Source organism: Vicia villosa, linkage group LG4 (assembly GCF_029867415.1).
Source record: "Vicia villosa cultivar HV-30 ecotype Madison, WI linkage group LG4, Vvil1.0, whole genome shotgun sequence".
Lineage (NCBI taxonomy): Eukaryota > Viridiplantae > Streptophyta > Magnoliopsida > Fabales > Fabaceae > Vicia > Vicia villosa.
In genome coordinates, this window is record NC_081183.1 from 88,176,992 (window position 1) to 88,249,080 (window position 72,089).

At 38.3% G+C, this 72,089-nt stretch overlaps 1 non-coding gene across 1 annotated transcript; it reads right to left on the bottom strand.

Moving 5' to 3' along the window:
* Positions 1-71,652: 71,652 nt before the first annotated feature.
* LOC131600817 (small nucleolar RNA R71) lies at positions 71,653-71,759 on the bottom strand. Its single transcript, XR_009283424.1, has one exon. It is a non-coding gene; the product is annotated as a small nucleolar RNA R71 (small nucleolar RNA).
* Between the last annotated feature and the right edge of the window lie 330 nt (positions 71,760-72,089).

Genomic DNA, 72,089 nt, shown 5'->3' on the forward strand with positions numbered 1-72,089 from the left:
ATACTTTAATATATATATTTTCATTTTGTTTTAACCTAATTACTTTGTGAATAATTTTATGATAAAACCCTAATTATGTAGGTCTTAATTGGGTATAGATTTCATCTTTGCCTTAATTAAGTTGACTTTTGTCAAATATTCAAAACTTGTTTTCAATCTCTGATTAAACGGATGATTAAGGTTTTCAAACAACAAAACCTTGCATCATTCCAAATCATTTTTCAATTTGCTTTTACACCAGTACTGTAAAGTACTGGGCCTCTAATAGAGTGTAAGTCCCAAAAACCTTCTCTTCTTAGCTTGTTTTCAAAACTGTATTTTCAAAATCTTCTTTCTGTTTTCAAAACATTCTTCTGGTATTTGAAGGGCATTATTCCCGGTGAAACTCTTCAGATACCTATGTGACCTTTGTCCATCTTCACTTCTTCTGTTTTCAAAAACCATTAACTGTTTATCATATATATTCAACTGTTATCAACAAAACAACAAAAATACTATTGAGGCTCTGTACATACTTCTTCAATGGCCTCCACTCCATCCAGGTTAGGCTTTACAAGCTTTCCATTTACAGTCTTTATTTAAATTACTGTCAAAAATAAACTGTACATATATTTGTTTAGAACTACGTTTGAGTATAAACCTTAGGACAGTTAAACTATATATATATTATAGGAATATGGCCTAGGATTGAGAATGTCTTCCCGGTGAAGGCTCTTTCCTAATTAGAGATCTGTAGTTCAAACCCCCAAGATGAATTATTCCCGGTGAAACATCTTGGTAAAAACCTTAGAATCCAAATAATAGGACACATCCACCCAAAGAGGAATTATTCCCGGTGAAACCTCTTACCCATTTGCTTAGAGCCAAAATAAGTTCAAAACTACATAGCTTTCTCTTGTGCTATAACAAGGACCCTCGATTAGCCTCCTCTTGGGCTTTGTACAAGGGCCCACAGGCTTCTTAAAAGCATTTCCAGCTTCCTCTTGAGCTTGTATACAAGGACCCATCAGGTTTCTTATAAACATAGGAACAGGTCTTTAGTCACCTTTTAGCCTACCCTGGTGAGTTTCTTCCAATTTAAACCAGACCTTAAACAAGCTAAGTTTGTCTCAATTTTACATTGAGCACACCTTTTGGAATGAGAGACATGGACAGTCTCTGTCACCCTTATCTTCATCAATCTTCCTTAGCAGAGTCTAGGATCCATGTTTGATCATCCTCAGCATTGAGTCAGCCTTCATCTTGGGCTTTAAACAAGAAGTCTCCATTAGATAATCTTTCTGCCATTCATGTTATAAAACCCCTGGAAAGGGTTAGCCTCCGAAGTCAATTAAAATCAATCCACCATTTCAATAAACCCCTGGAAAGGGTTAGCCTCCAAAGTCAATTAATAAAAGTGTCAAAAAATAAAGATTCATTTCTCTTAGGAGATAATTTCCCCAAAAGAGTCAAAACCCCTGGAAAGGGTCAGCCTCCAAAAACATGATAAAAGTCAGTCTTTTAACAGACAAATTCACCAGCTGAGTCAAAATCCCTGGAAAGGGTTAGCTTCCAAGGAAAAACAGTCTTTTAATAAATAAAACCTCCTCAGTAGAGTCAAAACCAACAAAAACAGTTAGCCTCAACCTTGGGCTTCATACAAGGCACCAAACAATAAAACTCCCCTGTCAAGAGTCAGCCTCAACCTTGGGCATTGTACAAGGCAGATAATAGAGTCTCCCCAGTGAGTTCTTCATAACTCAGTAGCCACAACCTTGGGCTTTGTACAAGGCAGACAAACCATACTTTCATGTGTCAAAGATTCCTAACACCTAGGATCTTTTCCCCATAGAGTCATCCATACTCAGTATTTAAGAGTCCGCCACAACCTTGGGCTTTGTACAAGGCAGAAAATAATGTTTTCCCTAGCTAGAGTTAGCCACAACCTTGGGCTTTGTACAAGGCACATAAAATAGAGTTATTCATTCAATTATCCTCAACAGTCAGCCACAACCTTGGGCTTTGTACAAGGCACATAAATAGAGTCTCCCTAAGTAGAGTCAGCCTCAATTCTGGGCTTTGTACAGAACACTAAAATACCCTGTAATTAATCCCCAGTGGAGTCATCTCCCAGAGTCAATAATTAATTAATCAATCAAAAAGCCTCAAGCTTGGGCCTCATACAAGTCAGCTAAAGTCAAATCTTTTATACAGTAGATAGACATAGCTTATCTCTATAGAGAGATATTTTTACTACTCTACCACATTCAAACAAACAAACATTTCCATTTCAATTTCAATTTTAATCAAGTCTCCCATTTAGGATTTTGAAAGGCATGAGCTGGCAGTAAAACCCAGACATGTGGTAACTTTCCCTAATTTGGATGAGCATCTTTCTTTCATTTAAGAGGCATTTGACTGGTATACTTGCACATACACAAGTAAGGTCCCCCTCTTGAATGAAATGAATTCAGTTATTCTATCACTCCTTTAAATGTTTGTGGTAGAATAGTACTAATACCTCTCTGTAAAGATGATTCCATGTCTCTTTACTGTAAACAGAGATTTAATTCAAGCTTCAACCTTGAGCTTCAAGCAAGGCACCAAAAAAAAACAATTAATTTCCCTAGTTAGATCCCCAAACTACATTAAACTCTGACTTCCACTAGGGATATGTAGGCATGAGGTTCACAAGGAATCTCAGCGAGCTAATAAAATACCAAAAATAGTCAGTCTGCCTATATGTCTGTCTCTCTTTAAATCAATTCAATTCCTTCTCCTAACACAAAGGAGAAACTTTCCCAATCATTAGCAATAAACACAATCACAATGACACAGAGAAGGTTCCTGTAGAGTACTACAGATATGTAGGGTGTTTAAACACTTCCCTATGTATAACCGACCTCCCGGACTCCAGAATTTCTAGTCTAGGTGAAATCCCCACACTTAGCAAACTCCTAGGGTTTAGTTGAGATCTTTTTTCCCCTTTCCTACTCGTAGGACAAATAAGAAAGTTCGTGTGATATCGTAGGAAGAACTGAAACAAAATTCATCCCACCACGGGCGCATTCTCCTTCCAAATTTCGCGTGAAGGGTCTAGCGTGCCGTCCTCCCAAGTGAAACGGGGAGGTAAAGAAAACGACCACCACACCTAGTGCAAAAAAGAAATCACAAAGATTCCCGAGAAGGCAAACAGGCCGCGAATTGGGAAGGCCCCTACCGTGTTCGGGCATAGACACAAAACGGGGCATATTACTTAGAAAATTTGCAAGGAGAAGAACTCGCTCGACCTTGGAACGCTGAAAAGCTTAAACAGTATTACAATTAGAAACACAGGGGCGGCATGGTACGCGCCGAGCACCTATCCATATTACAATAAGACAGAATCCTGCTCTACTAATCGAACTGACTCCTTGTCCTTCGGAGGGCCCGAATACCGAGCTCCCCGTAGTATACAAGTACCATGATGGCAGAACGCCCCGCTCGCGAGGAGACCGTTCATGCCATGAGCCCCGGAACTCAATACAACGAAATCTGAGACTCACCATATGTCAGGCCCACGTCCCCGCTAATCGACCACAGTTCTATACACTGGGCGATCAAATACGTCAAAAGTCGAGAAAATCTTCATAAAATACAACACAAATACGCAAAGGAACAGTATTTTATTCATCCATTAATGAGAAATTACAAAAACAAACAGTTAGCATCCTCACGATTGGCAAACTCTTCCGAATGAATATATTGATACCAATATTCATCCCACTCGATCTCAGAACCATTAGCATCAATCAAGACCCTCACACCGGTCTCCCGAGCACGAGCATCTGAACTGAGAGAGCCACGAGAACGAGAAGCTGAGCCGGTCGAAGCCTGCTTCTTCTCCTTCACATTCTTCACTCCACGGGAACACGAGGTTGAGGATACCTTTTTCTTGTTAGCTCCACCCATCCCTGCGAGAAATGAAGAAAGAGAGGTCCATAAGACCTCCTTTTATATGGGAAGAAGGAGAACATCAATATCGGAAAAAGAACAAAGAAATAAAGAGGAAATACGTTGGAAACCAATAAACACGTTTCCCAAAAAAGGAAAACGCATGCACACAAGTTTCAAAGAAAACAAAGCATAAGCGTTAAAACTAAGTGCATTAAATAAGAAACGGGCAAAGAACCCGCAAATGTGCCCAACAACGGCCATATAGACCGAGCTGGTAAATTGTACGTACAGAATCAAAACGGGGGGCATACCCCCCAGAATAACAACATTACAAAATAACAGGCACACAGGCCCCACACTTAGACAACGAAAAACTTCAAACACCTTCCTCGGCTTGGGCTTCCTCGGCTTCCTGCGTCACCAGCTCCTCCCCAAAGGCTGGAGAAACAATCTGGTCGCCCTCTATACGATGGTAAGGCCCGGTACCTTCAACCACCAACTACACCCCCGGATTCTTCATTTTAAGTTGGGTCACAGTGGAGTTATAGGTATCCTCGGCAACAGCCACACAATCACCCCCCAAGACCCTGATGTATTGGATCAGTTCTGCCAAGGTTTAAAGAGCCCTCTCCTCTTCTGACTCATCCTCAGCAGGAATCTGAGAACGGCGAAGAGAGGCCTCTTTGACCGAGGAAGACAACATTGTTCCATAGAGAGTTCTGGAGAGCAAGGTGTATTGACCTTGCAGGTCCACCAGAGCACCCTCTTTTTTGCTCAGCCGAGCCTTCACAACATCCAGCTTCTCGCCCATCTCCGTCAGCAGCCGATCCTTTTCCTCCATAGCAGAAGTCATCATCTTAACCTGATCCTGAAGCAACCTTGTCGCCTCCGTCGAAAAAGACGCCGAGCGGGCATAGAGGGTGGCCATCTCCAGAAGCCGGACCATAGTCGAAGCATCCTGTACAAGGAACCTCTGACAAACCAAATGCTCCAGACCCTCAATATGCAGAGACTCAGCATGCGGAATAGTCAAGGAAGGATCACCTTCGAAGAATCTAGGCTTGAGAAAGCACGAATGAAGGGTGAAGATTACAGCAGCCTCTTCCTGGGTAAGATCCACGGCTTTAGTTCTCTAGAGCTTGCGGTGGACCAAGGCGTCTGGATCAGGCTTTGGACGGAGGGGGGAAGGAAGCACCGTAACCGGCCTCAAAGATTCATCTTGATCAGAATTCCTCCGGGGGGAACCAGCAACACCAGCGGAGGAGGAGGAAGCACCCGAACCCGCGACCGACGACCTCTGCACAGCTGCCAACCGAGGACCTGCATTTTTCTTAACAACCCCTTTCAACTTGCTGGCCTGCCTAAGCATCCGGTCATGACGGGCACGGTCCATTGACTTTGCAAAAAGAAAAACGTAAGAAACCTGCCCCTCACAAAACTTCTAAGAGAGGAAAATACTAAAACAACAGAGCTAAAATAAAAGACGAAACATAACAAAAGGAGGTGGTACCCAAATAAGAAAACGCGCCCTCATCAGTACCCCCAGCCAGAAACTCCTTAATACTAATCACCCCAGGCTCTCTGATCGGCTCCCCGTCATCGCCAATAGCAGGTATCCCCGAGCGGTCCACTTTGGCAACAACGGGAAGACCCTGCACGAACTGCTTAAGAGCAGCATAATCCCTTCGGGAATCCTCGTCCAAATCCGAAAGCCGGGTGATGTATTGGTCGGTCCCATATCTAAAGTGGTCCCGCGGCCAGAAAAATATGAACTTGTACCGACGAGAGGTGACTGGATCCCCAATGTCATTGAGCATCGGACGACCATTGACATCCAAAGTTGGCACGCGGTCAAGGACACTTTCCCGGGCTTCCCGAGAGTGAGGGCGGATGAGGAAGAAGCGGGACTTATAGCCTTTCAAAGAGTCAGAATAAGACTTGAAAACCTTTCTGGATTGCTTCAGAGATACCCATCCGTAGCGGCCGTCCCTCACTGTGCGCTGAACACAAAATATATAGAAAAACAGAGAAAGCATCGCCGCTATCTTCAAATGGGCACAAACCAATTCAAAGGCTCGAATAAAAGCGATGGAATTAGGGTAAAGCTGCTCGGGGGCCACCTCCAAATGGTTGAATACCGCCACCTGGAATTCAGTAAAAGGGGCACGAAAACCCATTTCCCCGAACACCACCTCTTACATAGGAATCAAGTCAGGGGAATATACATCACAGATTCGGTCTTCTTCGGCCGGAATCAGAACCGACCACCCTTCACCCACCTCAGTGAAAATATCAGAGTCATCCTCCAGAAAGTAACTCTCTGTGTCCAGTGCCTCCTGGTGCACCCAGACCCGCAGAGGCACCTCTTGCCGGGCTGGAGGAGTTGAAGACGACGAGCCAGATGCCGTCGGGCGAGTCTCTTCGGCCATTTTTCACCTGAAACACAGGGGAAACAATGAATTCGACAGTTAAATCAAATCCACCCTTCCACCATCGTCCAGAGTGAAAGGGCGCACCTACGGCCTTGAGACCAGAAAAACTGCGTCCTTGCCTCCCCCCATAACCACAAATACCGAGCCAGAAGAAACTCGCGCTCGGGAAAAGGGCAAAAACGTAGGACCTCTAACTACGACGATGGAGTATAAAGAAAAACACACTAAAGAGTATAATCGAACGCTTATCAACAATACGGAAAGCCTGAATCTAAAATACGACAAAACACGCTCATGAACGACGGAGGAACCTCCTATCTCCACCATACGCCACCGTGTTCATCGTCTACGTTCATCAAAAAATCTTCCTAAAAGCTTACCCTAACCACATGCAATCGATTCTAAGAAAAGATCAAAGCATAAAAATGCAGAAAGCAATGATCATAGGTTAAATTTACAGTTACGATTATGATGAAGAACTGAAAAATTTGCAACAAACACCACTACATGAGAAAAGAATCGACGGAGGGAGAACGAAGAAAATGAAGTTGGAAAGTTGGGAAAAATGGGGGTTGTTATTTATTTATAGGCTATTCAAGTCCCCACACGCACCGCACGTGCCAGACTATGCAGAGGGATGGTCATCGTTAACCCTACTGCCTAGGTAATTTATTGCCTATCATTTCGCATTTAATGCAATGTTTTCAATCACCAAATTTTCGTAAACAACACGCTTCTGCATCCCCGACCTGACCCTTCCTCTCCTCAGAAATAAACGGCCTATCTCCCTCAGATAGACAGGGCACGGACCCTCGGATCTACTTCCTATAAGTCGTTACTCCTCTGACCGGAAGCACCGACTTGGGGGGCTCTTGTTCTGGACCGGCCCAATCCAATCAATTGGGCCACTCCCGCCATCGGCCCAATACACGTCAGAGCGCACGTGGTGGATTACATCCGACCAGACTGGGAAAACGGGCCAAAGAACCGACCACAAGGATCCCACGTGCTCGGTAAACAATCAATCCACGCGTCTCCTGAATATTCGCCCCAGACGGAGGAGTCCAATCCGCTCGCCAAAACATCTTATAAATAGCCCTCTACATACAGAGGGCAAGGTAATCTTTTTCTTACCACTAAGACCCTATTATTTTGTTGTACCCTTTGGAATACATACTGACCTTGGCATCGGAGTGCCTTGCAGGTACAACACCCTTTTTCCATATTCGTCACCCCGAAGTTCAAGCCTTCATTGTTGCTGGCCATCTGATCTGCTCGGTAAGATCAACAGTCAAGAAATATTATTCTTTGTGCAATCCTTCAGAGATGCTTGAATATTAAATTAACACTTTTATGTCTTAAAAATCAATTCCGGGCAAACATATAGAAATGCTTTAATGTTAAATTCTTCCGGAATTTAACAAGAATGATCAAAGAAATATAATATTATTGGACAAGGTAAATCAATTTCTCTACAAAATATATAAAAAATAAACATATTTTATGAAGAAAAAAATAGTAACAAAATCATGAATTATATTATATTGGTTTAAATGTATTAAGATTAAAAAAAATAACGTAGAACCTGGTTATATCATCACTCGCGTTGTAGAGTATCGTGCTGATAACGTTTTATGAAATTAACCAAAACAATATAGAGATGAAGGAGAGATGAATGAGAGAAAGAGAAGAGAAAAAAGTAATATTGTATTATCATATTCTTTCAAGTGTCATTTACATTGCAATGTTAGCCTCTATTTATAGGATTAAAGGAGATGAAAATCACACATATTAAATATGGAATAGGAAGATGAAAAACAAGAAGAATGATGGACATCCACTAATATAAATATTTATAATATTATTTGTAATATAAAAACAATATTTATAAATATGCAATATCATGTTTTCACTATTCAATGTCCTATTCAACATGGCATTATCTAATGTCTGATGTTTGCACTATTCAATGTATTATTTAATTTGATATTTACACTATTCAATGTCTGGATTAGGTAAATGAATTTTAAAAGGTTTTACTATAATCATACCTATAATATAAAATAATTATAATAATGATGATAAAAGATATTAAATTAAAATAAATAATAGAATATTTTAAAAGGTTTTACTATAATCATACCATTAATATAAAATAATACTAATAAAAGATATTAAATTAAAGTAACTAATAGAATATTTTTCTAAAAAATACACGGTCGCATCTCATTGTATTCTTCCTCTCTAAATATTCTTTCTCTTAATCCTAATGTTTAAAGATATTAGAAAAATATTTAGACTAAAAAATATATAACTAATTTTCAAATAGAAGATAGAAAAATTAATATAAGTTATTAATGTTGTTTAACTTTTTCTATCTTTTTATCCAAGATCTACAACCTAAAAAATAAAGGAATCTACAACCTAAAAAATAAAGGAAGTGAAAAAAATGTTTAAAATATAGGAGAATATACAAATGATAACATATATGTATAGATCTACAACCAGAATAAAAAAATTTAAATCATATATGGTGATGATGAACTTTCAAGAAAAAGATTGTTGGAAGAATTTTGTGGACTTGAAAAAATAAATTAATTGAGAAAGCCCGTAGGACTGAGTAAATTAACACTACCAGAGAAATATTTTGCTTTCTGTCGTCTATTCACAACAAAGTAAAGAGCATCATAAACAACAAACTATCCTGAGTTGGACTTGATGCAGAAGAAAGGGGAAGGTTTGAATCGGCGGTGTGCAAGTAAAATTCAGAGTCTTCAAAATAACTGAAAGATTAAACACACAATTTTGTTAAGACTCCATTTAAAAGAAGAAGAAAAAACAACACCACTAACGCAATATCATAAAGCCCTAATCAGAGCTCAATTGTTGTTTCAATGCTATTTCAGAATAATAATCGAGCTCAATTGTTGTTTCAATGCTATTTCAGAATAATAATCTTCGGCGGCCGCCGCGAACCACACTGACGAAGAATCCATAACCGAAAGTTGAGATTTTTAGTATTAAAATGAAGGAAAAAAAGTAAACAAAATGAAGATGAAGAAGACATCAGATCAAAAGCAGCTTGGTGTGAAGGTGTAAAACATCACCTTTATTGGGAATCTGTAACACCCCAAACATAACTGACTAGTATATTATGCATGAAACGTTAAAATTGATATTGAGTACATACAAAAGCCAAAGATATAAGGAGATCCATATTAAATACAACATGAAATTCTACTAAGAATTATGAAACATGTGTCTTCAAATGGATCTGCACAGCACAAAACAAGATTTATCAAGGTCTTCGAGCCATCACCACTTCCAAGTCTTCAATCCAAATCTGCTACCAATCAAACGCTACTAAACTGCACCTGAAAAAGATAAGATGATTGGGATGAGACTACTAAATCTCAATGAGTCCTCATATCCTATGGGTCCACTCGGTTCTACAAGGTGCATGCATCAGAAAACCAAATCCACCATTAATTCGGGGTTTAACCTCACGTCCGGTACAAATACGAAGCAAACACATGAATCTTCCACCACAAGAGTCATCGTATCACAAGTATATAAATAGTACAACAAACACGTATGCTTACCCATACCCATGTACGGGGACTCCATAAGTAGTAACAATTGGTCTACCTAGGCTTCACCACACACCCACGGTGAGTAACCAAGTACTCGTTGTCAAGAAGACTCACACAAGACCCATCGCTAGATGAAACAGATAGATCTTATGTGACATTCCATCCATGGCGAGTTACAGCGGTGACATTGCCTACATGGCGTCACGGCCTCATCATCATCCATACGCAATATGGTATCCACTACTGCGAATACACCTAATTGACTGTACAAGCCCATCCGGTTAGGAACCTAATAATATAGCCTATGTGGCACCACTAGAGGTGAGATATCTAGGTGATATCGCCTAAGTGGCATCACTACTCCATCATACCAATCACGCCAAGTGTGTTCTGCAAGTGAGACACACTGTAAAGACTCTCACAAGCACACTACAATCGTAGCTCAGGTGTGTTGGTCATACCAAGAACGCCAATGTATTCTGCAAGTGAGACACGCCCTATAGACTCTCACGAGCACATCTCAATGGTAACTTTGGAAACTAGTCCATCAATAATGGCGCCTTACCACCTAGTAGTTTGGCCTACTTCGATTCTAGCATACCACACGCAATCATACGCAAAAAGGCATACAACCGAACGTTGATCCGGAACGACGGATAAAACAATCAATGACCAATCATGACACTTCATATGTATTACACCAGTATACATAAATCGTATCCATACTCATATTCGAATTTCCAATGTCATAGCATAATTATGGAATTCAATTACTTATCATCATTTAATTCTACTAAAGTGATCATATCATACCATTAGGAATTCACTTACCATATTCCATAATTGAACTAAATGCATTAGATTTAATTATATTATTAAAGAGCATCAAAAGACCTTTTCAATGCTTCCGACCGGGCTTCATTTCGAGTTGTAGAACTCAAGTTATGGTCGAAATAATAAAGGGATAATTTTCTGTCAGGTGCAGTCGATTTGCACCAGTGTGCAATCGATTTGCACTAGTGTGCATACAATTGCTCTCTGAACCAGAAGCGTAGAATGTCAATTTTTCACAGTGAAATCGATTGCTTGGCCCCTACAATCGATTGCTTACTGAACCAGAAGCAAACATCACATTTTTTTTGTATAAAACCAGTTCCAACACATCCTAATCCATCCAAAATGAAACCCTAAGATACAATGATGACCCAAGGCTTATACTAATCATCCAAAGCATAAGGAAGCATCATAAAAACACATTTATATCAAATGATCAAGCATGCAAGGCATCAAACTCATCCCAATCCAACATGCAATAATTCCCAAACTTCCTATCCAAGTTCTATCTAATGGACTCACCATGGATTAAGAGGGGTTAAGACGATCTCCATGCAGCAATTGAGCCCTTATCTTGGCCAAAACTTTACCTCCATCACCAAAAATCCGTAACCCTCTTTTTGCCAACTTTCAGCACCAATAGCTCAACTTCCAACGTGCTTATCTCCATCAATAAACAAGCTATGAGTACGAAATTTATATGCAAACTGAAGAAAATTTTGTGTAGAATCCGAATCTTCAAAAATTACTTGAATCGGAGTCGTGAGCAGGAAGTTATGGCATGATTTGTGAAGGATGTGTTTGGAGTACAAAAATGAACATATGAAAATGATGAACTTCTTTCTCCTTTCTCTTTCTTGTTTCACTAGCTTCCACTCTCTCTACCCTTCCAAATTCTGATTTTGGAAATAAACAAATATGTTTTCTCTTCCATACAAGAGCTTAAGCTCATTCAATTAGATATCAAAGTCCCTTAGGTCCTCCAACCAAGTCATATTTACAATTTTGCCATATAGTTGGTCTCCAACCAATTCCTTCTATTCTAACCATTCCATTTATTTCTACTCTACCAATTCACTTATAATCATTCTTAGATTAATATGGAATAAGATCAATATATCCATTAACTACCATTTAACCAATTAATTGATAATTGCCGGTGTCGAAGAATCGGGGTATTACATCCCCCCCTTAAATAGAATTCGTCCTCGAATTCTTTTCGATCACCACGAAAACAAACTCTTCATATCTCTCCTAACAAGGGGATGAAATGCTCCTTATGCTCCTCGTTCAACTAGTCTTACATCTCTGCCTGAGTGTAGTTCCATCCGAGGAAACACAATCTGCCAAACAATTACGTTCCATTGTTCATGATTAGAAAGTCAGTGTGCTATTGTAGGAAGAAATGAAATAAAATTTATCCCACAAGGGCGCCTTTCTCCTTCCAAATTTCGTGTGAAGGGTCCAGCGTGCCATCCTCTCAAGTGAAACGGGGAGGTAAAAAAACGACACCACAGAAAAATTGCAACTCTACTGGGGACTTGTGATAACCTTGGTTTCATCCAAAATAATGGTTGACCTGTGCTGGTCCAACCCCAATGAGGAATTAGGGATGCCAAATTCCCCCTCAAATAAAAGAGGTCCTGCCTAACCTCTGTGTAATATCATGTTGTTGCACCCCAAAATTTGCCCATCTAATTTTACCGCTAACTCGCTAAACTCCCCATTCATAAGCATCCTTCATTAGGTCATCTAACACCTCATGCATCATTAACCAATGAATTTGGTTTAAGATCAAGGATTTTGAAAGATTAAGGCTTAGTTATTCATTGCTTGAGTTTCACCGATTAATGATGAGATTAAGGTCTCATGTCTTCAAGTTCCATCACTAAGGGACCGTCTTAAGGGAAATTACTTTTATATCGAAATCCTATGTCATCAAGTCAAGATATTGGCTAGAGTAAGATATGATTTTTGGATCCATTGTAATTAAAACACAACATGTCTTTTGAGATATTATGGAAGGAACCACCTCTCATCATCAAATCATGCTTTTGGAAAGTGTGAGAGTTAGGGGGTAATTCCTCGAATTTATCATTCTAGCCGTTGAGGTTGTATGGTTCAAGGGCTTTCTTCATATCTACCTTGGCTATTTAATTTATTTGTTGGAGAGAATTCAACGTGGCATATATTGTTTGCTTATGGAAGTAGGAGACAGATTATAAACTGGCATGATCAAGAATATGTCCAATAATATGCAAGGTTCTTTATTGCAAAATTACGAAGTCAATGGCTTCATACGAAATTCAAAGTTTGGACATAAGTTTCAGCCACTACGTAACAACTTTCTCAAGTTTTAAATCCTATTTAACAAAGTTATTCTATAACAAATACACCATTACATGGACATCAAGAGAATTACACAAACTATTTCATTCAAGTGCATCCCTAAATTTATCCTAAGGATTAAGGTCTTCCATTCTTCATGGCCAAATAAATGTTAGAGCTTGTTTCCAGATCTGCAACATCAACAAACAGTTCTGCTCCATATCTGCCAATGAAGTACATCATTCAAAATCTACATTCAACCTGCATCATTAACAAAAAAAGATCTTTGTTAGTTCAGAAGTAAAGCCCTGCACCCACCAGCATCCTAATCATCTTCATTCAGTTTTGCTAATACTAACATTTAACCTATCCCTAACCCACACTAAACTTCGCCAATTCAAAACAGCCAACACATTCATAACATTGACTAACAGGACATGCCCAAGACAAGTGATAAGCGGCAGAACAGGAGGATAAATCGGTGCAACACTTAAGATCCAGAAAGAGAACCCACAAGGTGAAGGTGATCAGGTCATATGACATCAGTTCAAAGAAAAGAGAAACATATTCAGAACAGTTCCGTACCCGTTAATGACTTCAGGCAGTTTTGAACAAAGCTCACAAAATCGATTCATTTCAATGTACAACATCAATTCCAATCCGACGGCACGGTTCATGCATCCAACCTATAACAAGTCATAAGGAAACATGCACAGTTAGCCCACATCAGCCCATGATACTCTACAGAAAAGCATTCGAAGGGCAGCCACCACAATTCACATCAGCATACATACGCATCACAAAGAAACCATGGCGCTGCATCAATTTAAAAAGACACTCAGGAAAGGCAGGAGAAAAAGAATTAATAGAGCTCAGACTAAATCCATTTCGTTAAACCATCAGACCACACATTTATCAAACAAAGAAACTACAGCAGTCCCATTAAACGAAACCAATAACTCCCAACCACTTGTAGCCAACAGTTTCATACCATAACACTTTCTAAACTAACTGAACCACTAATAGTTACAAACCTCTAACTGTCAAATACTTTTACTAACTAAACAGTTTTTACAATTTTACTAATTGGGTTAACTCCTCACTAACCTAACATACTAACAGTTTTACTACTAATATCTAACTACTAGTTTATTAACCGTTTTTTGACACACTAACAGTTCTGAATCACTTCTTTGGCTTGTAATTAACAATTTCTTAACCACTTTCTAATTGCTAATAGTCCTGTTTAACTAACCTACTAACATAAGTATCCTCAATTAATTACTAATTGTTTTACTAACAATATCACAACTGACTTTTCTACTTGATTCAAACTTTCTGACTTAGCATAACAACACATGCTAACAGAATTTTCAACTAACATTTACTATTCTTATAAGATAACTAACTCATAACTGTCAAAACCAATTAGTAACTGTCATAACCAACTACCTCTAACAAACCTAACAACCACATAACAGAATCCCCTCCAAGCCTAAAGCCAACTAACTCTCAATCTCACTTAACAAACTCTGATCCTAACTCCAAACCAAAATCACCCGAACCTGTGCTCTATATATACACATCATCACCTTCATTCAAGCCTCTCCATCATTCAATCACTCTCAACCACCATTCTTCACTTTCTTCACCATTTCTTCACATTCATTCTCCTCCAGAACCTTCCTTCATTTTTCTTCAACCTATCATCACCTTCAATCCTCTCTTCTTCATCTCTTCCCTCGACACACACCGTTCATCTTCAATCGCTCTCAGTTCCATTCCCTACACTCAAAGCTTCTCCATAAACCTCTTCAGAGCATTGATCAAGCTCTGAAAGAGGTGAAGCATAGCCTCACGCATCCTCTCTGAACCTCCATATTCAATCATCATCATCGCAACATACACACAGAGTACAACAATCAAAACAAAAACTCAAGAATCGAAAAGAAGAAGAAGGAGAAGATAGCGCAAGAAGTAGAAAGATAACGGAAGAGTACCTGAAGTGAAGACTTCCTCGCGTTTGTTTCACCAAGGCGACGCCGTCGAAGGAGCACCGGACTGACTCCGGTAGGTAAACGCGAAATTCCCCAACTTTCTTCATCTCTATGCTATTTTTTTTCACGCCGTACAGTAGATTATCATCCTCTGATTATTTCCCCCATGATCACACTCCATGATTCGCATCCGTTGCCGTTTAATTTCGTTTTGGCTAGATCTAGGTTTCTTTTGTTGTTCGGATTAGAGAGGATTAAGCGGAATCTGAGAAAGCTAGGTTGAATTAGGAAAAGAGGGAGCAGGGACGAGTGTTTTGGTACGTTCGATTTTGAATTTGAGTGAGCTCCGCCGCCTCCGGCGCGGCGGAGCGATTTCTGGCGATCGTTTTGATTGAGAGAGGTGAGAGGGAGATACAATAGAGAGTAATAGGAGAAGTTGAAACGTCACGCTGCATTACCGTAGTTCTATCTTGTTCATTTCTTTATTTTGTAATTAATTAAATTAAGCTATGGTTAATTGAATATAATTATAGTTTAATTTTTGTTAACAATAATCTGAATAAAATAAATCTGCAATAAACCATCTTGGGCCATGTTTGCTTGGCACCCCCTCTGGGCCCATATCACGTTTTTGGCCATAAGAAAATGCTGAACCAAAAAATAACTCCTTGAGTCAGACTCAATGGGCCCAGCGCCCTGCTAGTTACACCCATTAATCCAGTTTGCACCCCCCTGACTCACAAAATTACTAGAATATTAGGTCTTTGTTACTTAGATTTTTTATTCTCTTTAGGTAATAAAATTGCTAGTTTTCTTTTAGACTATACAATTTTTTAACATATAAAAATAATCACTAAAAAAGATATTAGTTTTAGGCTAATTTCCTTTTAATTCTTTATGCTTAATTCGAATTCTTTTTCTCATGTAAAATTCTCATAAAAATAGTATCTTTTAATTCATTTTCGCACTATATTTTAAATCATTTGTTTTCATGTTTTGTGCTATATTTTCAAGTCTTTCTTCTAGTCAATTTTTGTACCAATTTTGTATCATGCTTACTTGTGATTTTTGCTTGTAATTTTTGCTTGTAATTTCACTTGTTTGTTCCTTTAGATTTAGGACCTATAATCTCCATAACCTTTAGGTTAGTCTTTTCCCTTAAAATCCTAACAATTAGGTATAATCATGACATTAAGCTAGTTATTCATTTTAGGCTAGTCTTCTTCTTTTTCTTTTCAACTTTAAAACATTAACAAATGGAGATGCGAATCACATTAAGAAAGTGATAGAGAAATGAGTGGGATTCATTCCCTAATCTGTTTCTCAATCACTTAGTGGCATAGAAATGAGTGGGATCCATTCCCTAATCTGTTTCTCGGTCACTACGTAATGGGAGAGAAATGAGTGGGATTCATTCCCTAATCAGTTTCTCGAACATTAATTAATGGGATAGAAATGAGTGGGATTCATTCCCTAATCTGTTTCTTGAACATTACATAATGGGATAGAAGTGAGTGGGATTCATTCCCTAATCTGCTTCTCGATCATTATGCATTTTTATGTGATTCGAATCGCGAAGTAAATTCCCTTAAAAAACACTCAACCAAAAACACTTAAAACACTTAATAAAGGCTCAGACCTAAACAAAGTAATGAAGTGGTGCGAAACCTTGTATTGGGTTTTGTTCATCATGAAGTTACATAAAAAACACAAACCAATCTTCTCTCTTCTCTCCCTTGCCTCCGAGGCATTCTTTCTCTTGCCTTCAGGGCATTCTTTCTCTTAATCGGACACGTTATTTCCGCTCCATTCCCAGCCTAAGACTCCAGAGGTCGAGCAGTGGAGTGCGAATGTAACTGTTCAACTAAAAAACACAAAAACAAACAAAAACTAAAGAGCCGAACTACGGCGCTCTGATTCCTGAAAAGGATACGTAGGCATTGGGTCGCGGGGCCTAAGCGAGCACAACTATTTAAAAACCTTATTTTCCCCGTGTTTCTATTTCATTCATTTGCATGCATTCCCTTAGTAATTAAGTTTTAGATTTATACACCCTTAGAATAGAACAAACATAGGTGGATACCATCGAGTACGATGGGCGTGAGGGGTGCTAGTACCTTCCCCTTGCGTAACCGACTCCCGTACCCTATCTCTGGTCAAAAGACCTTGTTCTTATTCATCTTAGGTTTCCTGATATTCCTTTCCCTCTTTGGGATAAATATATTGGTGGCGACTCTGTTCATCATTTCGCGAGCGTGCGACAGCTGGCGACTCTGCTGGGGATGTGATAGACCTGTGCTGGTCCATTCTTAGCGAGTCGATCCTAGCTTGTGTTTGTTTTCTTTTCTTTGGGTGTTTATTTATCGCTTTATTACTTTATTGCTTTATTGCTTTATTTCTTTATGCATCGCATTTTATTTTCATATACTATGATTATTATTCTGCTGTCTGTTGGGATGGGATGTTACTGATTTGAGGTAAAAGGCCCAATACCCAGGCCAGAGTGATACTTAGGCTACCTAGGATAGAGTGGATAGTCATGACGCCAACAGAATGTCAGGTTCTGTTGATTGCGATCATGAGACCCACGACCAGTTGAGGTTCAAATGGGATACCATTGTTGGCATGTATTTGCAACAATGATGGTGTTTCAGGAGAACTGTTAATGCTGGAGACCTTTTAACCCACCTTATACTAGACCATACCTGTGAGAGGGGTTGGGAAATTTTGTTTTGCAGGAAAACATGCCTCCATCCTACCCTATACCATTCAGACTATCTATCATAATCAACGTCGAACCTCCGAATCTGGAAGGTTTGACCTTATGTGACTTATGCAAAGGTTATCTATCAGAATCAACGTCGAACCTCTGAATCTGGAGGGTTCGACCATCTTTGACTTATGCACGAGCTATTTATCCAGAAAGCAACGTCGAACCTCTGAATCTGGAGGGTTCGACCATATCTTATTGGCCATGAGAAGCTGTTGTCCAAGAGGCCTTGATCCTTGATCCGATTTATGTTGCATTTGCATCATCATTGACATTTTTGCATTCAGGCATGTGCATCCATGGTTACCAAGACTCTTACCACTCTTCCTCTCCATCAGATCCGTCAAGACGATTCCTCCACACCGATATCTGACAAGAGCTCACAGAAGAAGAATCATGGAGAACTATGAGCAAGATCAAGCTGCCATTAGAGAAGAGATGGATCAAATGAAAGGCAAGGTTGATGCTATTTTGGAAGCCCTCCAAGCTTTGAGAAATGAAAGGGTTCCTGTTGTGCAAGAGATTCCTGTTGTTGCTAATCAACTTGTTGCTAGTCAACCTGATGTCATTCCACCTTCTTCTACTCCACTTGAGTTCCAACCAAGGACTAATGCTACTCTTGGGATGCCATTTAGCTTCATGACTGCTGATACTCTTGGAGCTTTAAACCAAGGAGGATCCATGCCCATAACTTCTGGAGTGCCAACTATGACTGGGCCTGCTTTCCCATTTCCTACTCCACCTCCTCATACAGAGATTCCTTATCCTGCTTTCTGTGGTCCTCAATTTGCCAATCCAGAAATGCATCCAATACCAACTGCTGAAAGAGCTCAACCCGTTGAGAGATCTGCTGAGAAGTATCAAATTCTTGAAGAAAGGATTCGAGCTATTGAAGGTTTTAGTGCCTATGGAATGGATGCTGAAGAGATGTGCCTAGTTCCTAATCTGGTTATTCCGCCCAAGTTCAAGACTCCTGACTTTCAGAAGTACAAGGGTTTAAGTTGTCCAAAGAGCCATATCATCATGTACTGTCGTAAGATGGCTTCTCACATCCACAATGACTCATTGCTCATCCATTGCTTTCAAGATAGCTTGTCTGGGGAATCTTTGAACTGGTATATGAACCTGGAGCGTAATAGGATCCGATCTTGGAAGGATTTGTCTGATGCCTTTCTCAAGCAATATCAATACAACATTGACATGGCGCCGACTAGGTTGCAACTACAGAATCAGGTGCAAAGGACCAATGAGACAATCAAAGAATATGCCCAAAGGTGGAGAGAAATGGCTGCTCAGGTTAATCCACCACTTTCTGAATCCGAACTGGTTGATATGTTTATGAACACTCTTCAAGGGCATTACTATGAAAGAATGGTGGGTAGTGTTTCTTCTGGTTTCTCCGATCTAGTCAGGATTGGTGAAAGAATCGAGAATGGCTTGAAAATTGGTAAGATCCAGAATCCCGCCAATGCTGCTGCTGCAAATCAATATGGGTACAAGAAGCCTCAGGGTAATTTCATCAAGAAGAAAGAAGGCGAGACTAGTGCTGTTTCTACTCAAGATCAAGCTCCTTGCTATCAAGTGAACGCCACCGCTCCTCAAGCTTATGTGGCACCTGTTGGTCAACAACCTTGGGTTCCTTACCAACAATATGTCCAACAACAACAACAAGGTTTCCAACAACAAGGTTATCAACAAAGACAAGGTCAACAGAGGCAGAATAGGCCAAAAAGGGTGTATGATCGTGTACCAATGACTTATAGCCAAGTTCTCGCTGCCTTGCTTGACCGCAAACTGATTCAATTAACGGAAGCTAGGCCTCCTCCTGACCCCCTCCCTCCAAACTACAAGATTAATGCTAAGTGTGAATTCCACTCAGGAGGATCTGGTCACACCACTGAAGAATGCAGAGTTCTCAAAGACAAAGTTCAGGATCTGCTTGATGCAAAAGAGATTGAGTTTGCACCTGTGGCACCTAATGTGATCAATAATCCCATGCCACCTCACAATGGAGCTTCCACCAGTGGACCATGAAGACTTTATGTTTGTCAGAGAACATTTCATTTGCATTAGAATAAGGCCAAGCTTGCCATTGTATAGATTTCTTTAGTATTTTCAATTGTATTGCTTTTGTTGTTATCAAGTACTTCTCATTGTAAGAAACCCATTCTGTTTGAATAAATAAAAATAATGCAATATACATGTTTTTCTCAAATCATTTCATCTTTGTCATTATGTTCATTGATACTTCACTCATTTGTCTTAAGCAACTAAAAAAGGAGAATGATGAAAATAAAAAATACATGCACTACTAACCATATGCTTTTGGAACAAAGATCCTGCTGACGATGTACAGGCATTGTTTCAATTCCTAAACACCGGTGTTATAAGGGAGTGAAACCCTCGTCAACCCATTTGAGCCTAAGGCGTAGTAGTTTTTTTTCAAAAATACAAAACCCTCAATCTTAACCAGGGGCAGGGTAGTCTTCAGTTAGTGCGACCGAGCGCTCAACTTTCAGGTATTCCATCAGAGGATCAATCATATCTCAGATCTCACAACAAAAAAAGGAAGAGCACAATCCACAATGGATGTCTCCCATCCACTAAGAAGAAGGCAGTCACAACCTTTTCGTCAAGTCAATCAACAAAGTCATACAACTTGTTCCCGAACGAAAAAAAAAAGAATGAAAAGAAAGTTATGAATCATGATAAAAAAAAAAAGAAACAATAGCCTGCTAAGTCAAAAGAAAAAAGAAAAAAGCTTTGAAGCAATTGACTTAGGCAAAAATTAGGGCATATCCCGCTGGACAACAAAAACCAAAATCAAAAGAAACTTTCTGTCCAGGCAAAAGTTAGGGAAAGCAAAAGAAAAGAACAAGAACAAAAATCCTCCAAGGGACAAGTTGTTATAATCATCAACGAAAGCACCAAAGGGTGACTGCCACCTCCATCAAAACCATAAAGGATCCTCATCCATCACAATCCTTCCTGAAAGGCGAATACTCGTGTCAAACTAGCTGAACATAGGACTGGAGGACATCACGAAGAAGGGGTGGGTTAAGTAGAACTTGAGCCTTTATCCTTTGTTTCTTAAACCGTGAACCCGGCCACGTTACAACCCTCAAAAGTCCTAATTGAAGCAGGGTTCGTTCTGAAAGCATACAAACTGTGAAATCATGTCAAAACTGACTCCTAATGTTGCTGTGTCATTTGTGTTAGTATCAGTACAACATTTTGACAAATAAAAACTTTTACTTTGAGATTAACATGTGCATTGCATTCTCATTATCTTTCCAAAACAGAATTGTCTCTAAACTTGAAAGTAAGTACTTGATACCAAGGAAAGATCAACATTGAAATTCCATCGAGTAATCTTACAAAGGCAAAGGTTGGTCATCAACTAGCAAATATCTGAAGAATCCATTGGGTGGAAGAGTTCCTTTCAATCTGGGGCATTCATCCCATGATCAACACTGGGGCAGACCATTGCAAATCTCCATGATTCAAGCATATTAAAGTTCTTTCTTAAGAGATCTTACAAGCTGGGGCAGGCTGGTAACAATTCCTTTCTTCATCTTCAATCAAGTGTCAGATATCGAGATAGGTGTCGAGGAGTCAAGCCCAACACCTTCACAAATGCTATTCTTCAAGCTATGACCTTTCCCCAAAGGCATTCTCCATCAACTCCTTGTATCTTGGAAACAATCATTCCATTCATAATCATACATGCATTATACATATCATTGCATTGTCATTATCATTTCTCCCGCATGATCCAATCATCAACAAATCAGGAGCATCCACCCTACATTGATTATCAAGCAGAGTTTAGAACTCCACCTAATCTATTCTACGCAAAGCAGAAACCCTGAATAATCAATCAGTACACTGCATATAGAATCCATATCATTGCATCTTCAGAAGTGCATCAAATAAATCAAACATTGCATGTGAAGCATAAGCCAAGTTACTCATCAGATGAGGTCCATACAAGCCTTCAATTGATATTCCACTGGATCACTCAGAGTTACCATTGTGGTGTCATCTCCCAAAGTCAATCATGTTCATCTTTCTTCAACCCAGAGTTGATGTTTTTGTGTTCAACCCAGAGTTGACTTTCCTTTCATCTTTTAACCCCGAGTTAATTATATCTTCCCACTCAACCCAGAGTTGACGATTATCCTTTATTCAATCCAGAATTGATCCTTTTTCCCACTAAACCCAGAGTTGACGGTTATCTTTTTGTTTTCTTTCAACCCAGAGTTGACAATTATCTTTTGTATCTTCCCACTCAACCCAGAGTTGACGGTTATCCTTTATTCAATCCAGAATTGATCCTTTTTCCCACTCAACCCAGAGTTGACGGTTATCCTTTATTCAATCCAGAATTGATCCTTCTTTCTTTCCTAGAGTTGACGGTTATCTTTTATTCAACCCAGAGTTGATCTCTTTCCCACTCGACCCAGAGTTGACGGTTATCCTTTATCCTTCTTCCCACTCAACCCAGAGTTGACGGTTATCTTTTGTCTTTTCCCATTCAACCCAGAGTCGACGATTATCCTTTGTTCAATCCAGAATTGATTATCCTTTTCCCACTCAATCCAGAGTTGACGGTTATCTTTTTTACTTCCCACTCAACCCAGAGTTGATGGTTATCTTTGGTCTTTTCCCACTCAACCCAGAGTTGACGGTTATTGGTTGTCTTTCCCATTCAACCCAGAGTTGACGGTTATCATTTGTCCTTTCCCGCTCAACCCAGAGTTGACGGTTATCCTTATTTCAACCCAGAGATTGACGGCCACCTTTTGTTCTTCCCACTCAACCCAAAGTTGACGGTTATTTCTAATTGTTCATCTTTCCTTTTTCAACCCAGAGTTGATGTTCTTACTTTCTTTCTCAACCCAGAGTTGATGCCTATATCTCGTCCCACTAATACTAATTTCCCTTTCCGTTCTCAACCCAGAGTTGATATTTACCTCTTATTCAATCCCGAGTTGACTTCCCTTTATTCTTCGACCCAAAGTCGACCCACTTTTCTTTTTCAACCCAGAGTTGATATGTATTTCATTTCTAACCCAGAGTTACTTTGATCAATCCAGAATTGATACAATCTTCCTCAGTGGATTTGACACCATTTCTTCTCCCCAGTGGATCCTATCTTTCATCAAGCAAATTTTCAGGTTCACTTAATATTTAATCTCCTTCTACCTTGAATGTTCGAAAGGCTAACGTCAATCTCTCCTTCAGGTTTAAGACGATTAAATAGGGGCAGCTGTTGCACCCCAAAATTTGCCCATCTAATTTTACCGCTAACTCGCTAAACTCCCCATTCATAAGCATCCTTCATTAGGTCATCTAACACCTCATGCATGATTAACCAATGAATTTGGTTTAAGATCAAGGATTTTGAAAGATTAAGGCTTAGTTATTCATTGCTTGAGTTTCACCGATTAATGATGAGATTAAGGTCTCATGTCTTCAAGTTCCATCACTAAGGGACCGTCTTAAGGGAAATTACTTTTATATCGAAATCCTATGTCATCAAGTCAAGATATTGGCTAGAGTAAGATATGATTTTTGGATCAATTGTAATTAAAACACAACATGTCTTTTGAGATATTATGGAAGGAACCACCTCTCATCATCAAATCATGCTTTTGGAAAGTGTGAGAGTTAGGGGGTAATTCCTCGAATTTATCATTCTAGCCGTTGAGGTTGTATGGTTCAAGGGCTTTCTTCATATCTACCTTGGCTATTTAATTTATTTGTTGGAGAGAATTCAACGTGGCATATATTGTTTGCTTATGGAAGTAGGAGACAGATTATAAACTGGCATGATCAAGAATATGTCCAATAATATGCAAGGTTCTTTATTGCAAAATTACGAAGTCAATGGCTTCATACGAAATTCAAAGTTTGGACATAAGTTTCAGCCACTACGTAACAACTTTCTCAAGTTTTAAATCCTATTTAACAAAGTTATTCTATAACAAATACACCATTACATGTACATCAAGAGAATTACACAAACTATTTCATTCAAGTGCATCCCTAAATTTATCCTAAGGATTAAGGTCTTCCATTCTTCATGGCCAAATAAATGTTAGAGCTTGTTTCCAGATCTGCAACATCAACAAACAGTTCTGCTCCATATCTGCCAATGAAGTACATCATTCAAAATCTACATTCAACCTGCATCATTAACAAAAAAAGATCTTTGTTAGTTCAGAAGTAAAGCCCTGCACCCACCAGCATCCTAATCATCTTCATTCAGTTTTGCTAATACTAACATTTAACCTATCCCTAACCCACACTAAACTTCGCCAATTCAAAACAGCCAACACATTCATAACATTGACTAACAGGACATGCCCAAGACAAGTGATAAGCGGTAGAACAGGAGGATAAATCGGTGCAACACTTAAGATCCAGAAAGAGAACCCACAAGGTGAAGGTGATCAGGTCATATGACATCAGTTCAAAGAAAAGAGAAACATATTCAGAACAGTTCCGTACCCGTTAACGACTTCAGGCAGTTTTGAACAAAGCTCACAAAATCGATTCATTTCAATGTACAACATCAATTCCAATCCGACGGCACGGTTCATGCATCCAACCTATAACAAGTCATAAGGAAACATGCACAGTTAGCCCACATCAGCCCATGATACTCTACAGAAAAGCATTCAAAGGGCAGCCACCACAATTCACATCAGCATACATACGCATCACAAAGAAACCATGGCGCTGCATCAATTTAAAAAGAAACTCAGGAAAGGCAGGAGAAAAAGAATTAATAGAGCTCGGACTAAATCCATTTTGTTAAACCATCAGACCACACATTTATCAAACAAAGAAACTACAGCAGTCCCATTAAACGAAACCAATAACTCCCAACCACTTGTAGCCAACAGTTTCATACCATAACACTTTCTAAACTAATTGAACCACTAACAGTTACAAACCTCTAACTGTCAAATAATTTTACTAACTAAACAGTTTTTACAATTTTACTAATTGGGTTAACTCCTCACTAACCTAACATACTAACAGTTTTACTACTAATATCTAACTACTAGTTTATTAACCGTTTTTTGACACACTAACAGTTCTGAATCACTTCTTTGGCTTGTAATTAACAATTTCTTAACCACTTTCTAATTGCTAATAGTCCTGTTTAACTAACCTACTAACATAAGTATCCTCAATTAATTACTAATTGTTTTACTAACAATCTCACAACTGACTTTTCTACTTGATTCAAACTTTCTGACTTAGCATAACAACACATGCTAACAGAATTTTCAACTAACATTTACTATTCTTATAAGATAACTAACTCATAACTGTCAAAACCAATTAGTAACTGTCATAACCAACTACCTCTAACAAACCTAACAACCACATAACAGAATCCCCTCCAAGCCTAAAGCCAACTAACTCTCAATCTCACTTAACAAACTCTGATCCTAACTCCAAACCAAAATCACCCGAACCTGTGCTCTATATATACACATCATCACCTTCATTCAAGCCTCTCCATCATTCAATCACTCTCAACCACCATTCTTCACTTTCTTCACCATTTCTTCACATTCATTCTCCTCCAGAACCTTCCTTCATTTTTCTTCAACCTATCATCACCTTCAATCCTCTCTTCTTCATCTCTTCCCTCGACACACACCGTTCATCTTCAATCGCTCTCAGTTCCATTCCCTACACTCAAAGCTTCTCCATCAACCTCTTCAGAGCATTGATCAAGCTCTGAAAGAGGTGAAGCATAGCCTCACGCATCCTCTCTGAACCTCCATATTCAATCATCATCATCGCAACATACACACAGAGTACAACAATCAAAACAAAAACTCAAGAATCGAAAAGAAGAAGAAGGAGAAGATAGCGCAAGAAGTAGAAAGATAACGGAAGAGTACCTGAAGTGAAGACTTCCTCGCGTTTGTTTCACCAAGGCGACGCCGTCGAAGGAGCACCGGACTGACTCCGGTAGGTAAACGCGAAATTCCCCAACTTTCTTCATCTCTATGCTATTTTTTTTCACGCCGTACAGTAGATTATCATCCTCTGATTATTTCCCCCATGATCACACTCCATGATTCGCATCCGTTGCCGTTTAATTTCGTTTTGGCTAGATCTAGGTTTCTTTTGTTGTTCGGATTAGAGAGGATTAAGCGGAATCTGAGAAAGCTAGGTTGAATTAGGAAAAGAGGGAGCAGGGACGAGTGTTTTGGTACGTTCGATTTTGAATTTGAGTGAGCTCCGCCGCCTCCGGCGCGGCGGAGCGATTTCTGGCGATCGTTTTGATTGAGAGAGGTGAGAGGGAGATACAATAGAGAGTAATAGGAGAAGTTGAAACGTCACGCTGCATTACCGTAGTTCTATCTTGTTCATTTCTTTATTTTGTAATTAATTAAATTAAGCTATGGTTAATTGAATATAATTATAGTTTAATTTTTGTTAACAATAATCTGAATAAAATAAATCTGCAATAAACCATCTTGGGCCATGTTTGCTTGGCACCCCCTCTGGGCCCATATCACGTTTTTGGCCATAAGAAAATGCTGAACCAAAAAATAACTCCTTGAGTCAGACTCAATGGGCCCAGCGCCCTGCTAGTTACACCCATTAATCCAGTTTGCACCCCCCTGACTCACAAAATTACTAGAATATTAGGTCTTTGTTACTTAGATTTTTTATTCTCTTTAGGTAATAAAATTGCTAGTTTTCTTTTAGACTATACAATTTTTTAACATATAAAAATAATCACTAAAAAAGATATTAGTTTTAGGCTAATTTCCTTTTAATTCTTTATGCTTAATTCGAATTCTTTTTCTCATGTAAAATTCTCATAAAAATAGTATCTTTTAATTCATTTTCGCACTATATTTTAAATCATTTGTTTTCATGTTTTGTGCTATATTTTCAAGTCTTTCTTCTAGTCAATTTTTGTACCAATTTTGTATCATGCTTACTTGTGATTTTTGCTTGTAATTTTTGCTTGTAATTTCACTTGTTTGTTCCTTTAGATTTAGGACCTATAATCTCCATAACCTTAAGGTTAGTCTTTTCCCTTAAAATCCTAACAATTAGGTATAATCATGACATTAAGCTAGTTATTCATTTTAGGCTAGTCTTCTTCTTTTTCTTTTCAACTTTAAAACATTAACAAATGGAGATGCGAATCACATTAAGAAAGTGATAGAGAAATAATGGGATTCATTCCCTAATCTGTTTCTCAATCACTTAGTGGCATAGAAATGAGTGGGATCCATTCCCTAATCTGTTTCTCGGTCACTACGTAATGGGAGAGAAATGAGTGGGATTCATTCCCTAATCTGTTTCTCGAACATTAATTAATGGGATAGAAATGAGTGGGATTCATTCCCTAATCTGTTTCTTGAACATTACATAATGGGATAGAAGTGAGTGGGATTCATTCCCTAATCTGCTTCTCGATCATTATGCATTTTTATGTGATTCGAATCGCGAAGTAAATTCCCTTAAAAAACACTCAACCAAAAACACTTAAAACACTTAATAAAGGCTCAGACCTAAACAAAGTAATGAAGTGGTGCGAAACCTTGTATTGGGTTTTGTTCATCATGAAGTTACATAAAAAACACAAACCAATCTTCTCTCTTCTCTCCCTTGCCTCCGAGGCATTCTTTCTCTTGCCTTCAGGGCATTCTTTCTCTTAATCGGACACGTTATTTCCGCTCCATTCCCAGCTTAAGACTCCAGAGGTCGAGCAGCGGAGTGCGAATGTAACTGTTCAACTAAAAAACACAAAAACAAACAAAAACTAAAGAGCCGAACTACGGCGCTCTGATTCCTGAAAAGGATACGTAGGCATTGGGTCGCGGGGCCTAAGCGAGCACAACTATTTAAAAACCTTATTTTCCCCGTGTTTCTATTTCATTCATTTGCATGCATTCCCTTAGTAATTAAGTTTTAGATTTATACACCCTTAGAATAGAACAAACATAGGTGGATACCATCGAGTACGATGGGCGTGAGGGGTGCTAGTCCTTCCCCTTGCGTAACCGACTCCCGTACCCTATCTCTGGTCAAAAGACCTTGTTCTTATTCATCTTAGGTTTCCTGATATTCCTTTCCCTCTTTGGGATAAATATATTGGTGGCGACTCTGTTCATCATTTCGCGAGCGTGCGACACATGTGTTTGCTGCATTTCTACTTGTTTACTTTTATGGGTTTTTTTGTATCGGTAAAAGGCTTGATTCCCCCTTTGGTGAGAAATCCTACACCCAGATTTGAGTGCAACATAAGATAGGATTGAGGATGTCTTCCCGGTGAAGCCTCTAATCTTGGTCCAAATCTACTCTTGGGATACGCCTGGCTGGTTTTGATTAACAGCGCCAATGCCTTCCGAGACTGATTTTGTACAAGGAGGACCTAGAAATACTTTAACCCACTCAAAGCCTCTTAGGACGTAGAGCGGTGATTACAAAAGTAATTGTCACGCAGATTCTACACTTAGAAAGATTCTCTTAGAGATACCGTCAAATGTATCTTTAAGATCGAGTAATGGACTCTGAGATCCTTAGAACCTGTTCTACAGGTACAAAAATCAAAATCCATAGTTTACCCTGGGGGGAGGTTAGAGACATGACTCCATGACAACTACACCCTTCTACCCCATGTTTGCTAAAAAACTCTTGTGTACATTCATGCATTCATCATAATAATAAAAACAAAGAATCTTTTTCGAGTCATTTTTCAAGGAAACTAAATAATGAACGTTTTGAACTTCATAGAGAGAAAGAGAGAAAGAGAGAAAGAGAGAAAGAGAGAAACAGAGAAAGGACTTAAGGATCTATACCATGGATTACGGAAGAAAGAGAGCTAGGAAATACACCTTCAAAATTCCAAAGATCGAGGAATTGGGAAAGGTCGGAAAACCGGTGGTCAACCCCCAAAATTTCAAGGAGAAGTATGGAAAACTTCTTCCTCTTCTCAATACCAACATTGTGGATGGGATCCTTCCCACTTTGGTACAGTTTTATGATCCAACGTATCACTATTTCACCTTTCCAGATTATCAACTCATGCCTACGTTGGAGGAGTATTCTCATCTGGTTGGAATACCTGTGTACGCGGAAGATCCGTACTCCTGTTTGGAAAGAATCCTAACGACGTCATTATTGCAGCAACTACTCCCTTGAACGTAGTCGACGTCAGAACTCATATGGTGAGTAAATGAGGAATTCAAGGATTACCCTCTAAATCCCTATTGGATCAAGCTCGGTGCTTCGTCAGCATCCAAGATATGAGTGCTTTTGAGGACATCTTGGCATTGCTCATCTACAGATTGTTTAAGTTCCCTAACATTGACAATTTCGTCGACATCAACGCAGTTAAGATCTTCTTGATTAGAAATCCAGTTCCAACCTTGCTTGCGGATGCTTACCACTCTGTGCATTCAAGAAACCTACATCAAGGAGGATTAATCACATGCCGTGTACCGTTGTTATACGAATGGTTTGTCTCACACCTGCCCAAATCTGGCAGTTTCTGGAACCTGAGTGATGGCCTCTTCTGGTCACAGAAAATCATGTCTCTCACTCACTCGGACATTGATTGGTGTAATCACGACAACAACAAAACCAAGATCGTATACAGTTGCGGAAGTTATCCCAACATACCCCTTATTGGAACTAAGGGAGGAATCAGTTATTATCCAGCTTTTGCCCGTCGTCAATACGGCTATCCCATCAAAAACATACCAAGTAACATTCAATTGGAAGGTTTGTTCTTCAAGAACATCTACGATCATGGTAACATGCTGAAGAAGGAAATTGCCCAAACATGGCTTCATGTTCATAGAAAAGGGGGAAGATTGTTAGGAAAAAATCTTTGCATCTCCTTGGACCCTTACCTTCAATGGGTACGGGTCAGGGCATTCAAGCTCAGGATGCCATACCAGCATCAATAACCAATTCCCCTAAGGGAACCAATCTTCCTTTTCTCCACCGATGTTGAGAAACTACAAGCGGCAATAAACAAGGTATGTCAAGAAAGGAATGCATAGAGAAACAAGTATCGAATCTTCAACACTAAAAATGTTGAGATTCATAATATCCTAAGAAGGAAGGATGAGTTACTTGAAGTACTCGAACGACAAGTGACACAAATGTCACTCTCTCGGCATATCCCTCCTGCTTCTTGGATCATCGATCAACTCATGTAAGAAAATGCTCAACTAAAGAAACACAAGAAGATGTTAGAATGAGAAGTTGGTTCTTCGTCAAAGTTTTAGTGTCCTTTCTCTCTGTTTCTCTGTATTTCCCTTTTCAAAGTTTGTAAAAAACGGCGTTTCGCTTAATGAATAAAAAGTTTGATGTTTCATAACGTAATTATGGTTTTTCCTTGAAAAGCATTTCTTTAATTGTATATCATGCATCACTTTAGTCATAGAACTGACACGAGAATTGTCGTGGTCTTAATCGTCACTCTCCTTACTCTAGAAAGAGAGGAGGAGAAGGAGGTGAAAGAGGGCATTCAAGTTGTCTCATTCATACAACACACGTTCAAGTCGCAAGAAAATAATGGATAACTTAGAGCAAGAGAATGGAGAACTCAGAGAAGAGGTCACTACTCTCAAAGAATCTGTTGAAAGACTCAACAACATGGTAGAAGCCCTAGTGATTGCACAAAGTCGATCTCCGCCAAAAGAACCACAAAGGGCTGTGGTTTCCGAGATTGTTTCTACTCCTATTCCTCAATATACCATGCCACCCAACCGACCTCGGGGCATGTCGTATAACATCATTCCAGAAGGGTACATACCCCCAAATTCTGAAGTTCCAAGAGTCACAATGGATTTGCACCCACCGGAGGGTTACGGACCTCTGGAAATGGAAATTCCAAGAGCAACAGGTACGAGTTATGCACAACAGAATGTTGAAATACCAAGATCTGCTTCCATCGTGACTTCTTCACAGCCAATTGTGCATACTTTTCCTCCTCCATGCGGACAAGTGTATCATCATGCTCCCAGTGAGGACCCTGGCGTGTATGAAATATTGGACGAGTTCCAGCAACAGTTTCTGCAAATGTAGAAGGAACTTAAGACTCTTCGAGGACAAGAACTATTTGCTTTTGACCCTTTGGTGGCACATCACTACTACTCTTCCATGTTTAAGGCCAACCAAAGGTCTCATATCTTCTTGCACGATGCCATGCAGCAGCAGTACAGGAATTTCTCTGCTGCCCTTGAGGAGCGCACTTTCCCGGCCCAGGAAAGCTATTTCTCTTATTGCGGTTGGCCGGAGTCCAACCCTTTTCCTGTGGGGGGAGGAAAGAGCAGAGCCAAATGAGGAACAACAAGAAGAGAATTTAGAGGAGGATTTCGATTATGACCAGATGTGGTGATAGTGTTCTTATTATGACTGATGTGATGATATTTTGTTATTTCCGTTTGATATTTCCATTCTAGTTTTTTTTATTATGCATTTCTAACTTGTACTCTGGTGAACCTCAAGGTCACTATGACTTTCTTTTCTATAAGTTCTATGTCAGTTTTGAAATTGTTTTTGTTGTGTATCTCAATTTAGAGTGAGTAGTACAGAAAACACAAAGAAAAGCTCAAGTGAAGAGTAATGAAAATGATGAACAATGGAGCAACATGCGTTTGAATGGTAGTGATAGTTTTTTTATGAAAAGCGGCACCACGGATAAAATTCTGGAACTCCCGAACTTTTGATACGAGTATGAAACTTAAGTTGTTAGTAAATTCCATTGGAAGTTTCTTGATGATACATAAATTGTTGGATCAGTTAGCCTTTAACCATTGTGAGGAAAACCTTCCATTTTTATTAAATGCAGGAGACCATCAATCTTGTTGACATTTTTGTATCATGCTAAACCATAGTATACGTTATCTTGTGAAAATCTGTTAAAGGGACTAAGGCAATTATTTCAAATTGATAGTTTGCATAGCCAAATTTGTTCTTAATTCTGTATTATGAGAGTGCGATCCTTTGCCAACCATTCTTTGAGTCTGAGATTAAGAAAAAAAGGAATGAAATCAAAAGAAAGAAAAGGAAATTTGAATTTTGATCTCAATGAATTTTTGTTGCTAAAACATCGACCACAATCTTTGGTGATGTGTTTTCTTCTTTACCTTCTTAGAAAGTAGGGGAGCATTTATAAATCAGAAAAGAGGTTGACATCCATGTTGGGGAGAGGAAAGCCAAAAGAAGGAACAAGTTGAAAAAGGGCAAGAAAAGATAAAGCTCTACAGTTGAATGAAATGGAACAAGAAGAAATTCTAAAGAAAAAGAAAAAGAATTTCTTAAATCAAATTGTGAAGAGCGGGTGAAAGTGGTTAGAAAAATGAACTACCAAGATAAACAAAGGCAAGAAGAAAAAAGAGATAATGAGAATGCTTCCCTAAATAGGATATCCATTGAATAACTTCTTTTTCTTTGAATCTTAACCACATTATAACCCTAGAAAGACCTTTCGATTTTCAGATTTCACAAGATTCGATGCTACTTTGTGTAAACGTATGATATGAGTAATTGTTGATTTGATTGTGTGGACGAGTGTTCAACCTGTTTTCTAATCATCATATCTTTTGACGAGAGTGTCAGTGCTGGTCTAACTGTGTATATGTAGTGTTTTGAACTTTCCGGTGGTGATTTATGTTTGAAGTTGGTTTCATATGGTATCTTGAGTTTTTGGTGTGCTAAATTATCCTTGGATTGACCTTTGATGTGAACCATTCAAATTTTGTTAAAGAGAAAACCTGTTGCATGATTGTTGAGAAATATCATTTACGTCACCAATGTGAGTACTTTTGTTTACGGACAAACAAAACTCTAAGTTGGGGAGAGTTTGTTAGGGATGAATTAATGGTATTTTCATGGGTTATTATAACTAAGTTTTGAGCTAAAACGTAAGCAAAGTGTGCTAGTTTCATGTGTTTTTCAGTAGGAATTGGATTACATATGTATAGTTCATGTTGTGAAGCAAATCAAATCACTTTGGGTATTATTGATGCAGGTTTGGAGCTGAAAAGGATCTTTAAAAGAGTTTGAAGAGGAAAGGAAGCTGGAAGAATCGAAAGACAAACAAGAAGGAGAAATTTCCAGCAAGGCGCGCCGCGAAGGAATCCAGCGCGCCGCCCCAAACCCTCTGCCTGGGGTCACGCCACGAGGATACGAGTCGCACCGCAGGCACGGTGTGCCCAGCCCCAACTTTATAAATAGAAACCCTAATGCCAATCAAAAAGGTGATTCTTTGGTGAACGAAATTAAGAGAGAAGTCTGATTCTAAAGCTCAGAGCAACCATTGGAGAAAGATTCTACATCAATTAAAGAGATTTTATTGATTATGACGAATTCCTCAATCAATCCTTGTGTGTTCTTCATGTCTATGGAGAGCTAATTCTCTTTTGTTGAGTTTAAGGTAGTAGTTAACCTATGATTATGCAATACCATTGAATAATCCTTGTGAACAATTGTTTGAATTCATTATTAATAAGAAACCTTGTTTTTATGTTAAATTATTGTTAAATCTTTGGTCGAAAGAGAAGGTTAAACTTTTTCCCTAGGTTCTTTTATTGATTCATTCATAATTTGTAGAGATGGAATTGTGAATGAGTTTTCATTAGTATCATGGTTTATTACTTCAATCGATATTGATATTTGGAGAGATCGAATCTCATACCGGTGGAAGTTATCTAATTTGATCTGCAGACATGAGATTTAGTTTGAGGATATATGAAGATGATGATTCAAATGATGGTTCACTTATGAATTAATTAATACGTTGTATAGGATTAGGTTGATGAACCCTAAAACCTCAACATATCCCTTTTATTGTTAATCAAGTTTCAGCATTCTAGTTTTAATGTTTGTTTAGATTTAATAGCGTCTTTAAGAGAACAAAACAAACCCAACTATATTTTCTCCCTCAAGATAATTTGTTATAGAACGGAAGTGATATTAAACAGATCCCTGTGGATACGATATATAGAAAATATTTACCAACAAATACTTTCAACAGAACCCCAACAAGTGTACCTTTGGTGTTTAATCAGGAAAACTCCTTGGTTTCATCATCATCAAACAAGGAATTGAAGTAGATCCAGACAAAGTCAAGGCTATTCAAAAAATGCCTTCACCCAGAACCGAGAAACAAGTTATAGGATTTCTTGCAACTTGTGCTCCAATTTTTAAGCTTCTACGGAAAAATCAAAGTTGCGTCTGGACAGACGATTTCCAGAAAGCGTTCGACAATATTAAGGAATATCTGCTCGAACCACCCATCTTGTCTCCTCTAGTGGAAGGAAGACCTTTGATTATGTACTTAACCGTCTTAGAAGATTCCATGGGTTGTGTCCTTGGACAGAAAGACGAGACAAAAAGAAAAGAGCATGCCATCTACTACCTGAGCAATAAATTCACTGACTGTGAATCCCGCTACTCCATGCTCGAAAAAACCTGTTGTGCTTTGGCTTGGGCTGCCAAGTGTCTCCGCCAATACATGATTCAACATACTACTTGTTTGATCTCCAAGATGGACCCAATCAATTACATCTTTGAAAATCCTGCATTAACTGGAAGAATTGCCCATTGGCAGGTGGTGTTATCAGAATACGACATTGAGTATCACGCTCAGAAAGCCGTGAAAGGAAGCATCCTAGCTGAGCACTTGGCTCACCACCCACTCAATGATCATGTACCTCAAGATGAAAGATTACGACAAGCCACTACCAGACAAAGGACCTGAGATAGGATCCTAGTGGGGCTTAATCTTTGACGGAGTCGTCAATGCTTATGGAAGAGGAATTAGGGCAATCATAGTTACACCTCATGGAACCCATATTCTCTTCACCGACATATTAACTTTCAAATGCACAAACAATGAGGCCGAATATGAAGCTTGCATCATGGGTCTCGAAGAAGCCGTGGATCTAAGAATCAAACACTTGGATGTATACGGAGATTCTGCTTTGGTCATCAATCAAATAAAAGGAGAATGGGAAACGTGCCAACCTGGGCTAATCCCTTACAAAGACTACGCGAGAAGATTGTTACCATTCTTCGACAGGGTATATTTTCATCACATTCCTCGTAAAGAAAACAAGTTGGCTAATGCATTAGCCATACTCTCTTCCATGATAAGGATAAATCATTGGAACGACATTCCTCAAATCGATGCCATGCGCCTGGATAGGCCCGCTCATGTTTTCACAGCAGAAGCAATCATCGAAGAAAAACCATGGTATCAGGACATCAAAAACTTTCTTCAAAAGCAAGAGTACCCTCTTGAGGCATCAAAGAAAGATAGAAAAACTTTGAGAAAATTAGCTGGAAGATTCTTCCTGAATGAAGATGTTCTGTACAAGAGAAATTTCGACATGGTTCTGCTCAGGTGTGTTGACAGAAATGAAGCAGAAACACTCATGAGAGAAATACATGAAGGTTCCTTTGGTTCTCACACCAACGAACACACCATGACTAGGAAAATACTGAGAGCGGGATATTATTGGCTGACGTTGGAGTCAGATTGCTACCAGTATGCAAAGAGGTGTCAAAAATGTCAGATCTACGCCGATAGAATTAATGTGCCACCATCTCTTCTCAACATACTCTTTTCCCCTTGGCCTTTCTCCATGTGGGGAATCGACATGATCAGAATTATCGAGCCAAAAGCGTCCAACAGACATCGCTTCATCTTTGTAGCCATAGACTATTTCACCAAGTGGGTCGAAGCAGCTTCATATGCTAACATCACAAGACAAGTTGTCGTCAGATTCATCAAGAATCATATCATCTGTCGCTACGACATTCCTAGCAAGATAATCACTGACAATGGGTCAAATTTGAACAACAAAATGATGAAGGAACTTTGTGATGAATTCAAGATTTAACATCACAAATCGTATCCTTACAGGCCAAAGATGAATGGAGCTGTAGAAGTAGCTAACAAAAAGATCAAGAAAATCATTCAGAAAATGGTCGTCACTTACAAAGATTGGCATGAAATGCTCCCGTTCGCTCTTCATGGTTACCGTACGTCTGTACGAACTTCAACTAGAGCAACTTCATGGCATGGAGGTAGTCCTACCCATAGAGGTTGAGATCCCATCAATGAGAGTCTTGATGGAGGCAAAATTAACAGAAGCCGAGTGGTGTCAAAACAGATTCGATGAGTTGAACTTAATTGAAGAAAAGTGCATGACAACTTTATGCCACAGACAACTATATCAACAAAGAATGAAGAAAGCTTTCGATAAAAAGGTCCGACCTCGCGCAATCAAAGAAGGCGACCTTGTGCTAAAAAAAGATTCAATCTTTTCTCACAGATTCTAGGGGCAAATGGACTCCTAATTATGACGGCCTATACCTGGTCAAGAGAGCTTTCTCACAAGGCGCCTTAATACTCACGAATATGGATGGAGAAGAATTCACCCATCCTATAAACGTCGACACCGTCAAGAAATACTTTGCCTAAATAATCAAAAGAACAGCTCGCTAAGTTGAAAACTCGCAAAGAGCGACTTAGGAAAAAAAGAGCGTCTCGGTGAATCAAAGACCCAAAAGGGAGATTTAGGCAAAAGTTAGAGACATGAAAATAATAAATCAATCCCGGTAGATTTAAAACCCAAAAGGGGTAATCTATGCATAAGTTAGGGATATATGGCAAGTAATTGTGTTCAGGACAAACTTGATCATTCATAAAATTCATAGCGGAGTATTCATCATCAGTAGGCCATCTTCTACGAAGCACGAATATAGCGCAACTTAGAGTGAAAGGGAAAGATAACAGTCGTCACGTTTCATCGTAGTCCTTTTCCCGAAAAATTATCAATTTCGAACTTTGTAAACACTCCATGGAATCACGCTTTCCGTTGATTACCATTCCGTATAAATAACGAGCTTTATGCCTACTTCTTTGCAAATCGAGTCTTATTCAGTTTCTTAAAATTGCATTTTTTAAGTCTGGTAGTCATTTTCTTGAAACAAACATTTTCAAAATAAAATGAATTTACTTGCAAAATAAAGGTGAAACTTCTTTCTAAGGTTTACAAACAATAGGAAGAATGCCAATAGTTGCTCCGAAAACGGTCGAGACTCTGGGAACAAAATTTCCCCACGAGGTCGCCTTGCGAACATCTCCCGATGACGGATCTTCACTTCAAATCATTTCACTTTGCTTCAAACAGAGGACAACCGACAACCAGGTATCCCCGACGAAGTGCAAGCTACACTTTTCAAGAAGAAGACATCTTTCGATCAACAAAAATTCAAGTTGTATCACAGGATTTCACATCCGTGACAGTTCTCTTCACATTCACTTTACTTTTCATAATCATTATAGCACTCATGCATGCTTCACGGATTATTTCCCCAACGGATCTCATGCTAAGTTGATGAATGGAAGCCTTCTACGAAGACAAATCATCCACATCCTCAAACAAATATTCTGGCAGAATCAAAGAACGGTAGTTTTCTACAAAAACAGTTCATCTACCAAAAAACTTCCCGCGGGGCCTACGAGCAGCAGCCTTCAACAAAGACAGTTCGTATACCGGGTGTTTCCCCTCAGAGTGAATGAACGAAAATTTTCCGCCGAAGACAGTTCATTTACCTTTTAATCAAAAATCCACTGCTAGAGTCAACATATCGCAGTCTTCTTCAAGAAGATAGTTTGTTCACTCTTAAGTTTCCCCTGCAAGCCGACAAATGGAAGTCTTCTTCGAGAAGATAGTTTGTTCATTCTGGGATTCCCCAGCGAGGGTCGACAAATGGAACTCTTCTTCAAGAAGATAGTTTGTTCACCTTCGGTACCTCCCCAACAGGTAGACAAATGGCAGTATTCCTCTAGAAGATAGTTTGTTCACTTTTGGATTCTCCAAAAGGTCACCAGCGGGTTGGCAAATGGAAATCTTCCTCAAGAAGATAGTTTGTTCACTTTTGGATTCTCCAACAGGTCAACAAATGGCGATCTTCCTCAAGAAGATAGTTTGTTCATTTTTGGATTTCCCGAGAGAGTTGACAAATAGTAGTCTTCTTCAAAGAAGATAGTTTGTTCAATTCTAAGATTTCCTTAACGAGTCGACAAATGGCAGTCTTCTTCGAGAAGATAGTTTGTACATTCCAGGATTCCCCAGCCAGGGTCGACAAATGGAAATCTTCTTCAAGAAGATAGTTTGTTCACCTTCGGTACCTCCCCAACAGGTCGACAAATGGCAGTCTTCCTCAAGAAGATTGTTTGTTCACTTTTGGAAATCACTAGCGGGTTGGTGTCATACCCCAAAATTTGCCCATGCTAATCAATACACAAAGCTCCAAAACACAGTCTCCTACACAGAAACTCTAAACTAGGGTTTGACTGATTCAAGGGAAAATCATTGAATCAATGGCTCAGGGTGGTTCAATAAGGTCCCTAATATCCCAAAGTATCTCCATATAAAATTTCAAGTCAAAAAGAACAAGTTTGGTCCCTCAAATCATGATTAGGTCAACAGTCGATCCTCAAGGGCAAAACAGTCATTTCAAGTCAAGATACAGTCAAAGTTCAAGATATCTGGTCAACAACATCCCCATAATCCTAAAATCATCATTTGATCAAGTGTTGATCATGATGATGCAAGGAAAGATCAGAAAAGTCAAAAGTCAAAAGTTACTATTTTTGGCATGAACTGGAAAAAAAGTCAACCAAACTTTGAAAATTCACCAAAAATTCATGCTTCATCATAAAAATTCCCACTAAAGCTCATTTTGAAGGGAATTCACTCCTCTATCCAATGGTACAAGAATCAAAGCTCATAGGTCAATGGTTTAAGAATTTTGGCCTCATACATTACAGGTCCTTTTCAAAAGTCAACAAAAGGACATCTTTTTCAAAAGGTCATAAAATGAGAATGGGAAAAGATTTTGATATGGAACCAAAGACATTGGTTAGAGGACTCTCCAAGGTTTCTAAAAAGTCCAAGAACACTTCCATACCTCAAAAATTGAGGGAGATACACCTTGTCAAAGTTAGGTCATTTTGGAAGGAAAAAAGTGAAGGAACTTGAAAAATTTTGCAAATGGGCCCAAATTCTTTTTGTTCAATCTTAATCCATAGTCCATCTAAAGCCCAAAATCTGTTTGCCAAGAAAAAATGATGAATATTTGATTTTATTTGAATTTTTATTCATATATTTAATCAAAATTAAAGGAAAAATTGAAAAGATTTATTTTCTTTTCAAATCAATCATCATTAATCATCAAAATACCCCAATATTCACTCCAAATTCGTGCATAGGCTAAAGGTGTGAAAAAAGATTGAAATTGATTCAATTTAGAAAGATTTGAAAGCATATTTTCAAGCAAATTTCCAAAACTTGCAACTAAAGATTCAAAGGAGATTTGATTGAGTTTTCTTGCCCTAATCCATCTCCTATAAATGACAAAGAGATCCAAAGCACAAGGGGACGGATTTCTGCAGCCAAAAGCTTCAAACCCGAGTCAAAAATCTCCAAGAAAATCAAAGTTCCAATTCCTAATTCCAGGACGTTTCAAGTGTTTTTGGTGATTGCAAAACGTTCCCTGATCATCATTGAACAAGTTTCGATTGCTCTCGAGATCCAGAACGCCAAGAACACGCTCCAATAAGCCACGGTTTGAGCACTTTTAAGTTTGTTCGATTTGCCTTATCCATGCATCATTCAAGCATTTAATCCATATATTCGTGTTCAGCATCATATTATTGTTGTTTCTGGATGTTTAATTGAGTTATGGTGGTGTCGTGAGCAAGATGCCATAATTAGGTTTCCAGAGTTTTTTTTAGGGCTTTTTGATACAGGTGTTATTTGATCAAATCGATGCCATAATCAGATTCGTGGGGGTTATACGAGTGTAATGGTACCCTCGCGAAAGGTTTCTGTAGGCTCTAGGTGCTATTCGCTATTTTTGCAGGTGTGGTATGTAAGGACCTTTTACAGCGTTTTTGCCACAAGCGATGTAAAAGGCGTTTGCAGGTTTCTTCAACGAAGAAGATGATGTCGTGTCATCTCGTGAATGGTTGGTTCAAACCAAGAAAAGGCGCGCACGTTTCTGAGGAGTCCAAGGATCCAGTGCATCAAGACGCATGGCTTATCATGCACGCGCGTCCTCCAGGCCATCAGATTTCCTCCTTTCTCAATCCAACGCACGTGAACATGCAAGCGCATAATACACCCTCCAGCCTGCGCCACACAGGATCCAGCTGAGTTTTCTTCAAATTTTTTTATTTTTATTTATATAGTCACGTTAATATATATATATATGTTTGTTTTTTTTCCTTTTCTTTGTTCAAGTTATTTTATATTATATATAATAAAAACTTTTATACTTTTTTCTAAACTTTTTTTTTATTAATATCTAATAATTATTTTTATGTTCTTTTAATATTCTTTTTTTACTTATTTATTTATATTTTTTAATTCTAAATCATATTTATTTAATTTAATTAATCATGTTAAAATTATTCAAAAAATCATAATTATTTCATTTAAATTCCAAAAATTTCATAAATACAATTTTACGCTCGATTTAATGTTCTGAACCTGATTTAATTAATTAGGTCGCGAGACCAATAATTAATTAAATCAATGCATCATTACACTCTATTTGAATCTCAACCAGGATTGATAATACACTGATTTTTCTTTTATCTTCTTTTTTGCATAAGCAGGATTGGCAATATAATCCGCCTCGAGTGCGCGCCTTCAACAAACCTCGAAGATAAGTGTGCTGCTTTATTTGATTTTATTCTTTTAATTGATTTGTGGTTAGGGTTTGCCTTGCGTTCACCTTCTCGTTCTGCCTTGTCTTTTCAGGGTTACCTCCGAGGTTTCCTCCGACTCTAACCATATCAGATCAAATTCGAAGCTAAGTGTCTATTTACTTTATTTATTTATTTTTTCAAATTTCATTATTTTTTAGGGTTATAATGTTTGCCTCCGAACCGATAATACACTCACCCTATTTCTGTTTGCCATTTGTCCGCCTTTTCAGGTTTGCCAAATGTCAAAGCCTCGCATAGTCGGTAACTCTAAACCCTAATTATTACTTATGTCAGACTTATTTATTTATTATCCCGCTGGTTTCAATCCCCCTTTCCTCCGCTGGTTACAATTTCCCGCCCCCTTTATTGCTTTATATTATTATATACTGCATGGTTAGTAATCCTAGGGAGTGCAACTCTGAATCAATTAGAATAACTAAACACAAGATAATATAATCTGAATTGAATCACATGATTGGTGCACACACGTACGCTTTTGGGGTAACCCTCTCTGTTGCCTTGTTGCCTGTTGCCTTCGTTTTTCTGCAGAATAAGCCATGTCCCTCGAATTCGAGGATACCTCAGCCGTGTTGCCTCGATAAAAAGGTCACGACCCTAATGATGCTGCCTTCGATACACAAATGACCTCGACCCTCGGATGTTGCCTACGGAAAAAGGCTGAGGTATCTTCTGGCTGCCTACGAAAAGGCTTATTCTGATCCTTGCCTTAGACTACCTGCCCTTCTATGGCATGGGACAGTCTTATGGCAAAGGATATTTCGATGACCCTTAAACCTCCAAATGAAAGGCTTCCTGCCCTCTTATGGCGAGGATAGACCCTTTAGAGCGAAAGGCTGAAAGAACAAATTTCTCAAATATAAGGTAAATTGCTCTTAAATTGCTTTGCCTTGCTCTAAATATTTTCAAATATTCTTTCTCAAAATTCTTCAATATGGCTACGCTCATTTACGAGCTAAAGTTCATATCTTCTTCTTCTACCTTTCTGAAACAAAAAGAGCAAATCAAGTTAAGAGCCCATGGATAACCATGGATGCAAAGGGTGCCTTACACCTTCCCTTTGCATAATTACCCCCCGAACCCTATTTTATTTAAAAGGTTTTTCCTGTTCTTTTAGCCTTTCTAATTAAATTTGGATAAAATAAAAGTCGGTGGCGACTCTTGCTTACCGCGACATTCCGATTAATAAAAAGTCAGTTCACCGTATTACAGAACTGGCGACTCTGCTGGGGAAAATTTCGATTAAGAGGGGTTACCTTAAAAGTTTAGGATTCATTTTAAATGTTTTCTATTGTTTGCTTTGTTTGTTTTATTTTTCAGGGGCGTTTTGGGAATTAACTGAAGGACGAATCCTATTCCCGGATTCAAGTACATCTAAGATAGGAAGTGGCATAGTCATGGCGACCTCCTTCATGTATGTGGAGGATTGGTCAATATGAGAGTTCACGCTTGAGTTAGGCCTCTATAGGTGTTTACATGCTTCTCTTGTATGAGGGAGGTTCGTGTGGATACCTGTGGGTGAGTCGGAGCTCAAGGACCGTTAGTTACCTTTAACCCATCCTGGCTTTTAGGAACGTAGTGGGGGGACTACTCTTGATGTATGTTGAGAGCATAGTCGCTACCCGATACTACAGCTCAGATAGGCTCTTTCTCAAAGTATCATTGCATGGTATGTATGTATCATGTTCGAGGGTGCTTTAGGAGGGTTGACAATTCTGAGTCACCTGGTAGAACCCGTTGCTGAAATTTCCTTATCCGTAGAAATACCCTTGGGAAGGACACTTGATCAAACTCCACGCAAGCCTTGATCCAAAAATTGTGTGATTTGTGTGGATTTACCTGTGTATGTGCATCATGCATACATGCATCATTCATACATGGCACGACTAACCCATTTCAAGGAATTGGAGGTTTTTTTAACCGTATGTTGTTTTGTAGGTTGTTTGAATATGGAAACAAAAGGCCGTAAACCGTTCTTCCTCAATTTCAAGAAAGTACCAACACAATTGAAGATTTTCTGCGACAACATCTCTGGTTCTCTCAAATTCAGTGATTCTCTCAATACACTCATAAGTTTGGTACGAACTAATGTGGATGAAGTTCTTCTCAACACCATGGTTCAATTCTATGATCCGTTACTACATTGCTTCACTTATAGAGATTTTCAGTTAGTACCATCCTTGGAAGAATTCTCCTACTTGCTTGGACTCCCTGTGCTTAATAAAATTCCTTATACTGGTAAAGAAGAAGAGCCTAAGTTGGAAGTCATTGCTGCTGCCCTGCACTTGCCGAGATCAGAAATTGAGAAGGTTTGGATTAGTAAGAAAGAGTATTCTGGATTACCCCTTGATTTCCTCTACGAAAAAGCGGAGATTCTTGCTAAAGCTTCAAGTATGGATGCCTTGGAAGCTGTGTTGACTCTCTTAATTTATGGACAAGTTTTGTTTTTCCATTATGACAAAATTGTTGATGTGGCTGCTATCAATATATTCCTTAGCAAGAATCCGGTTCCTACTTTACTTGGTGACTTGCTACATTCTATTCATTTCCGAGCATCAAAAAGGAAAGGTTGTGTCCTAGGATGTGCTTCTCTATTACATAAGTGGTTTATTTCGCACTTACCTCTCTCCGTAAGAAAGAATGAAGAAGGATTAACTTGGGCTCAAAGAATTATGAAGCTTTCTTTCGACGACATCCTATGGTACCAAAAGAAGTTTGAGGGAACCTTGCTATTTGATAGTTGTGGAGATTTCCCTAATATACCTCTTCTTGGTGTTCGTGGAGGAATAACTTATAATCCCATTCTAGCTCGACATCAGTTTGGCTTTGCCTTGAAGGATAAACCGCGTTCTTTGTATCTCAGTGCAGAATATTTCCATTATGATTCCGACAAAGAGAAGAAGAGAGACCTTTTCATCAAAGCTTGGATGAAAGTAAAGAAAGTTGGCGCAAAGGATATAGGAAGGAGAAATTACATGCCATGGGATCCATATTTCCAATGGGTTTATGATCGAGTTATGGAATTTGGGATGCCTTATCCATCTGATACACCCATAGTTCCAAGGGTAGCTCCTCCCGCTGCCCCAATTGCATTTGAGCCATACATTCCTGCTCCAAATGAAGACCTGGTTGCAACTGTTAACCGACTGAAAAGGGAAAGGGAAGACTTTGAGAGACGCTTATTAAAAGTGGAAGCTGAAAAAGAGGTGTTAATACAAGATGCCAAAGAGAAAGAGACTTTACTTGATTACTTTTCCCGCAAATGGAAGATTGAAGATTTTGTTTCTCCAGATCAGATTAATTCATGGGAAAACGAAATTTCTAGGCTTGTTCAAGAAAGAGAGGAAATGATCAAGGCACACAAGGAAGAAGTCCGAGTCCTAAAGAGGAGGCGTCGTCAGGAAGACAAAAATCCTGGAATTTAGTGTCTTTATTTATTATTAATTTCTTTATTTTAATGTAACTTTTGGGGTTATGACCTTACAATTTAATTAATAAATAATGTTTTTTTTCTTTGTTTCAACACGAGTTAAAATTCTTTCAATTCCTTGAAAACATTGCATATGCATAATCATATCATTCATAAACATCGCATCACAGGTTTCATAAAGACAAATGCCTCATCTTTATGCTGTTTATTTCAGTAAGAAAGATGGATCTCGAACAATCTGTCAAAGCTCTCCAAACTCAGAATGCTGAATTTCAAGCTCTGATTCTGAACCTGGCCAATGGACAAAATGAACTGAAAGCCCTTCTGACTAAGAAGGAAAAGAAGACTCAGAAGCCCAAAGGAGTGATCAATCTGGGAAGAAGGTTCAAAGGTCGTCCCAGGAGGGCCGAGGATGCTGAAATCCCTAAGAATGAGGAAGATGAAGAGAGAGATGATCTCAGCGTCAAGAACAACCAGGGAAGCCATGTAGGATCTGATGATGAAGAAGAAGAAGAAAACGAGTATCCCCAAGACGAGGATTACGCTGATGAGAAGTATAGGCTACTGGAAGAGCGTCTGAGAAGTGTGGAAATTCAGAAAGTACCTGGGTTGGATTTTGAAGAATTAGGACTCGTTCCTGGGGTCGTTATTCCTCTGAAGTTCAAGACTCCCGTTTTTGCTAAGTATGATGGAATTTCCTGTCCTAAGATGCACTTGAGGTCTTACGTGAGGAAGATTCAGCCTCACACTGCTGATAAGAGGCTCTGGATCCATTTCTTTCAAGAGAGTTTATCTGGAACTCAACTCGAATGGTATTATAAGCTGGAAAGTGCTAGCATCCGTACTTGGGAGGATTTGGTTGTGGCTTTCTACAAGCAATACCAATATAACTCTGATCTTGCACCGACTCGCATGCAACTTCAAAGCATGTCCATGGGTCCTAAAGAAAGTTTCAAGGAGTATGCTCAAAAATGGAGAGATTTGGCTGGAAGAGTCCAACCCTCTTTGAATGATAGGGAGTTGGTAGACATGTTCATGGGCACGCTAACTGGGCCGTTCTATAGTCACCTGCTGGGTAGTTCTTCTTCTGGGTTTACTGAACTCATTTTAACTGGAGAACGTGTGGAAAATGGTATTCGAAGTGGGAAGATTCAAGTGGGTTCTGCCTCTGGTACTACAAGGAAGCCGTATCAAGGAAGAAACGAATCTAATGCTATTCATAGTCAAAAGAGTCGTAGTAAGGATGACCAGAATCAGTCTGTTGGTGCCGTCCTCATCTCTGCACCAATACCTCAACAAGCTCCTAGACAAGACTACCAACGCAAGACTGATAGACCAAGGAGGCAATTCACCAAGATCAACATGCCTTTATCTCAAGCCCTACAATATCTTCTGAAAGCCAATCTGATCACCGTAAAGGATCCTCCGAAGTTTCCCAACGCTGCAAGCCCGTCTTACGATCCCAAGGCTACATGCGCATACCATTCTAATGCTACTGGACACAATGCCGACAACTGCTGGGCATTGAAAAATAAGATTCAAGATATGATAGATGCTGGTGAAATTGAGTTCGACACTCCTGCAACTCCTAATGTGATCACTGCTCCCATGCCTAATCACAACAAGATTGCTAATGTTATGGATGGCTAGAAGGATGAATCTTTAGATCATTAGATTTACTTTCTCTTGCAATTTCTATTCTGTTTGTTTAAACACTCAAATTATGATAGACATTATTTGTTTTAATAATCATCATCAGTGCATTGCATATGTTTGTCTTGAATAAATTATTTCGCTATCACTCTTCTTAAATTATGTCTTTACTCTGCATATGTTTTGTGATACTCAACTCCTGCTAAGCTGTAAACCTTTTAAGGGGAGGATGACGAAAGCGATACCGCAACCTCATACAGTATGCTTTTGAGCGGACTATGCTGACGATGTACAGGCATTGTTTCAATTCCTAAACAGTGGAGATATAAGGATGTTAATCCCTCGTCAACCCCTTTGAGCCTAAGAAGTAGAAGTTTCCTTCTTGTACTAATTAAAACCCTTGATCATAACCTGGGGCAGGGTAGTTCTCAGTTAATTTGACTGTGCATTCTATTTTAAGAGAATCATTCAGTACACCTTTCAACAAAGGTTTCAGTCATAAACGTTCAACCATACACATCAAAGAAGTGTTGGAGATGTCAAAAGACAATGATGGTTCATCAATCATTAAGCAAGGCAGTCAATATCTTTCAAAAAGAAAAAAAATGATGAAAAAACATATATACAAAGAAAAGCCTGCTAAGTCAAAAATAAAAAGATGACTTAGGCAAAAAATCAAGGCATCCCGCTGACTGTAAGCTCAAAATAGACAGTTCAGGCAAAAGTTAGGGATATCAAAAAGATAAAAAAAGAGAAGTCAATAAATTCTTGAACAACACAATGTTGTGACTACCAAAAGGAAGAAGCGACTGCCATCTCAAAAGTTCTCCTTGCCTGCAAACCATCAAAGGTGCAAATCCAAAAGTTTCCTGGAAACTGAATGCATAAGTTGAATTAACTGAGCTTAGGATCGAAGATCATCACGAAGAGGGGTGGGTACAATCAAATTTTGAGCCTTTATCCTTTGTTTCTTAAACCATGAACCAAGCCACGTTACAACCCTTGAAAGTCCTAATTGAAGTATGGTTAGTTCGAAAGCATACTGTCATCAAAAGGTATCCCGACTCCTTAAGGTTACCAAAATGCTAAGTTGATATCACGTTTTTGTTACGAATATCATGTTTTTACAAATATCACGCCTTTACATCTCTTGTTTTAATGTTTTCCAAAAACTCAAGACAAATGTATGCATTGCATCTCATGAATTCATTATTAAACAAATTCTGCTACATAATTTCAAATGTTAGCATCAGAAAGAACTTGCACAGGGTACAACTAATGACTAGAAGTTATCCCGATAGACAAGATTACTCCGAGAAGCAACGTCTCCTACGTATACAAGGGGCATGGCATGTGTTGCCCAAGCAATCTGGGGCAATCAAGTCAAGATTCCGAGAATCTCTCAAGGATGCCAAAACAATCAGGGGCATCATCCTAAGTTTGTGATTACTAGGGGCATGTCGCCCATAATTCACATCTCATAAAGTCCTCGCGAGGCGAATCTTTCCAAAGTTCCTACTAACTGGGGCAAATCTATACAAGTCCAGTTTGACATCTTAATCAACACTCAAATCCAGGAATGGTAGGTACTATGATACTAGGGGCAACATTCAAGACATCCATGTCTTCCCACAGAGCCGGATTCACGAGATCATATCCCCACAGAGTAATCATTAAGAAGATATCTTCAAATGCTCTCGTCCCGACAAAGACATGGCTCCCCAACAGAGTTTACATCTTCAACACTATCGGTTCTCCAACACTTGGTTCTTTTCCAACATGGCTTACTAATATCTTTCTCCCCAGTCAGGGTATATCAAGTTACTGATCATCCCCAAGCAGAAATCATAAATTCCCAGTTGAGCATCTTCAAGACAAGATCAGACAGTACAATTACAAGGACATAAAGATCTACTTTCTTAATCAAAGACAACATAAATCATATTCACATATCATATGTCATAAACATATTCATACACTGCATACATTACCTCATAATGAACTCATACATAACATACAAAGCGCCCCATTTATTTTTGAGAACTCCATCTCATTCATTACATACATCATAAACATTGCATAAAACTGACATTGTTACCAAGTGAATATTATCTGACAAGTACATTACAAAGATTCGAATCTTATTCAAAGCCTAACGCACGGCACTCCAGACATCTACGGATGCAAATTGGGTAGTCTAACGCACGACTTATCCATCAACCTAACGCACGGTTTTCCAGACATCTGAGGATGCAATTGAGAATAGTCTAACGCACGATTTATTCTCCGACCTAACGCACGGTTTTCGAGACATCTGAGGATGCAATTTGAGAATAGTCTAACGCACGATTTATTCTCCGACCTAACGCACGGTTTTCCAGACATCTGAGGATGCAATTGAGAATAGTCTAACGCACGATTTATTCTCCGACCTAACGCACGGTTTTCCAGACATCTGAGGATGCAATTTGAGAATAGTCTAACGCACGATTTATTCTCCGACCTAACGCACGGTTTTCCAGACATCTGAGGATGCAATTTGAGAATAGTCTAACGCACGATTTATTCTCCGACCTAACGCACGGTTTTCCAGACATCTGAGGATGCAATTTGGGTATTCTAACGTACGACTTATCCATCAACCTAACGCACGGTTTCCCAGACATCTGAGGATGCAATTGAGAATAGTCTAACGCACGATTTATTCTCCGATCTAACGCACGGTTTTCCAGACATCTGATGATGCAAACTAGAAACAGTCTAACGTACGACGTATTCTAATTCTCGAGTTTATCAAGTCAGATGGCATCTTTAAGCCCATCTCTAAACAACTACTTCTCAAACACTTCAGTCTCAACATCTAGATGGCATCTTTAAGCCCATCTCCGACAAAAGTCCCTACTCCAGCTAGGGCAAATTTCTTGGTATTCTAGTGTTCAATCATCTTCCACCTTCAGATACCGACTGGCATACAAACCACTCTACATCTTCAGGTTTAAGATAATTGAACAGGGGCAGCTGTCATACCCCAAAATTTGCCCATGCTAATCAATACACAAAGCTCCAAAACACAGTCTCCTACACAGAAACTCTAAACTAGGGTTTGACTGATTCAAGGGAAAATCATTGAATCAATGGCTCAGGGTGGTTCAATAAGGTCCCTAATATCCCAAAGTATCTCCATATAAAATTTCAAGTCAAAAAGAACAAGTTTGGTCCCTCAAATCATGATTAGGTCAACAGTCGATCCTCAAGGGCAAAACAGTCATTTCAAGTCAAGATACAGTCAAAGTTCAAGATATCTGGTCAACAACATCCCCATAATCCTAAAATCATCATTTGATCAAGTGTTGATCATGATGATGCAAGGAAAGATCAGAAAAGTCAAAAGTCAAAAGTTACTATTTTTGGCATGAACTGGAAAAAAAGTCAACCAAACTTTGAAAATTCACCAAAAATTCATGCTTCATCAGAAAAATTCCCACTAAAGCTCATTTTGAAGGGAATTCACTCCTCTATCCAATGGTACAAGAATCAAAGCTCATAGGTCAATGGTTTAAGAATTTTGGCCTCATACATTACAGGTCCTTTTCAAAAGTCAACAAAAGGACATCTTTTTCAAAAGGTCATAAAATGAGAATGGGAAAAGATTTTGATATGGAACCAAAGACATTGGTTAGAGGACTCTCCAAGGTTTCTAAAAAGTCCAAGAACACTTCCATACCTCAAAAATTGAGGGAGATACACCTTGTCAAAGTTAGGTCATTTTGGAAGGAAAAAAGTGAAGGAACTTGAAAAATTTTGCAAATGGGCCCAAATTCTTTTTGTTCAATCTTAATCCATAGTCCATCTAAAGCCCAAAATCTGTTTGCCAAGAAAAAATGATGAATATTTGATTTTATTTGAATTTTTATTCATATATTTAATCAAAATTAAAGGAAAAATTGAAAAGATTTATTTTCTTTTCAAATCAATCATCATTAATCATCAAAATACCCCAATATTCACTCCAAATTCGTGCATAGGCTAAAGGTGTGAAAAAAGATTGAAATTGATTCAATTTAGAAAGATTTGAAAGCATATTTTCAAGCAAATTTCCAAAACTTGCAACTAAAGATTCAAAGGAGATTTGATTGAGTTTTCTTGCCCTAATCCATCTCCTATAAATGACAAAGAGATCCAAAGCACAAGGGGACGGATTTCTGCAGCCAAAAGCTTCAAACCCGAGTCAAAAATCTCCAAGAAAATCAAAGTTCCAATTCCTAATTCCAGGACGTTTCAAGTGTTTTTGGTGATTGCAAAACGTTCCCTGATCATCATTGAACAAGTTTCGATTGCTCTCGAGATCCAGAACGCCAAGAACACGCTCCAATAAGCCACGGTTTGAGCACTTTTAAGTTTGTTCGATTTGCCTTATCCATGCATCATTCAAGCATTTAATCCATATATTCGTGTTCAGCATCATATTATTGTTGTTTCTGGATGTTTAATTGAGTTATGGTGGTGTCGTGAGCAAGATGCCATAATTAGGTTTCCAGAGTTTTTTTTAGGGCTTTTTGATACAGGTGTTATTTGATCAAATCGATGCCATAATCAGATTCGTGGGGGTTATACGAGTGTAATGGTACCCTCGCGAAAGGTTTCTGTAGGCTCTAGGTGCTATTCGCTATTTTTGCAGGTGTGGTATGTAAGGACCTTTTACAGCGTTTTTGCCACAAGCGATGTAAAAGGCGTTTGCAGGTTTCTTCAACGAAGAAGATGATGTCGTGTCATCTCGTGAATGGTTGGTTCAAACCAAGAAAAGGCGCGCACGTTTCTGAGGAGTCCAAGGATCCAGTGCATCAAGACGCATGGCTTATCATGCACGCGCGTCCTCCAGGCCATCAGATTTCCTCCTTTCTCAATCCAACGCACGTGAACATGCAAGCGCATAATACACCCTCCAGCCTGCGCCACACAGGATCCAGCTGAGTTTTCTTCAAATTTTTTTATTTTTATTTATATAGTCACGTTAATATATATATATATGTTTGTTTTTTTTCCTTTTCTTTGTTCAAGTTATTTTATATTATATATAATAAAAACTTTTATACTTTTTTCTAAACTTTTTTTTTATTAATATCTAATAATTATTTTTATGTTCTTTTAATATTCTTTTTTTACTTATTTATTTATATTTTTTAATTCTAAATCATATTTATTTAATTTAATTAATCATGTTAAAATTATTCAAAAAATCATAATTATTTCATTTAAATTCCAAAAATTTCATAAATACAATTTTACGCTCGATTTAATGTTCTGAACCTGATTTAATTAATTAGGTCGCGAGACCAATAATTAATTAAATCAATGCATCATTACACTCTATTTGAATCTCAACCAGGATTGATAATACACTGATTTTTCTTTTATCTTCTTTTTTGCATAAGCAGGATTGGCAATATAATCCGCCTCGAGTGCGCGCCTTCAACAAACCTCGAAGATAAGTGTGCTGCTTTATTTGATTTTATTCTTTTAATTGATTTGTGGTTAGGGTTTGCCTTGCGTTCACCTTCTCGTTCTGCCTTGTCTTTTCAGGGTTACCTCCGAGGTTTCCTCCGACTCTAACCATATCAGATCAAATTCGAAGCTAAGTGTCTATTTACTTTATTTATTTATTTTTTCAAATTTCATTATTTTTTAGGGTTATAATGTTTGCCTCCGAACCGATAATACACTCACCCTATTTCTGTTTGCCATTTGTCCGCCTTTTCAGGTTTGCCAAATGTCAAAGCCTCGCATAGTCGGTAACTCTAAACCCTAATTATTACTTATGTCAGACTTATTTATTTATTATCCCGCTGGTTTCAATCCCCCTTTCCTCCGCTGGTTACAATTTCCCGCCCCCTTTATTGCTTTATATTATTATATACTGCATGGTTAGTAATCCTAGGGAGTGCAACTCTGAATCAATTAGAATAACTAAACACAAGATAATATAATCTGAATTGAATCACATGATTGGTGCACACACGTACGCTTTTGGGGTAACCCTCTCTGTTGCCTTGTTGCCTGTTGCCTTCGTTTTTCTGCAGAATAAGCCATGTCCCTCGAATTCGAGGATACCTCAGCCGTGTTGCCTCGATAAAAAGGTCACGACCCTAATGATGCTGCCTTCGATACACAAATGACCTCGACCCTCGGATGTTGCCTACGGAAAAAGGCTGAGGTATCTTCTGGCTGCCTACGAAAAGGCTTATTCTGATCCTTGCCTTAGACTACCTGCCCTTCTATGGCATGGGACAGTCTTATGGCAAAGGATATTTCGATGACCCTTAAACCTCCAAATGAAAGGCTTCCTGCCCTCTTATGGCGAGGATAGACCCTTTAGAGCGAAAGGCTGAAAGAACAAATTTCTCAAATATAAGGTAAATTGCTCTTAAATTGCTTTGCCTTGCTCTAAATATTTTCAAATATTCTTTCTCAAAATTCTTCAATATGGCTACGCTCATTTACGAGCTAAAGTTCATATCTTCTTCTTCTACCTTTCTGAAACAAAAAGAGCAAATCAAGTTAAGAGCCCATGGATAACCATGGATGCAAAGGGTGCCTTACACCTTCCCTTTGCATAATTACCCCCCGAACCCTATTTTATTTAAAAGGTTTTTCCTGTTCTTTTAGCCTTTCTAATTAAATTTGGATAAAATAAAAGTCGGTGGCGACTCTTGCTTACCGCGACATTCCGATTAATAAAAAGTCAGTTCACCGTATTACAGTTGGCAAATGGAAATCTTCCTCAAGAAGATAGTTGGCAGCCTTATAGATATGATTTCAGTCTCGATCTTCTCAATTCTCTAATAGCATTATCGCGCCTTCTTTGCCAAATACATCTTCCCTCTTCTTCTCTAATCTCTACTCTCTTATATTTTTTTCCGCCTTCTCATTGTACGCAAATGTTCTATATTTCAGTTTCGTTTTTATCGCACATCTTCTTCTATAATCTCTCAACTCGTTTGTTCTTTCTTTTTCATCTTCATTACTCTCTTGTCTCTTTAATTTTTTGTTTCATTATAATAATCATTATATTGTTTTATGGTATTATTTTATGTTTATTATTCCACTTTTGTCTAATTTAATTTTAACATATTAAATAGAAAGTTGTCGTCAAAATATGACGAGTTTTGTTGTTATTTGATAGAGTATGAATGTCTAAATAAAAAGTTATGTTGTCATCTATATGTATATGTATGGATCAATACAATATTTATAAAAAACTGAATCAACCGAACCGAACCATACCGCATTGGTTTGGTTTATTTTTAAAAGCCAACTGAACCGAACCGAACCGAACCGTACGATTTTTCTCTTGCGTTTCATATGTTTTTTTTCGTCAAAACCGCCCAAAACGCACCACGAACACCCCTACTGATGAGATATAGGGTAAAAATTCCTATATATTTATGGTTTAATGTCCACTAAATTTTTTAGAGTGAGCAAAATGTTGTTGTCATTGTAATTGTATTTTAATCATCAGGACTTATTTTATCCTAAATATTTATTGTTCTAGTGAAGCATATTCAAAAGAAAAAGAACAAAAATGTACTTAAGATTATTTCATACTTCTTTCTTCATAGGCAACAAAATCTTACTATTAAAACTAGAATAAGGGATATTCAACCCTAACTAACAAAGCTACCTACCCTATTAAAACGAGAATAAGGGATATTCAACCCTAACAAACAAAATTACCTATCCTATAACAGTACAAGAGAGAGAGGCAAACCAATCAAAGAAAGAACAACCTGAGATGGTTTTATAATATAATCGTAACCACCTCAAAAAAACAATTTAATAAAATCCCATTAAATTTTAAAATAAATGGTAGAGATTATGTATCAATCTTTTATTCTCTCTCTATTATTAAAATAAATGATGGAGGAGAGAGAAAAAAAAATTGACTTATAATCTCCACCATTAATTTTAAAATCAAATGATTCAGATTCATTCTCATATTCTCATATAAGAATGTCATTCTCATATGATACGTCATCTCTCTCTCTCTCTCTCTCTCTCTCTCTCTCTCTCTCTCTCTCTCTCTCTCTCTCTCTCTCTCTCTCTCTCTCTCTATATATATATATATATATATATATATATATATTTATATATATATATAGGGCATATCTTATGAGAATGGTTTTTTTATATGAGAATGTGAGAATGAATCTGAACCATTGGATTTTAAAATAAATGGTGGAGATTATGTGTGAATCTTTTTTTCTCTCTCCTATGTCATTAATTGATGAGAGATACCTGCTTATTGAGAAAGATAGTTGCTTTGGATTGAGCTACCTCAATTCCAAGAAAGTATTTCAAAGTACCTAAGTCTTTGATTCTGAAGGTATTGTCTAGAGCTAGTTTGATGGAGTTAAACTCATTCATGTCATTGCCAGCTAGAATGACATCATTGATCCGCTGTCGCTCGCGGGTCAAAAACGAGTTAATTTTGTAAAACTGTAGTACGACGGTAACGGTAACTCGTGTATCGTCTCTCAAGGATTCCTATTCTTATTAACCGAATGTAAGTCGAATTTGGGGGGGGGGGGTTGGTTTCGATTAAACAAAAAAAGTGATTATGAAAAAGTGATTATCAAATAAGCTGAAAAGTCAAATTACTGATTCGATTCCTATCTATCATCGATTAAGCAATATTAATCTCCTAAGCGATAATCTATTCCTATTCGAATACAAACTCAGTGACAAGCGCGAAGAGTATTGTACGATGTATAATCCTAATATCCGAATTAAGCAATCGGAGTTAAGCTTCACGAATTAAGCAAACATGATAAATCATACACGGTAACGAATTAAGCAAACGGTAACGTGTTTATTTGTTAGGGTCATACAATCAATCGAATTGAATCAAAATACTCTATGAAATTCGAATTAAGCATTCAAGAACATAGAACAAAATTGAAAGGAATAAATACTAGATTAACATTAAAATAAACTCAAGGTCGGAACCTGAATACAGCAATTCGACAGGATTTGGTTAGTTCTCCATAGAAATTCGTCAAAACTTTCAAAATCGTGAATGGAAGATGATGAACAGTATTTTCGTGGCTGCCTAACCTAAGGGACAATAGCACAACCCGTTTCACAACCGAACTGGGTCAAAAACAAAACCCAGGACCATTACTAATTGACCCGAAACTTAACTAAAATTAGTGCTTTAACTTCAACGAATATTCTAGCCCTTCTACTGTCTGATTCTGACTTCGACTCCAACATAAGAATTGTAGCTCTTTCTCTTAGCTTTCCGTCGATTATTAGAACGCCTCAATTGGACTCCTAGAACTCCAATTATGATCGTTTCCGTGTAGACTACTAAAGCTGAAAATTACATACGAAAATCAAATAACAATAAAAATAAATTAAAATATAAAAACATTATAAAATACAAAAATAAGACAAGCAAACCATGGAAATGTATAAGTACAACCGTAGAGGAATGTGCATCAAAATACACTGATCAAATTCCCCCACACTTGAACTTTTGCACTCCAAGCAAAATGAAAAACAAAACAAAGAAAGTAGAAATACATCAACAGTTACTCATCCTAGGCTGCCAATCTTCTTCGGGTAAGTTTGCATCGACAGGTACTAATCTTGCATACTAAGGACATCGTAAGAACACTAACCACAGATATGCAGACATAAGCCACCTAAATACACAAACCAATTCAAATCATATTACTATACCATAGCCTAACTTACTCATCCTTTTTGCTCTTTTTCATTCAGGCGCAATCACATTAAGCCCGTTATCTCCACACACTTATAGCAGGACGACCGGTTAGTGACTCTGATCCTTTTGCACGGGCTTCCGGTACTTGCGTGACATAACCCTTTGCTTACTTAGATGTAGTTGCGGGGGATCGGACCGTAATCCTCCCTACCAAGTTCAGCACTAGAAACCGCTGAACCAACTAACAAAGAGTTTTGAAAACTTTTTTTTTTGAAGATTACACAACCGTTGGGTTAAGTGACCGGGTGAGGATCACCAAACTTAGAAGGTGTATTACCTTTTTCTTTTCTTTTCGGAACATTCACTTATATTCATCAGCTTCCTGCGTAAAGTGTGTGAGAGATGGTGCCGACTGCTGAAATAAACTACTCAAGAGCTGTCAGAGAATGAGAATTTAAGGCTAAAACATAATAAAAAATTCAAATCGATTTCCATATGCAGGAGACTTACGGTGTTAGAACGATACCGATCTTATGAATTTTTCCCAAGTCTCTGCAAACTCGACTCAAACCAGTCTATAGCCTAAAACTTTCAAGAAGATGCATTTTTTATTGGTTGAAATTAAATAAAAAAAAACTAACAAACATAAATAAAACACACGATTTCCTCCCCCACATTTAAACTAAGCATTGCCCTCAATGAAAGGACATTATTAATAAAGTAGAGAGAAGAAAAGAAGGACTCCCTGATCAAGTTGCAGTGTAGTCAGGTGCTTCCAAAGAAAGATCCTCTATGCTGACATCTTCAGGAACCAAACTTTCATGGAATAACTTCAGCCGCTGCCCGTTAACCTTGAAGACTTTGTCAGTACCTGCACTTTTTATTTCTACTGCACCATGAGGGAAAACATTAGTAACAACAAAGGGGCCAATCCATTTGGATCGAAGTTTCCCAGCCATAAGCTTAAGGCGGGAGTTAAACAATAAAACCTGTTGGCCCACAGAAAATTCCTTCCTAGAAATCATTTTATCATGGAAGTGCTTAGTTTTCTCTTTATAAATCTTAGAGCTTTCATAAGCCTCTAGTCTAAGCTCTTCCAACTGTTGCAATTGGAGTTTTCTTTCAACACCTGCTTGTTGCATCTCCAAATTACAACTCTTCACCGCCCAATAAGCACGGTGTTCTATCTCTACAGGAAGATGACATGCCTTACCAAAAACAAGTCGATAAGGAGACATCCCAATGGGTGTCTTGAAAGTTGTTCTTTGAGCCCAAAGTGCGTCTTTTAGACGACGACTCTAGTCTTTCCTGTTTGGCTGTACCATTTTCTCTAAAACCTGTTTGATCTCCCTATTTAAGATCTCAGCCTGCCCATTAGTCTGTGGGTGATATGCAGTAGAGACTCTATGCACAACTCCATACTTTCGGAGCAAAGCTTCCATGGTGCGGTTACAGAAATGAGTGCCTTGGTCACTTATGATAACTCGCGGTATTCCAAACCTGTAAAAAATATTAGACCTGACAAAATCTGCAACAACTCGAGAATCATTAGTCCTAGTGGGGATAGCTTACACCCACTTTGAAACATAATCAACAGCAAGTAATATGTAAAGGAAACCAAATGATACAGGAAAAGGACCCATGAAATCGATCCCCCATACATCAAATACCTCACAAAAAAGCATAGGCTGCTGAGGCATTTCACTCTTACGAGTAATGTTTGTACCTGCTATCTGGCACTCTTTACAAGTGCGGTAAGTCTCAAAAGCATCCTTAAAAATTGTTGGCCAATAGAAACCTGAATCAAGGACTTTTCTCGCAGTCCTTTGAGGACCGAAGTGTTCGCCGACTTGAGATGCATGAGAAAATTTCAAAATAGATTCAATCTCATTGTCGGGGACACATCTCCTGATTACCTGATCACTACCAAACTTCCATAGATATGGATCATCCCAAACATAATATTTGGCATCACTCTTGAGCTTGTGAACCTGTGATCTTAATGCACCTGTAGGAAAAACACCAGCAACAAAAAAATTAACAATGTCAGCAAACCAAGGTGTAATCCCATGCAAAAGAAACAGCTGCTCATCAGGAAAGTCATCCTTAATAGGAAAAGGATCTTCATCTCTCTCTATCCTGCTCAAGTGGTCAGCCACTAAGTTCTCAGCTCCACTTTTGTCTTTAATCTCAACATTAAACTCTTGGAGCAACAACATCCACCGAATCAATATCGGTTTTGCATCCGGCTTCTTTAGCAAGTACTTTAAAGCTGCATGGTCAGTAAAAACAACAACCTTGGAACCTAGCAAATAAGATCTGAATTTGTCAAGAGCAAAAACAATAGCTAGCAGTTCTTTTTCAGTGGTAGTGTAATTTGACTGTGCAGAATCTAAAGTCCTAGAAGCATAGTAAATAACATGGGCAGCCTTGTCAACCCTTTGTGCAAGAACAACCCCAACATCATAATTTGAAGCATCACACATAAGCTTAAAAGGAAGTGTCCAGTCATGGGGCTGAATGATGGGAGCGGAGGTCAATGCTTTCTTCAAGAAGTCAAACGCTTGTTTGCATTTGTCATCAAACTAGAAAGTGACGTCATTCTTCAACAAGTTCGACAGCGGAAGAGCTATCTTGCTGAAATCCTTGATGAAACGCATGTAAAAACCTGCATGACCAAGAAAAGAACGAATCTCGCGAATGCAAGAAGGGTAAGGCAGTGTAGAAATCACATCAATCTTAGCAGGGTCAACAGAAATTCCTTTTTCAGAAATAATGTGACCAAGAACAATTCCCTGCCCAACCATAAAATGACACTTTTCATAATTCAACACAAGGTTAGTCTCGATGCATCTTTCTAAAATCAAGCTTAAACTGTTCAAGCATGCATCAAAAGAAGAACCATAGACAGTAAAGTCATCCATAAACACTTCCATGCAATTTTCAATAAAATCAGAGAAAATACTCATCATGTATAGTTGGAAAGTGCCAGGAGCATTGCAAAGGCCAAAAGGCATCTTCCTGTAAGCAAATGTACCGAATGGGCACGTGAAAGTGGTCTTTTCTTGATCTTCAGGTGCAATATGAATCTGAAAGTAACCTGAAAAACCATCAAGAAAACAATAATGTGATTTACCAGTTAGTCGTTCAAGCATCTGGTCAATGAACGGCAAAGGAAAGTGATCCTTTCTAGTAGCCTGGTTCAGTCTCCTGTAATCAATACAAACTCTCCAGCTGTTTTGGACTCTAGTGGGAACAAGTTCATTCTTTTCATTTTTTACCACTGTGAGTCCAGATTTCTTAGGTACAACCTGCACTGGACTTACCCACTTACTGTCAGAGATAGGATAAATGATACCTGCTTGCAAGAGTTTGGTTACCTCTTTCTTTACAACATCAAGAATCAAAGGATTAAACCTCCTTTGGGGCTGCCTTACTGTTTTCGCTCCATCCTCAAGTAAAATCCTGTGCATGCACATCGAAGGACTAATACCTGGAAGGTCGGCTAATGTCCATCTGATTGCTTTCTTGTGCCTCTTCAATACCTGCAAAAGTCTGTCTTCTTGATTGAAATCAAGGTTAGAAGAGATAATAACATAAAGTTTTTCATTATGCTCCAAGTAAGCATATTTCAGGTTCCCATGGAGCTCTTTTAGCTCTAAGAACGAGGGCTGAATGATGATGGAAGGCTTGGGGCAACCGGGATGTCAAGAGCATCGACGGTAAAAACAGCCTCATCGGTAACAACTTCACCTGTAGGATATGTATCAGGCTGCAAGGAAGCATCAATCTCAGCACAAAGGACACAAATGTTAGTGTCAGTGCAGTTAGGACATGAATAATTATCATCAAAATCAGAGAGAGATGGAAAATCAAGTGCAAATAATTCAGAACAACTCTCATCAACTAGTTCAGAAATCAACTCAATGTTAAAAACCGAATGCTCCTCCACAGGGTGTTTCATGGCATCGAAGATATTAAATTTTGCGACGATGTCACCAAATTCCATGGACATGGTTCCATCATCAACATCAACTTTTGTCTTCGCCGTTTTCATGAACGGTCTGCCTAAAATGATGGGAGCTCTGCTTGACTTAGTTTCTCCTTCCATGTCCAGAATGTAAAAATCTACAGGAAAAATTAAATCGTTAACTTGAACGATGACGTCTTCCACTATGCCGGTGGGACGTGCATTGCTCCTGTTCGCCAGTTGAACGATTAAACTTGTATGCTGCATGGGACCAAGGCAAAGGTTATTATAAACAGAAGTAGGCATAACATTAATGCCTGCTCCTAAATCAAGCAAACAATTATCAAATTTCTTATCCCCGATGGTACAAGGAATAGTAAAAGTTCCCGGGTCCTTGCACTTTTGTGGCAAGACCTGATGGCCGAAACACTTTGTTCGGGCTGAATGAAAGCAGAGATGCTTCTTCCCAAGTTGACTCTGTCACTTCCTTTCACTTTTCTCTTGTTTGTACACAGATCCTTCAGAAACTTTGCATACCTTGGAACTTGCTTAATCACATCAAGAAGCGGAATGTTTACCGCTACTTTTCTGAACATATCCAGAATTTCTTTTTCTTTGTCTCCTTCCTCAATTCTTTTATTTTTCAGAACTCTATGTGGGAAAGGGACTGGTGGCACATACTCCTTTTCTTTAATTTTTTCAGTTTCGACCATAACAGAAGAAGGAGAAGAAAGTGCAACAGGGGAAGGTTCAGATGGAGAAAGTTCAGAAGTTACCTCAATGAATTTTTTATTCTTTTCAGGGGCTGTTTCTGTAACTTTTCCGGATCACAAAGAAATAGCGCTCACATTAGCATTACCATTCGGATTGACAATAGTTTGTGCTGGAAGTTGGTTCGAACCTTGAGCTTGTATATTATTTATTTGAGTAGCAAGTTGTCCCATCTGTGTGGTCAAGGTCTGAATGCTAGTGTCGGTTCGTTGTTGAAACTGAAGGTTGTTCACGGCCATTTGCTTAAAAAGATCTTCCAAGGATGGTCCGGAAGTAATAGCTGGAGGGGTGTGATATGGCTGGGGTAATGGAACGGTTAGTTGTTGTTGTGAGGGCTGCTGATTTCCATATCGAAGGTTGGGATGATTCCTCCAATTGGGGTGATATTTGTTGGTGGACAAGTCAGGGGTGTTGTTGTACCTGTTCTGGTTGTAAAGGTTGGCTGCATAAGCTTGAGGCAGCTCGGTAACAGTATCATCTTTCAGAAGAGGACAAGTATCAGTGGGATGATCATGAGCTGTACAAATGCCACATACAGTTGATGTTTGAGGTTTCACTACTGCAAGTTGTTTGACTAAAGCGGTCAGCTCATCAAGTCTGGTTTCTAAAGCTCTGTTCGAGGAACCTTGAATTTGATGTACACCCTTGGTTTGGACAGAATTGGTTCGAGTGGTGAACTGATGGGAATTTAAGGACATATTTTCAATGAGGGCCCTGGCAGCAGCTGGAGTTTTGTCAACAAGTGCTCCACCACTAGCAGCATCAAGAATGTTTCTATCCATAGGTAACAACCCCTCATAAAAGTACTGAATGAGAAGTTGCTCGGTGATCTGATGTTGAGGACAGCTTGAAACCCACTTCTTGAACCTATCCCAGTACTCATCCAATGACTCGTTATCTTGTCTAATACCACAAATCTCTTTTCGGATTGAAGCAGCTATAGATGCAGGAAAATATCGCTCCAAGAACACTCTCTTCAGAACATTCCAGCTTGTGATTGAATTCGATTTGAGATCATATATCCAGTCCTTCGCTGCACCCTGCAAAGAAAAAAGGAAAAGCACGAAGTTTGATATGATCTTCAGTGATCCCTTCAGGCTTCAATGGTGTAGAGCACACCACCTGGAATTCCTTCAAATGTTTGTGTGGATCCTCACCTGCAAGACCATTAAACTTTGGCAACAAGTGTATTAAACCCGATTTTAATTCAAAAGGAACAGCAACAACATCATATTCAATACCCAAGCCATTATAATTCACATCAGCGGCTGCAAGTTGCCTTAGAGTTCTATTTTCAGCCATTTCAAAAGCAATTTCAGAGTCAGAAACAAACAAATTATGCAAATAATCAGACTCAGAATCAGACTCAACTATGGTCGGTGAAGGTGAACTATTGCTAGCCTGGCCTGCTCTACGAAGTGTGTGCAAGGTTCTCTCTACTTCAGGATCAAAAGCAACAAGTTCAGGACAGGAAGACCTAGTAGCCAAGACTAGTGCACAGCAATGCAACAACAATCGTGAAAATGCCAACTATGTCCCTAAAACAACACAATGAAGCAAATCGATTAAAAACAATTCAAAAAAATAAACTGACACCGAAAATAATCTAATGACGTAAAAATAAAATTTTGATATTTTTTTCGGAATTTTTCGACTCTATGAAAACAGAAAATAAATCATTAAAAATAGTAAAAAGGTTTTTTTCGCGATTTGAAAATTTTTTCACATAACTACTTTGTAGTAGGTGACTTTTGAACGGGGAATTTTTTCACACCTAACTGTCAGGACAGATTTTCGAAACGGTGAAATTTTCCCAAAAACCGATTTTTCGACTATAGAGGCGTTATGGCCGAAACCGCGAGGAACCTATGGCCAAAACGCACAAACACTACACCTAAGACTCTAATATCAATTAATATTCACAAGAGTCCCCGGCAACGGCGGCAATTTGATCCGTTGTCGCTCGCAGGTCAAAAACGAGTTAATTTTATAAAACTTTAGTACGACGGTAACGGTAACTCGTGTATCGTCTCTCAAGGATTCCTATTCTTATTAACCGAATGTAAGTCGAATTTGGGGGGGGTGGTTTGGTTTCGATTAAACAAAAAAAGTGATTATGAAAAAGTGATTATCAAATAAGCTGAAAAGTCGAATTACTGATTCGGTTCCTATCTATCATCGATTAAGCAATATTAATCTCCTAAGCGGATAATCTATTCCTATTCGACTACAAACTCAGTGACAAGCGCGAAGAGTATTGTACGATGTATATTCCTAATATCCGAATTAAGCAAACGGAGTTAAGCTTCACGAATTAAGCAAACGTGATAAATCATACACGGTAACGAATTAAGCAAACGGTAACGTGAATGGAAGATGATGAACAGAATTTTCGTGGCTGCCTAACCTAAGGGACAATAGCACAACCCATTTCACAACCGAACATTCTGTCAAAAACAAAACCCAGGCCCATTACTAATTGACCCGAAACTTAACTACAACTAGTGCTGCAACTTCAACGAATATTCTGGCCCTTCTACAGTCCGATTCTGACTTTGACTCCAACTTAAGAATTGTAGCTCTTTCTCTTAGCTTTCCGTCGATTATTATAATGCCTCAATCGGACTCCTGGAACTCCAGTTATGATCGTTTCCGTGCAGACTGCTAAAGCTGAAAATTACATACGAAAATCAAATAACAATAAAAATAAATTAAAATATAAAAACATTATAAAATACAAAAATAAGACAAGCAAGCCATGGAAATGTATAAGTACAACCGTAGAGAAATATGCATCAAAATGCACTGATCAATCATCAACATAAACTATTAAGATAGTAATGGTAGATGATGTGCATTTCACAAACAATCAGTGATCTGAAGTAGCCTGAGTGTATTGATGTGCAAGAAGGAAAGATTTAAGCCTCTCATACCATCTTCTACTAGCTTGTTTAAGACCATAAAGGGGCTTAACAAGCTTGCTTACATGATTTGGTGTGGATGTTTGCACACCAGGTGGGATGACCATATAAACATCTTTTTCAATGTTGCCATGTAAGAAGGCATTGTTTACATCAAGCTGATGTAGAAACCAATGACAGTTCTAACAGTTGTGAGTTTAGCAACTGGTGAGTAGGTATCAAAGTAGTCAAGGCCCTCAATCTGGTTGTAGCCCTTGGCAACAAGTCTAGCTTTAAATTTGTCGATTGAACCATTAGAAAGTACTTGATTTTGTATAATCATCTGTAGATAATGGGTGTGACGCCAATAGGTAAGTCTACAATTTTCCATGTACCTGCTTTCTCAAGGGCTGATAATTCAAGTTGCATAGCCTGTTTCCAACACTCATACTTAGAAGCTTCAGCATAAGTCTTAGGTTCAGGATTAGTGACTAAGGACAATGCATAGTAAGATTCAGAAGGTGATAAGTATTTATGTGAAATGAAATTAGAGATAGGATAAAGAGTGCCTTTGGAAGAGTGATTTGAAGTAGCTAGAGAATTGAAAATATAATCTTGCAAATAATAGGGTTAATGACTCACTCTTGAAGAGGTTCTGATTGAATGTTTTGAAGTAAATGGTAAAGGATCAGAAGTGATAGATTCAGGGAGATTGTTGGATATATGAGGGATGGAAATAGATGTAGGTGGGGAGGGGTCAGTAGTTGGGATGGATGCAGGAGGGTTAATAGGAGAAGTGAGGTCAGTGGAATTAGGGAGTGAAATAGGTGTAGTATGTTTGGGAGTTTTGTCTTTGAGAGAAGGAAAGTAAGACCAAGAAGTGGATGACATAGGAGTAGTGGATATGTAAGGAAGAATATGCTCATGAAAGCTGACATTTCTAGAGACAAAGATGTCATTGGTATGGTAATCAAGGAGAATGTATCCTTTCGTACCAGGTTTATTGTAACGCTCCGTTTTTAATCGCTTTATTTATTTAATTGTGTGATTGGTAAATTTTCGTATTATTTGTGTGATTATATGTGTAACGGGAAAATTCTGAGATCAGAGCCATGGAATTGACTCGACTCAATATTTTAGTGAAATTCGCCACCGCGCTTTATTACTTCCAAAGGAAAAGGGAAAAGAACAAAGAAAACCCTAAGTTTAAAACAAGAAAGAGATCTTAGGTACGGGTGTTGATTATACAAGGGGAAGGTTTTAAGCACCCCTCATATCTGTGGTACTCCACATGAACCTTTTTGAAAATCTGTGTCGCATGTGCTAAAAAAATGTTTTGTTCTATTTTTAAAAAAATAAGCTCGGCAAGGAATTAAGCCTTGTGCCTACATACCTCCTCGGTGCAATGGAGAAGTCAGAGCTAATGTGGTTCCGCTTAAAGGGAAAACGGTTTTTTAAAAGGAATAAACACTTTATCATCGTCGGAGAGAATACTCGGCCATTGATCTTGATCATGAGAAAAAATGAGTTCTTTGCATCGCAAATAAAAGAAGGGCTCCAACTCGGATAAAATCAACGAGTATGCCACTAGCTCTCTCACGCGGAAAAGACCTCATTATATCAATCAATTTCAAAATCGTGGGGTATCGCAACTCGTTACAACAATTAGTCGTGTCTAAACTTTTTAAGAAAAGGCCACTAAGGGCAAAAGATATTTTTTAAAGAAAGATTTTAAAAGATATTTTACAAATATAAGAAGATTTTGGAAAAAGGGAGAAGATTTTGAAAATCTAATAAGGGGAGGAGATGAAGAGGCTATCCTAATACGTAAAATAAAAGCTAAGGAAAGAAACGGTCTAACCGAAATAAGAAGCCAACACTTGACATTATGAGTCAAGGTAGATTTCCCATCCTTTGGAATACTAACACTAAACCGGAGCATTACCACTTGGTGATCCAGATGAACTTATTATCTTTAGCACCACTTTGCATTAAGAACATTAAAATTCTGACGAAAATCGGGCAGAGTAACGACTGTTTTCGGGTAAAATCCTTATATCAATGCCTTGGAATTAACCATCAAGGACTTTCAAGGAAATACCTGCACACACAAATAGATAACAATCCAATGCCAGACTGACAGGATAACAACAGAGTAATAACAGAATAAGGGTCTAGAAGTACTAAGTCCATAAGTCCGAATCTCCAAAATGCTCGGGATAGTAACCAATAGTCCAAAAGAAAACCTTAGGCGTTTTTTAGATTTTTGTTGTTTATTAGTGTTTTAGCATAAAGATAAAGTATGGTCCAAGTGGACAAAAAAGAAAATAGCGGAAACATAAACAAAACGTCCAAATGGACAAAGAGAAAATAGCAGAATGTAAATGTCCAAATGGACAAAGAGAAAATAGCGGAAACATAAACATGATGACATGATAAAAACAAAGCAATAAAGCAAAAAATATAAAGAGCAATATAATAAATTGCGGAAATTAAAGTCAATTGTTAGATATTAAAGATAACCATCTTGAAACTTGTCAAGTATGTTATCAAAGTTAGTAGTAAAGATCGATGGTGAGTGAAGGATGTTCTCGGATTTAAATTCAATGAACATTTATCAGAAGCTTGATAAAATCATAGCGACTACACGATAAACCTCTATAAGTCTTAAATCAACCGCATACAATTCTCTTCCATGTTTGATCTTTTTTATTCGGGACACGAAATATTGCGCTATGTTAAGCAGATCGCCAAGTGATTTATGTAGAAATCACCCTACAACGAGGCCGGTCAAAACTTTATGTGCTAATGCATGCGAGAGAAGCGATATGTAGATCACTCTCCGAAAGCAATACCGCACGAAAAGAAAATAGGTAGCGATCTAGTTTTTACCAAGAATCCATAAGAATTCTCAAGGTATTAAGACTTTCATCGATCAAAAGAAAAAGAAATAAAAGATGGAACCACATTCAAAAGCTCCTTTCATCCATAATTTCAATCACTTAATATTGAGGATTTGGATTCTCATTCAATCGACGCCCTAAGTCCATTGAAATTAGAGAGAAATTAGGCCTCTAACTTATGATTCAAAGAAAATATCAAAAGTATGGAGTAGAAGATGAGTTAGAACTAAAAACAAATAAAAAAAGGCAAAAAACACATTCTGCTCAGATGTAAATCAATTTGCACAGAGTGTAAATCGATTTGCATAACTCTGTTTTCAAATCTGCGCAGGTTTTCAGTTATGTAAATCGATTTGCACCAGATGCAAATCGATTTGCACAACAGAGTTTTTCAAAAAAACAGCAAATCAAGAGAAGAAAACTTGTTTAAACATAAAACCAAACACCTTGTGATCTTGGATCAAATTGTGCACGAAAATTTATAAAGTAAGCAAGCAAAACTAAACAATGTAGCACCAAAGGTGCATCAAACATAAACAACAATGGATCACATCTTGAATTATGGAAAGGATCTAGAATTTTACCAAATCTTTCACAAACTTTGAATCTTCTTCAAGAACACACAACCACAAGCCTTGATCTTTCACAATTGATGAAGAAAATAGTGTTTAGATGGAAGCTTAGCTCAAAATTAGTGAGGTTCAAGATGTAACTCACTAATTTTTATGGAAGAAAAAGACCTTTGAGTGAGGGATTTGGAAGAGATGAGGAGAGAACGTGCAAGAGTTTTCTTGGCTTTCAAAGCTTCAAAAATGAAGAGGGGAATGCCTCAATTTATAGGACCTAGGCTTGGGGATTTTTGTGGTTTGGAGTTAGGTTTGGAAAATAGAATTAGGCTTGGGAAATAGATTTGCAGCCAAAAATAAGATCTAATGGTCTTGATGTAATCACATGAGGGTTTATGATCAAAGGGTGTAGTTAATCAAATACAAGAGCTAAGTCATGCTTGCCATGCTTGCAAATGATGTCAACACTTTCAAAGGCTAAAATTTAGCTTCATTTTTCCAAATTTGCACTTGTGCAATCGATTTACGCTTTATGCAAATTTATTTACGTTGCTGAAAAAGGAAAAATCTGGGGCAAAAACAGTTATGTAAATAAATTTGCACATTATGCAAATCGATTTTCACTGATGGCAGAAGCAAAATCTGGGCAGAATCAATTGTGTAAATCAATTTACACCTTATGCAAATCGATTTGCACAGTGAAATGTTGAAAAATGCCCTTTTTGATGGATATTTTGACTTGGTACCTACAAAACACAAACATACAAAAGCACAAGTAAAAAACATTGGTGTTTGATGATCCCTCTTACAAATGAAGTGAGCATAACGCCGAGAGCAGAGCCTTAAGACGAAACTCTTGATTGATGATTAGAATGCAAATGGTGTATGATCTTAGGGTCAAAAATTGAGATATGAAAATATGTGAATTAAGTGATTACGTGGTTAATTAACTTTTTATGCTAATGTTGTTAGTAAATAACTTAATTTAGTAAGACAATTGGCATTTGAGCCTAAGTTGGTGTTATTAAGAGTGGGGTGTTAATTAGATTCTGTTAGCAATAATAAAATAGTAAGAGTTTAACAAAACTAGGGTTTTATGAGAATTAGAGGTTATTTGGGAAATAAGAGAAAGGGAGAAGAGAAAGGAGGAAGAGGAGAAGCTAGGAGAACCCATTGAAGATTTAGAGGTTCCTTCAATCCAACCAAGGTAAGGGTGGGGTTCTTTCATTCTAAAGGGATGTATGATGATAGTTTATGGTGGGATTTAGGGGTTATATGTATTGAATCATTTTCTTGATAAATGTTAGGTTTTGAGTGAAATCAAGTGGGTTTTTAGGAATTGTTGTGTTGAATGATGTTATAAATGATTGCCCATGAGTAGTAACATGCTAGGTATCACTAATATGTGCTGGATTTGGTCTGGAATGAGATTTTGTGTGATTTTTTATTAGAACCCGTAGCTGTTAGTTGTATTGAAATTCTCATTTTTCGTTTGGTTCGCCCTGCGAATAGCAAAACTTCTGTCATCGCGCCGCGAACATGGATGGCGCCGCGAACTGTAGGCAGATTTGGGGAAAACTCAAATATACGTAACTTTTGATTCGTAGATCCATTTTATATGTCGTTTGAACCTATATGAAGCTGAAATTAATTCCTATATGATGATATATAATGGAATAGCCCTTGACAACATTTTGAAAATTGTATTTCTTCCTTTATGGCTTTATGTGATGTGAAGTGATATTAATTTGCTGTGATATGACAAGTGACGTGATTGCAAAGTGATTCATTGCTATGAACAGTAATGATATTGTGGTTGTCGTTAAATTGCGACATTGAATTAATGATGTTTAGTTGTTATATGATGAATGACGTGAATATAGATGTTGCTTCATTGAGTCTCATCCATTGCATAAATGTGAAGTGGCCTTAATGGCAAATGTGACGATGGCCTGAAAATGGCAAATGCGAAGTGGCCCTAATGGCAAAAGCGAAGAGGGAGTTTTACTCCAAATGGTACCACATGCATGTTCATTATTTCGAGTTACATATTGAGTCATATGTTGGTATTATGCAATGATGAATATATTGCATTTCTTATATGATGTGAATGATGTTTGAATGCTATGTTGCTTGAATACTATATAGCTTGGATTAATTGATAATATATATGATTGTTGCAAAAATGCATATGTTGAGAAGTGGTGAATGTGTATGATTCTTATTTTTCCACTATAAGTATTATCATATGTTTCTTTATCGTGAATGATATCTCACCCCTTCTGTTGTATGTTACCTCTTCGGTGGTAACTTGCAGGTACTAATGACGATTAGACGTTATCTTATTGTTCGCGTCAGTGTATCTTATGCTCTGATACGTAGCACCTGGGGAGTTTCTCCGTTTGTGTCGCTTTATGTTACCTTGTATTTGTTGTATTTTGATATTAACTCGTATGATGACATGATATTTCATGGATGCCATGTTGGCAAGTCCTCATTATGTTGAGATGTTATGATTTATGTGCTCCGCTGCTACATTATGCGATGTTTTGCATAGTTGTGATGATACTTTGTATTCCCCCATGACTATTGTTACATATCCATTATATGAGTTATGATGCATTAAGTTGTGTTTACTTATGTTGATCAAATGTGACACTTTGAATATGCATGTTTTCGTATCTTTAATTACTCTGATTGTTTTATAAATTGCGGGGTAGATTCGGGGTGTTACATTAGTGGTAACAGAGCAGGTCGGTCCATCCGGCCATGTGTCGTGTCGTAGTTGGTTAGCAATCGTGTATTGTTGTTTTGTTCTGATTGATTTTGTGTTGTAGTGACAAGTCGAGATGGCGGGAAGGAATGATGCTGCAATTGCTGGTGCCTTGGAGGCAATGGCTTAAGCTTTGGAGCATCAGTCGAATGGTGGTGAGAATGTTGCGTCTTGATAACACTGAATTGCACTATGTTTTTTGCTCGAATATCACATGTTTTCAGAATTTTTTATTATTTTTTTCTTGTATTATGCTTTTGTTTGCTTTGTTTTTAGGTTTTAGGTCCACTTGAAGCTCTGCTGGAAGAAACGAGTGAAAAAGTCCAAGAAACGAAGATTTTCTGTCGTTTTGCACACACGGCGTCCAGCTCAGTGCCCGCTGAAGAGAGCACAGTGACGTGTCCAGATTTCACCAGAAGGATAATTTCCATGTTCCCATAATCTCCATGTTGGCCTGCTCCGCGGGCGCGGTCTTTGCAAATCTGTTCCCGCTCAAAACGAGTTGAAGGGCACACTCATCTTTACGTAGTTTCAAGAATCTCTATAAATAGAAACTTCATTTCATTTTCGTTTTTCATCCAAGCTTAGTAATTTATTAAGCCATATACCATCAGTATTTGTAAAGTGACAGTCCCTTCACATCAAAGAGTTGTTACAGTGTAGATTGAGTTATTAGTTGAAGTTTGTAGCACTTTGGTTGAAGTTCATCAAACCGCCTTTTACATTCCTGCATTTTATTTCCCTGTACCAGAACCAAGACTCCATTGGAGCAGGTTTTAATTTATTGCTTTTATTTTATTTACTTTCCATGCTCTTACCATAACCTACACGTTTTATAGGCTCGCACTATTTACATTACCTTTCTCTTACCATAGCCTACATGTTTTATAGGGTCGCATTTATTTCCATGTCTGGCTAAATTTATAAGGGTTAGAATGTAAGGATCGTATCACGATTGTGTTCCAATGTTTTATTAATAGAAAACTACTGAGGATATTTTAACTTTTAATACTAGTTTATTGTGTTTAATGTCTATGGGTAAGACCGAAAGTCGTCCATACTTAAGATCAAACTAGATTAGTTCTTAACCAAACAGAAAGAGCGAAAGCCATTCGTTTGGTTAACTAGAGATTTTTAATATATTTTTAGAAAACGATTTTGAAACTATTTTCGGACGCGTTTGTGGGTTTGAAATCTGATTCTTGGTCAAATGCCAAGAATCTCTTTAAGTTAAATTTCTCAAGTTAAAATCACTTTTTTACTAAGACAAGTAATTGATTTCTTAAAAATAGATTCACTACTTTAACGCAATGTGCATTTTTCATTTTGTGACAAATGAAGGGGTAGACTTAATGAGTAAACTCGGTTCTTAGTACGTGAAAGCAATAAGTTCCCGTTAGACCATTCCTTTCTATAAGTAGAAAATATTGCCTCAGAAGTAGTTCTATACATGTATAATTGGAACAGTGTCAGATTAACGTGATTTACATTCGATCCCGTTGCTTTTTCTGTTATTTAATTTATACCTTTATTTTCCTTGCACTGCACCCATTCAACTATATTAATTTACCTTAGACAAGAACCTTAGCAATAGAGTTGATAGATTGGCGATTGGTCTCTGTGGTTCGATAATCTTTTATATTACTTCGATAGGCTGTGCACTTGCAGTTTAATGTTAGACTCTGTTTAACAACCCATTAAGTTTTTGGCACCGTTGTCGGGGGCCAAACTTTATCAAATTTCAAACCCTATTGTTATCCCGTTTAGACTAAGACTATATTTAGCCGGTAGATGCGTAGAAATCGTAGCACCGGAAACCTAATAGATCCTTTAGTAGAACCTGAACGCTACACTCGAGCACATCTCTTTATACGCAAGTTAAGAAGAGCTATGGACTAAGACCGTAACTGAAGACCGTTTAAGGAATTTGCCCAACCATCTAACGAGGAGCCTAGTTCTAGTATAGTAAACCCATCTATAACAACTAACAATTTCGAACTAAAGACCGCACTATTACAATTAGTACAACAAAACCAATTCACTGGTCTCGCTACTGAGAACCCGAATCAACACTATTTTCATCTAGTTAGCTAACACCCTTAAAGCAAATGGTGCTACGTCTGAGGCAATTCTTCTTAGACTATTTCCATTCTCCCTTAGAGGTAAGGCACGGGACTGGTTAGGTTCCATTCCCGCCAACTCAATAATAACTTGGGAAGACCTTAGGAGAGTTTTCCTTGCTAGATATTTCCCCCTAGCAAGACCGTTATCCTTAGGAACCTGATTACTAGATTTACTCAAAACCAAGGTGAATCACTTTTTGAATCCTGGGAGAGATATAAAGACCTTTTAAGAGCTTGTCCACACCATGGCCTAGATTAATGGTTAATCATACACACCTTCTATAATGGACTCCATTATAACACCAAAATGTCTATCGACGTCGTTGCTGGTGGCGCGTTGATAAACAAATCTTACCCTGAAACTTGCGCCTTAATTGAAGACATGGACCAAAACCATTATCAATGGGGAGCAGAACGAGCGACAGTGGAGAAGAATGAGGCCCAAGGAGGGTTACATGAGATAAGTTGCATGGACATGATGAATTCCAAAATGGATGCTCTAACCCTAAGATTAGAAAATATGTCTCAAAACCCTGCCATAGTAGCTGTAGTCCAATCGGAATGCGAACTATGTGGAATCCA